This window comes from Lepisosteus platostomus, chromosome 7 (genome assembly GCF_059453375.1).
Source record: "Lepisosteus platostomus isolate fLepPlt1 chromosome 7, fLepPlt1.hap1, whole genome shotgun sequence".
Taxonomy (NCBI): Eukaryota; Metazoa; Chordata; class Actinopteri; order Semionotiformes; family Lepisosteidae; genus Lepisosteus; species Lepisosteus platostomus.
Genome location: NC_142617.1, coordinates 3776657 through 3848745, shown reverse-complemented (window position 1 = coordinate 3848745; position 72089 = coordinate 3776657). Strand labels below are relative to the sequence as shown.

At 41.6% G+C, this 72089-nt stretch overlaps 2 protein-coding genes and 1 long non-coding RNA gene across 5 annotated transcripts in view; 1 reads left to right on the top strand and 2 right to left on the bottom strand.

Moving 5' to 3' along the window:
- LOC148657899 (galactosylgalactosylxylosylprotein 3-beta-glucuronosyltransferase 1-like) overlaps positions 1 to 11 on the bottom strand; it is a 21794-nt gene extending 21783 nt beyond the window's left edge. The window contains exon 1 of the mRNA XM_088638526.1: positions 1 to 11. This exon is cut by the window's left edge and continues 710 nt beyond it. The gene's annotated coding sequence lies outside the window, so the exon portion shown is untranslated.
- Positions 12 to 16770: 16759 nt separating this feature from the next.
- LOC148657898 (uncharacterized) lies at positions 16771 to 33848 on the bottom strand. 2 transcript variants are annotated; one of them, XR_015939990.1, is made up of 6 exons: positions 33712 to 33848; positions 30795 to 30876; positions 28981 to 29088; positions 21438 to 21662; positions 18244 to 18315; positions 16771 to 17285 (listed from the first exon to the last, which is right to left on the bottom strand). It is a non-coding gene; the product is annotated as an uncharacterized LOC148657898 (long non-coding RNA). The 2 variants fall into 2 exon arrangements; XR_015939991.1 differs by lacking the exon at positions 18244 to 18315.
- arhgap31 (Rho GTPase activating protein 31) lies at positions 33168 to 70618 on the top strand. 2 transcript variants are annotated; one of them, XM_088638523.1, is made up of 12 exons: positions 33168 to 34119; positions 53277 to 53379; positions 54846 to 54990; positions 57840 to 57922; positions 59813 to 59920; positions 60321 to 60466; positions 60750 to 60951; positions 61678 to 61799; positions 62131 to 62190; positions 62375 to 63049; positions 63307 to 63614; positions 64022 to 70618. In XM_088638523.1, the coding sequence occupies exons 1-12, from the start codon at positions 34020 to 34022 to the stop codon at positions 66383 to 66385; spliced, it is 4416 nt and encodes a 1471-aa protein (XP_088494649.1). In that variant the 5' UTR covers positions 33168 to 34019; the 3' UTR covers positions 66386 to 70618. The 2 variants fall into 2 exon arrangements, with proteins under 2 accessions (XP_088494649.1, XP_088494648.1); XM_088638522.1 differs by having other exon boundaries at positions 61675 to 61799.
- The last annotated feature ends 1471 nt before the right edge of the window (positions 70619 to 72089 follow it).

The following is a 72089-nucleotide window of genomic DNA, read 5'->3' as shown; positions in this document are numbered from 1 at the left end:
CGACACTTGCACGGGAAGTGGCTTTCTCCATCAGTCCATGGTTTAACGGGACAGTTCATGTCCTGGTTGCTTGAATGCTTGTTTTCCTTCTCACTCGACAAAATGGCTTAGAACCGTTCACATATCCTACTTATAGCGACATACACGACGGGAATCTCACCCATTGCACAAATAAAGACGGGGTCTGATTATTCCACAAGAGGAACTGCAAAAGGCTTGATCCTATTTAGTCAGTGTGGGGTTTACTTGTAAACCTGGAATTGTTGTTGACCTGGGGTAACGTGGTAATCATTTTTTTTTGTAGTTCATATTTAAAGAAAACGTGCGACGTACAGGCAAGGAGACGATTTTGTAAAAAAAAAAAAAGAAAGAGGAACAGTCATCATCCAGCCTTTTGAAATGAATTAAAATCAACTGTTTCCAACTAATGCAAAACTGGAAGAAACAGAAGAGAGCACAAGGCAGCCACCGTTTCTACAAACACCCGCCGCTACTAGCGGAACAGATGCCCCTGGCGCGGAGCGACTCCACACACGCTTGATCGGAGAGCCCCTCGGCATGTCTCTGGAAACACTGAGCTGCACATGTGTGATGTGCCAAAGATTTATCCGAAACGTGCGTCCTGCCTCAACAACCCCCCACCTTTAAAGGTGTCGGGTTTATAGTTAATTTTCAATGACAATCAGTTTTCGTAAGGAAACCGTTTTAAAGGGAAACATTTAAAGAAGACTTAACGATTTAATAACTTGCAAAAGGCAGATAAAGTGAAATCGTTTTTTTTTTAACTTGGTGTTGCGTTGGTCTCTGTTTATTCCGAAACAGTCTGATGGTGAGGTTGGCCTGGAGGCTGTCTGAAGAGGACAGGGCAATGAAGAACCTTGAACCTTAGGTGCTTACCCATGTTGTCCGAGTACGTTGCCCACATCGGGTTCCTCTTATCAGATATGCTGAAACGTGAAACAAAAAAACAACAATAACTTTTTAAGCCTTTCTTCTGCACTATAGCCAGCAGCCATGTCACCCTGCAACTCACAACTGGCAACCCACTGAAGCTAAGCAGGTGTGAGCCTGGTCAGTACCTGGATGGGAGACCTCCTGGGAAAAACTAAGGTTGCTGCTGGAAGAGGTGTTAGTGGGGCCAGCAGGGGGTGCTCACCCTGTGGTCCACGTGGGTCCTAATGCCCCAGTATAGTGATGGGGACACTATACTGTAAACAGGTGCCATCCTTCGGATGAGATGTAAAACCGAGGTCCTGACTCTCTGTGGTCATTAAAAATCCCAGGGCGTTTCTCGAAAAGAGTAGGGGTGTAACCCCGGCGTCCTGGCCAAATTTCCCATTGGCCTTAACCAATCATGGCCTCCTAATAATCCCCATCTATGAATTGGCTTTATTACTCTCTGCTCTCCTCCCCACTAATAGCTGATGTGTGGTGAGCGTTCTGGCGCACTATGGCTGCCGTCGCATCATCCAGGTGGATGCTGCACATTGGTGGTGGTGGAGGGGAGACCCCATTACCTGTAAAGCGCTTTGAGTGGAGTGTCCAGAAAAGCGCTATATAAGTGTAAGCAATTATTATTATTATTATTATTGACGGTGGAATTAAACTCTACTCGTTTCTTTACAGCTCGCACGAAGACGTACCGTAGCTCCTTGATCAAAGCATCAGATAACGGGGAATATCTTTAAAGACCACGCCTAGGTGAGAGTCATTATTTCAGTTTTGTTAAAATCCAAAACATGTATGGTAAAATGTAGGACAATATAGTAAACGCAGCGCTGCGTGAAATTAAGACTGAATTCAATAGTTTTGTAATGAAAAGAAAAGTTTTAAAATCTTTTTTTCCCCCCCAGATGTAGCACTCTTTCCATACCATACCTGTGGAGATGAAATCATGTTTGCCTTTTCTGATCGTCAACCAAACAAATACGCCACATCTCAAAAAGGCCTTACGGTATAGATTCAATGTCAATGTCAATATCTCTGAACACTACTCATTTTGTGGCTGATGGTTTTAAGATATGTATACGTAATGTTCATTTTAACGTATTTGGAACAACTATCTAGCCTTGTAAGGATCGGGCAAAACAGGTAATTAGGATTTAACGCTATATATATATATTTTCGTCTTTTGTAATATGAAAATTGTAAACCGGTCATTTTACAGCGGACACTGAAAACTTTGTAAAAGGGACATACTGCAAATAGGTTTGTTGCTTAAAGAGCAATACTCTTCCCAATAGTGTCATTTTGTTTCCTGATGTTTTCGTCGAGCAGGCTACATAAAATATAATATGAGTTAAGCAAGTATAAGCCGCCTGCCTTCAGATCCTTGGTGCTAATTCCTAGCTGAAATATTCAAGAGAGCTCGCTGTGTTAGCTGTTCCTATGGTTACAGAAATACGGGAACTTGTTACTGGAGTTGGAGAAAGTGTGGGCGCAGGGAAAGGATTTAGTATATCGGGAATGCTGCGATAACAGGGTTTAGCTTCTGTGGCGGGGATTGTCCAAGCAATGGCCCAAAACTCTCAGAACCCGTGGTTCAGAGGATTAGCCTCTGTGCTTCGGACTCCTGTGATTAACCACCTACTTGCAGTGACATCAGCGAGAGACGTGGTGCTCCTCCGGTCAGTGCTAGCTCTCCTGTCAGGCGCTGTGCAGCTTGAAGCATGCCAGAAGGTCAAGGGTCAACCCAGTGTGCACATCAGAGGAGCATGGCCACAGAACCTCAGTCTTCCTGTGGGAGGGAGTGTCCTAAAAAGTGGGTGATTCCAGATAGGGTACGTAATTAAAAAAACCCAACAGTAATTCCTTTTTCCGAAGAAAACATAAGAAGTTGTGAAAATTGCTTACCTTATTATGTGAAGGACACATCAGCTCTCAGTTGGGGAGGAGAGCAGAGTAATAAAGCCAGTTCATAGGAATTATTAGGAGGCCATGATTGGTAAGGGCCAATAGGAAACTTGGGATTTTTAATGACCACAGAGAGTCAGTGCCTCTGTTTTACGTCTCATTTGAAGAACGGCGCCTGTTTACAGTATAGGGGCATTAGGACCCACACAGACTGCAGGGTGAGCGCCCCCTGCTGGCCCCACTAACACCTCTTTCAGCAGCAACCTTAGTTTTTCCCAGGAGGTCTCCCATCCAGGTACTGACCAGGCTTACACCCACTGAGCTTCAGTGGGCTGCCAGTTGCAAGTTGCAGACTTACGTTAACTCTTTAACTCCTACCTAAAATCTTCATTTTTTTTTGTCCTAGGTCACTACTTGCAGCGTGAAAACTGTTTTTTAAATTTAAGAGAAACCTGGGCTTCTGGACAGTTTTTCCACACAACAAAGAAACATCGATAGTCTGATCTGTGAGCTCTGGGAATTTGCAGTCTTCCTGTAGGATCTGGCGTCTTTGAAAAAAGGAATGAGAGTGTCACTGAACATTGGCTATACTGCATATTTAGGTAAGTTGCTTTCTACACTTGGCCCATTTACATATTAGATCTTCTCCACCATCAACACAATATTATTCCTCTCTCACTTTTGAGAGCTACTATGTAGATTGTAAACTCTAGAGAGATCATTGGTTTCTGAATTGTGGTACAAGGGCATCTGAGGGGTACAGTATAACTTCTGTGCTCTCCAGCAGTTTAATCCTCATATTACTTGTAAATTGCTTTTAGCTGAGGATCTTTGAAAACTGTCTTAAAAGTGCACAGCATTATGGACTACGTGTCAGACGAAACTATGATTAAGCACACTATAGCTAAATATAATTACTGAGATACAACTATAATGTAGTACCTAAATGACCAATATTGTTACTGAATTAAAACTACAGTATAATATCAGCAAACAGCAATAATTCATATTCCTATATATCACAATTTGTATCTATAAATACAATTTCATTAATGTTCTATAAAATGTCACCTGAAAGTGAATAGCAATAGAATATCTGCATATATAAATCATTATTTCAAACACCTTAATCTAAAACGCGATCAATCATTTCTGTCCATGTCAATTTGAAAATGACACCCCAGCCTGTTCCCACACTATGTCTTTAATCGGATCTGAAAGAAACATGAATCTGATGATGATTTTTTTAGGGTACACAATATCCAAAGATGAAAAAAGAGTCTTTAGGGATTAAGCATCTTTAAGCTTTAAACAAATTACACTCTTGACTAACCAAACTGTGATTCATTTAGAAAAATTGGTCTGTGTGAATAAGAAAGGAAAACTATAGTAAAAGTAATAATAGATAATGACAGTGGTTACTTTTGCAATAGTTGAATTAAACTATTTTTAAACAGAATAACAGTAAGTAAAACACAGTTGCTCATCATTGGCAAATAATAGCATGTGAAATGCTAGGTATGTAAACTTGGATTAAAATTAAGTATCACAATAATTGTGAATTTTTTTTTATTAATGTAATCCGATTGTTAATTTATACCATCTTTTTACATTTGTTACAGAAAAATTCTACATTTATGCCGGAGCTCCTAACTTTTTTTTTTAATTCGATGATCTTGTGTTATCACAGCAAAGCGAGGCAGGGGATTTTAAAAAAGCACTTGTATGAGCCATCCCTATGTATGGTGACATTTTAATATCAATATTTTTAATTCATGGATAATTCTCCTGGCAGAGATTTAATTGCATTGATAACTCACCCTAAAAAGAGAAGGCCACCTCTGTCTTCCCTAATTTAAGTAATTAGACATGACAGATAATTTATTTCTTTATGTTGCCTCAAGCCCTATAGCCTGCACAGAACAATTGCAACACAGTGGTATGTTGTGACACTTTCTGTCATTGAGACTGCAAATTATTTATGTGTATAATTGTGCAAGATACATTTATCAGAATTATGTTGATTGGTAGACAGTACAGTAGAACACGGAGACATTTTGACCAATTCATACTGTATAAAGGCGGTCCACTCTGTTGAAATAAGTTTCAGTGGAAGAGATCTCTTCATCCAAAGACAACTATGCATTTTTTGTCAGAGATAGAGACCTTTCGGGTCCCTGAAAGCACTGTGGCTCAATGACATATCTTCCTCTTCTCCAGATGGCCTGAAGGGATCTGCAGGTTCATTTTCTCCCTCTTCTGTGCCTTTAGATGCTGACTGTTATAACGTAATAACACAGGCTAGTCCAGGATGTGCTAAAAACATCAAGCCTCTAAAGATGTTCAAGATATGAAAATCGAGAACATCCCTTCCGCTATCCCATGTTTTTACCTTTTCTTCCGCATCACAAACAGCAACTCCGCCATGAGCACAACTGGAGCTTAAGGAAATTGGCTGGAAATAGGGAAATGCCGAAGACAAGCAGGTGCAGGGGCAGCCTGGAGTTTACTGTGAATCCCTGTGACTTAGATATCCTGTACTGACCCTTTGCTCTCTATCTTGTCAGTATCCCATCAGAATAATTAACCCCTCTAACATTGCCCACTCAAATAAATGATAGGGAAATCACTTTTTTTTCCTGAAAAAAACTGCTCCCTTCCCCAATGTGTGGAGATTAACACAAAGTCTAAGACATTTCGCCTATCCTAAGGCAACTCAAGCAGCTCTGCCAGTTAAATGGAGTGTTTGACAGATGTGGTGACTGTCTCTGTCTTAAATTAATGTCAAACAACCATGTTAAGTTCTGTTTAAATGTCAAAAGCCTGTTTTGTTAGGTATCTGTGATGGATTATGAAATTATAAGGAGGAAGATTGAAGTGTCTGGGCTGTGATCATTCATAAACACACTTCCAGATAATTAAGGAGGTCAGTACCAACAGGCAAATGCAAACACGGTTTCTCTGAACACCCGATCTGTGAATTTGCCAGCTTAAAGAATAAAAAAAAAAACCTAAAATGCATTTCCAGACTCAGCCCTTCAAAAGAAAAGCGATTAGATGTTTTTCGATACAGTACAAAAATGAGGTTAAACCAAAAAGTCTCAGCTGTATAATTGAATCCCTGTGAACAATACCAATCCGATCGAAGAATCTCTCAACTCTTAAATATCACATTCAGTCAACCCTATCTCATTCCAGTTAGAATGATGATTGCTCCAACCAGCTCCACAGAATTCCTAATCACTGCATGTTTTCATCAGATTTCCAATTCTGGACATCTGTATCTTAAAGAAAACAGTGAAGTATGGTTTCTTTTTTTGTAGTAGTTATTATTGGCTTTCATCCACACCTTACAGAGGAGAAACAAGTCATAGAGTGAGCAATACTCTACATTACAGAACATCACATGATAATTCAGACTAAAAGGAAACACATAAATGTCTTTGTCATTTGCTGCTGTCTTTTTGGAAAGAAAAATGAGGACACAATAATACCTGGGGAATAATATTCACCCACAACTGTACTTCTAACCTCCTTAGAGCACTTGATCAGCAACTGCAACATTTTAAATGAATAATTTAAGCAGTCACCTGTTAAACTGAGATGTTTAATTAACCCAAATCAACACCTTTAATCCTTGCTGACAACAGCAATAAAACCCCAAATAATTGTGTTGTGCTCAGCAGCACTTAAAACCCTAGACAGGAGTGAGAGGAAACAGACAGGACTCTAACTTCAAAGTGATTCTGCAAAAAAAACTAAGGAAAGATTCCTAGATCGAGGGCCAAAAGAAATATATCACTATATATATATGCTGTTTGTAGAGAAAAAATATAAGGATTGGAAATATTGATTGATTATTTTATATGCCCATTTGATAAATTGATCATTCATGGCTGACCACAACACTATCAAGTGACTTTGCCTGAGCCAACCCATTAGTGAGAGAATTGTTCGCTGATCATGTGATTTAATCTGTTGAATATTAAGAATGGTGAAAATCTACAAGAGAACAACACAGAAAAAAATCAGTGTGCTCCACTTACCAAGAGAATAATGCCTTCATGGCATCATCATGTTGAAAGGAAATATTAACGCAAATCCAAATGCATTTTAAAACAACTGGTCAGACTGCTGGGATTTTTTTTAACACCTTTAAAAATTGTTTGATAAACTCACGTACTCTGCACTATGCATTGTCATAGAGAGACCAGGGATCCAAAAAGCCAAGACTTTGATCTTAGACCTTTATCTGAGCCCACAAGATCTTACTGCCGCGTGCTGTAGAGGTCTGATGTTCCTAGAGACAGTTTCAATATGAAAGTAAGGCCTGGAACAACAAGGAAGTACACAAAGACAGCAGGATAACAAAATATCTTTAAAGTCATATCTGAGTATAAGAAAGGCACAGAATATAAGTGGAAGAATATACTGTCATAGAAGAATATCAGTGGGATTTGGATCAATTTCTAAATGAGTTTCTTTAAATAGATCATGTGTCTCAACATCTTGTGCATTGTAGACCAAGATCACAAAACAGTCCTCTGCATAATATAATTGCACTGAAGCGTGCAAGGGAGCAAAGGTGATGGGAAATTATAAGTCGATAAGAGTTAGAAAGCGTCTGAGGCACTGATAGAAGCTCAGAATGCTATCCACACAGCAACTGCTTAAGTCCTCATCCCAAGTGAGGTCAGCAAAGCCATTGAAATGGATTAAAATCATACAGTCATTCCTCTTTTCAATGGATTCATGGCTTTGGTCAAAATTGCCTCGTGATTCATTTTCTGCACGAAGAAAGAATTAACTCTTTTCGCACACAGAATTACTGTCTTCTTCACCCACAGACAAGGCCAGTAGCACCTGAGGCCCAGCTCATGAGCTCACTGAGACAAACCCCTAGATCTGAATTCCTGGTTGAAAGCTACAGACTCATGATTTGGCTCAGGGTGCTGTTGACTGCTGTACTGGTTCTGTATTTTTCACATCCTGTTTTTCGGGTTTGAGTAAGAAATTGTCTTTGGATGAATAGCTGCTGTATTCCCTCTGTGTATTTTAGTAAATAATAATTAAGCTAAGCTTCTAAGAGAGGAAACCTGATGTGTTATTCCGACAAACATAGAAATTACTCTCAGTATATTATGTAAAACCACAAAGTTTACAGTTTGTGATAGGCTCCAGTGTCTAAACTTATGCTAGAATATTAATGACAAAGGTGAAGAGGTAGAAATAGCATACGTGCTCTAAATTTGGCACAAACTGAAAGAAATTCAGGATGCAAAATGGTTAATGTAAGTGTATCCACTATACTGTAGCTTTCAAAAAACAGACAACTTCTGCTGTCTTATGCAGTTCTAAATCTGGAGCTTGTGGGGTACTGTAATATCCTTTATTTCTGAGCAAGAACCTTGACAAACCTCCCCCATTTCCTCTCTTTTCCTTCTCAGTGCTCTCACCGCCAGCCTTACGAATCTACAGCCCACTTGTTTCTCAATACGCTCCCTATTGTCTTCCTGGCTGGCACAAGAGTAGGAGGCGTGAGCCACTGGGATGAGTCTCGGGGTGTCAGCAGGATCTCTGCTGGAGCTGCGCTGTGGAGGAGACATCACTGGGTTCTGGTAGAGCAATGCCTTTGGCACTGAGCTCTGGAAAAGCTTAATGTGAATAACAACTTGCAGATGAAACCAAGCTTTTACACAAGGTGAGACAGAATGTTCTTTCCATTGAACTTAATAATCACACAGTAATTTGGATGCTATTTTAGCTTTGGCATGTGCACACACATTGAAATGCTCCAGATGATTTCAAATCATGTGTCAAGCTAATAACATATCATGCACAACAGGCTCTGACTCTTGTTGTCTGGACATGAGTATAACTTCATACCTGACACCCACTGCAGTAATTATTTTGTAATTCAAATAGAACATTACTATATTCTCCCCTCATATTGACCTAGCTATTCACAGTTCCCTAAAAATATAGAATTAAATGTCTTACTTATCTTTCCACTGGCGGAACCTGTTAACTTTTCACACATTTTTTTTTCTCTTTTGGGTTCTTGTAACTGAAATAAAAAACAAAGAAAGGAAACTGAAGAGGTTTGCTTCATTGTGGAACTGACAAATTTCTGTGACTGTTTTTCTCCCTGTACCTCATTAAAACAGCAAAAAATGCTGTTCCAGACTCAATCTGCTCAACAACTTCATTAATATTAGAAAAGAGTTCTCTAATTATCTGTAATGGAACTTTTTTTCTCCCCCTCAGCCTCTTGTTTCAGTCCTTCTGCTCTCTGTATTAAAGCCTACACAGTAACCTGCCTCTGTGTTTAATTATTGATTCCAGTGAAAGGTCCTGCATGATAATAGGACTCAGGGGACTCCATACAGGTGTCATTCCAACTGTTGTTTTGAACAACATTAAAACCTCGATTTTTCTTCAGCTCCTGAATGTATTAATTAAAGGAAAACAACACTGTTTTTAAAGCAACATTTTCAGTGTTTCACAATACTTCTGATGAGCACTGCTTTGGTTCTAATGGACTACAAGTTCCCACTGTCTTGTGGTTAAAACATAGACATATCAACATATGGAATGATGAGCGTCATACCAAAGCAGATTCACATTAAAATGCTTGATAAAGGGTTAGAATTCAGATCTGAGTTTATTTTAATGCAAAGCCCAAGCCTTTACTGATGCACAAAATATAAAAGTTCAGGTCTACTGGATTGAAACAGATTCTTTACAAATAAATCATAAAAGTCACAGAAGATCTTGAAAGGTTACAAATGGTTTCACAAAAACCCTGGCTTGTGTTTAACTGATTCTGAAGTAGTTCACTGGGTTGACTTTGTCGGTGCCCTTGAGGATTTTGTTTACTTGAATCAGGTGCCCACCTCACTTTCTTTCTTCTGGATGAAAAATGTTAATTTACAAAACATGTAGGCAAAATTACAGATCAAATAATCACGATTAGTTTTATGTGAAATCCAATACACTGTCAAAATGAACTCATTACAAAAGTGTCATCAGGTATGAGCTCCATGAGCATGAGCACAATCATGGCAGTGTGGATGCAGAGACCTGATCACCCGGATGAACAGTGGGATGTCCTGCGCAGCTTCAGCGAGAGCATCTGGTCTCCTGCCTGTGGATGTTCTCCTGCCAGTGGATGTTCTCCTGTTCTCAGGTGCATAGAAAAAAATGGGCCATGGCAAGACCTTCACATGGTCTCCTTGAAGTTGTGCCATTGTAATCCTAGCTCTGTGTGGTCTCGCATTGTCCCATAGTTCACTCAGTGGTAAAGTTGCCCTGAAGGAGATTCTTCTCTAGATGTTTTGAATGACTCAACAGAAACCATAACACTCACCATTATGTTTTCACACGTTGTCTTCTGTCAGGTCGGTCGGGGGCAAAACAGCACTGGATGGGAATAAAACACACAACCACCCTGTCCACTGCCAACCCATATTTTTTTTCCGGCTGGCAACACTACCCATGATCTCTGGGCATGCAGATGATTACATACTGCACAACTACAGTCATCCTGCTGATGCGCAGGTTATGTCTTCCCATAGTTTCCCATGTTGCAGGTGTTGCAGTCTGAAAGCCATTACACGGAAGGATCAAATGCATGTGGGGACCGGACTGGAGTGGTGACCTTCTGCTTTCTAACATGTGGCTGCTTCCTCCTTGTTTCAGTGGAATAGTCTGCTCTCCGAAACTTCAGTCATGCTGATTGCAACCAAGTGATCTTCATTACTCATACAGAGCAAGACTATACAGGTAGCTTTCACTATTCTTGCAATAATTGGACTTGTGTCTTTCTGAATGTCTGTATACATGTATATTTTTTTTCTCAGATATGTTTTTCCAAACATACCAAACACTGGATACATAGGATTTTTTATTACATTGCATGACTTGAGGTCAATATTTAACTATTTAAACAATTAACAAACCTATACAGTCTATATTTAAAGAGCTCATAAGTATGCCTACAATTTGCTATTGATGTAAAACAGTCTGTTGAGGTTTCAGTATACATCAGTAAATAATAAAAACTCCTTACAGGAAAAAAAAGTGTTTCCTGTATTGCAGTACATTATTTTACTTGTGTTCAATTGTCTTAAAAGAGGACAGTTATTTTTCCTGCCTTTCAGAATGGAAAGCTTTGTTTGGGTCCCCTACAGGGAACCGTAACAGTCAGATGCCCATGTGCTTGATGTGTGAGTGTGGAGCTCAGGAGCTCAGAGCCCAGATGTGCAGGAGTCAGAGACACAGCTGTTTTTCCTATGGGCTCAAACTGCAACACCTGTGACTCAGAGATCTGCAGGTGGCTTGGTAATTCAGAATGTCATTAAGGCTTAAATACACCACACTTCCTGCTTTCATGAACTCTTTTGACAGTGACATATCACAGTGTTCTTTTTCCAAGACGTTTTAGAATATTCAATTTGGTTATTAGTTAGAGAATATTGCCCTTTCTTTGCTCTGAGACTAACGATAAATAACAGACACCATTACTGCAGTAAGGGCACCAGTAAGGGCAGAACCTTCTATTCTGTGTCTTGTGTGTAACAATGCCCAGACTTTCAAAAAGTCTTAATACAGGACTATTAATAACTGTGATATCATGTACCAAGAACAAGATTTCTTATGAAGACAAATGTTAGCCGAATGCTTTTTTTAACCATACTTGCTGAACATGTTTTAAAATAGGTTGTGTCAAATGTTTAAGGACAATTGATGATACTGTGGCGTAACTGACCAATTTAATTGAAATCTGCTGAGGACTTTGAATTCAAGTGGCCAGTGCCACACCTACCACCTCCCTGCAGCTGGGGCAGCCTCCTTTCTGGGGCTGGAGCCAGTCCAAATAGATCCACGGATGTCCTGGAGAGACAGGGGACACTGAGAAGAGCATCACTGTAAGGAGACAACCTGCCACAAAACAACCCCTTTCAATTGTGAAGTTATACTCATGCTGTACTGGTCACTGCTGTTTAATAACAGAGCAGATCTAAGCATGTTTCTAGCTTTGCTTCCTATTTTCCTTAAAGAGACCAAATACCAAGATTAATGCAAATGAATTCGGAATATTCCTGCTTTGCTCCATAGCTAATCCGGCAGCCTTTGAAACTAATGACTCCAAAGTTGCCACTCAAGTGTTTACTTCTGTCAGATAACACAATGGATTTACTCACTGTGAAGTCTCTCCTCCCAAAACCAGGCTTTGTGGTTGCAAACACGAGCAAATCTGATGTGCTAATTAAAACAATATGTATAAAAGGTGACTCCTTATGTAATACATTGGGCCTGGTCTAAAATCTGCACTGAAGAATGAGTTTATTGTCCTCTCCTTTCCGTAAGAACATTTGAGTTGGACCAAAAATGAACAAGATTTCTTGTTCACAAAAAACGCCTGTGTGTTGTAAACTATTGTTTTAGCATCCAAAAGGGCATAGATGCTAGACCATGATTTCTGTCACTGCACTCCACAGGGCATTCATGTAAGAATACCTTTGCTAAAAATGGTGTAAGAACAGTCTGACTCACTCAGAAGAACATGCAGTAAAATTGGATGAGTTTACCTCTGACTGTTATAAAACGCACTGCAACACCTCTCCTTCCATTACCATACAGGCTGTGAGTCTTAACTGCCCACACACAGAGAGCCTTTTCCAAATAACAACTGCGAGCGCACCTTGAGAGTTCAGACAGTTTTACATAACAAAAACGCACACAGATTCGAGGCAGAAAAATCACATTTAAAACGATCACAGGCTAAAAAAGGCTCACTCTGTACGGTTCCTCTGCGGGGATCTGCTGGTGTGCACGTCAATTTCTTCCTCTAGAAAAAGATCAAGATCTATAAACATGCATTTTCAGGCGATTTTAATAATCATTAAAGCCGGCGCTAATGTACAGGGCTTGCAAACGTTCTGTGGGTGTCTGTAGGTAAAGGACATACATTAGGTCTGTGTTAACGGAACTGAAATAAAGGTGACATTCACACGCTTAAAGAAAGAATACAGTCTTCTTCAAGCAGTTAATTCAATGATGCAGTAGAAGAAAACACATTCACTTATTGTTTTTTTCACTTTCCTAATAGATTAATAAGATCATAATACAGTATTATTGCTCTCATATCAGTCACTCTATTTCACAATGCAGCAGTTTAATTTAGGCAGACTCCTTTTTCAATCTATTTTAGTTGGCAGTTTTGTTCTTATAACACTGCATGATCTATATTGGAGTAAAATGAGAATTAAATTTTTCACTGTTTGACTCATGAGGCATGAATCCAGCTGTGCTACTTAAATAGGTATCTCAATTTGTATTACTAGAGAGGTGTTTGATTTTAATCCTGTAAACTTTAAGTCCAGGTAAGATGAAGAGCCTTATACTCTGCTGTTCATACTCCAGAAAACAACATCCCAAGACACTTGTTACTCTACAAGCTTCTGAGTGACACTTGCTTCCCAGAATTATAGGCCTGAGAAGTTATTAAACTGTTTTCAATCACATTTACTTTTGACAGACAATCTCAGTGACTCATTTTTAAAGGTAATGGAACACAGTATAGTCGAGAACAAGAAAAATTAACAACATCAGTAGTTCATATCTAATGGTGCTTTTTCTTCTGTAAGAATCCCAAAGGGTTTTACATATGGGGAGGGACCCAGTTCACACACAAAGTGAAGTGAAGTTTAAGCTGGCTGCAGCCAGTCATAAAGCACAACTGTGTGCAGGTCTGTGTCGTAAGGATGGCTGGTCTTTACAGAACAAATGATGAAAAGGCAAGAAATTAAGAAGCAGCTGAGGGACCTCTTGCAATCTGGATAACATCTTGATAAATAACTATGGTGTTTTGCTCTGTCTCAGGATGATTGTAGAAGGCATTTTAATGGTTTGGGCTTCTAAGAGAAATAATTGTGAGATAAGCACTCTTAAGCTGTTATGTACACTGAAAATGAGCGACTGAGGTAGCAGATATTGTTCAATAACTGCAGCTGAGTGCTTTTGCTTTCTTACAATATCTTCATCAATTGATCAGTCTGTAACTTATTCAGCTTCACTCTGTTTTATTTTGATTCCACTGTGATCGGTCTCTGAAGACCTTTTTATTTCGATTGAAGTCTCCAGTCTGTTCTCTTTGACAATTAAAGGGCTGACAAGCTGTATTGACAGAATTCTGGATGTCACTTTCCATTCACGATCTTCACTCCAGCCTAAAGATTTATGCATTTCGAACCTTTCATTGTTTTCTCAAATTAAAAAAATGCTAATTTAGTAACTCGACAAAAAAAGGTGATTTTTAAACAAAAGTGGATAAGTAATCCGGCTTGCAGTTCTCTCAAAAAGAAACTAATTATAATGCATGAATCAATCAGGCTCCAAAGCCTTAGGAAGCACCCAGGAGAAAATTCTTGAGAGGTGAAGAAAATTCAAGCTTTTACAACGGCATTTTTAAATCACCACCTCACAATTTGAACATAATGACTGGAAATGATTTGTTTCTTTCCCCCTTTAATTTGCAAAGCTTTTTAAAATGCTAATGGCGTTTTGTGCAACTAGACAGAAGACAGGAGAGGGGAGGGGTGTGTGTCAGTGGAGCTAGACGACTGGCTGTTGGTGTCATCGGAGTGTGATAACTCACGCTCGAGTTTCTAGCTGCGAGGCAGGGATCTCGGCATAGGAGCGAGAAACCCCTAACTTACTCTGCACCCCATTTAATGAGTCACGCTGAAGAAATAAGGATTTTTTTGTTATTCCCCATACAACGAAAAACAACGTGTTGTTCTTGTTTGCATGGCATGCATGCATGCATTCGAAAGCTTTATTAACGATCTTTTTTGACGATTTTTTTCTTTCGGTATTTCACACCTCTCTGTCTTGCGCTCCGTTACGCCATTAAATAAGATGAACTACAGCTGCAGACGGTACATGGATCTTCGTGCCCGTATACGTATTGTTTTGTAGGACTCTTCAAGGTGTTTGTTGCCTGATTTATTTTATTGAAGAGTGATAACAGGGAGCGGATCTGGCGCTAGAATGGCCGTCATTCGGTGGCTACGCTTTCTTCTCATTATCATAATCAGCTGGAGGAGCGGGGTGGCCACATAAAGAAATTTCATTTTCCGATTTATTGGGCTGATGCTTTTATCTCGGCGTGACTTACCCTGGCGTCCATTTCCACCACTGCAGGCGTAGCACCTTGCTCAAGGGTACAGCAGAGGTGCCCCTCCTCAGAGCCAAACCCCCAGCCTCCCAGGTGTCCCTGCAGACCTCCACCCTGCTCCATGAGGGAGTTCAGAAAAGAGGACACCGCCTGGCATGTTCTGCTGAGAAAGCTCAATCGAAAATAATGAGAGAGTTCCAAAATTCAATCTGTGTGTTACATGAAGCAATGCTGCTTTTAGCTTCTCGAGATCTAATCTTCTATTGTGCATGAAAACTGGAGCCGGATGGAAGGTGATCTTATTATAATATTCGTCACCTGTATGTGAGAGGTTTTGTCCCCGAGGGAACATCCAGTGGTTTTCAGTGATAGGGAGGACATGGTTTGCAGTACCCTTGATACTGCTGTTGTTTTTCTCAAAAGGTCTAGTCTCTCCATTTGATTCTCTATTGGGCAGGGGCATTAGAGAATCCCTTGTTTGAGTCATGCTTAAAAAGGACTTTATATTCAATCTGGTGTTGTATAAACACCCTGAGCTTTTTGATAGCTGTCTTTCTCAGGGCTGATGACCCATCCTTGCCTATTTCTTTGCAGCAGGGGTTTCCAACCCTGGTGCCAGGGAGCCTCTTCCCTCAGGTTTTGTAGACCACCATACAATCACCAATTTCTAAAGAAGTTCATAGTTCCACTGTGATCAATAATATGGGTGATCTGTTTAAATTTAAGTTTAAGTTTAAGACATTTTTCGAGGACCAGAGTTCTCTTATCTGAACAGAGTGCTTCCTTGATTCCTCAGTAGCCTACAGGTGTTGCCATGAAAGGTGGCTTTGATGACTAACTGGCCTGGGGCTCTCCAGGACCAATGGCAGGATATTCACTGCCAACATGGCTGCTTGGGAAGGATGCTTCAGCCAGATGTTTATTGTGATGTTTCCAGATGATTATTAAGGACAAGAGAGGTCATTAGACAGGGGAAAACTGAGCACAGCAATACCATAATCGCTCAAATCCTGATGTTCTACAGTTCTGTGAATGCTTATTTTCATAATTCATTTCTGTAATCTGGGGGATAGGGGTGTTTAATAAGGAAAGGCTCTTGAATAAACTATGAAAATTGATTTGTTCCTGATGGGCACTGTTGGAGACGGCTGGCCTTGTCTCCAGGTTCTCATGTACATCTCCTGAAGTCTGGAGCTCCCAGCAAGCCCTATACTGTCGCTGACCTGTCACTGACCCTACGGCTGCCAGACCAGCTGGGCCAAACTGCCGCATTTGTGACCTGCCCCGGAGACACCACACACGAAGGAAACATCTCCACCCTCTGGCCGAAACAGGGTCTGGCTCTCTTTGGTGAAATTAAAAGGGTTTAATGGAGACGTGTAGTCCCAGTTTCTCAGAACAGTTATTAAATCTCGATAACAAAATAAATTAATTGACTTTAATTAATTACAATAAAATTGTCTATATTTTTTTTTTCAAATTTCGAATTAAGCATGATCTGCATGCCTGTGTGCAGAGTTAACGAGTAGTATTTATCTGTGAAACGGTCTATGTTTCTATTGGATTAAAAGAGGTGTATTCACAAGCCTGCTTGTTTACAATGTCATAGGGCTGCATCACGTTGCCAGAAGTGAATTTGAATTGAATTTGGCTTTGAACTGCAGAATATGGCTCTGTGTAGACCTGGAAAGTTCAGCTATTTTGTGGTGCAAATTGGAGGTTTTTACAAGGTACTGTGTGTGATTTCTTTATTGCGGTTTGAGATGCACTCATCAATGCAGATTCTTTCTCACCACAAAAAATAATAATAGTATTGGAGTTCCCGTTTAAAGTCTGATTTAAAGAGAAGGTGTTGAGAAAGAGAGCAACATGTTCCTTACGGGAGACTGCAGGATAAATATTACATCAGCTGTTACAGCTATGACTGTAATAGACACATCTAGTATGACTTTAATCTGATCAGACCTGATTTAATGTCTCTGATTATTAAAATGAACTGTGCACAGATAAAGGCAAGGCTTTTGATACTCCAGTTTGCTCTTGTCGATGCGGGAGCTGTTTGATTAACATGTGCGAGCTGTCTCCGTCGGTAGCGTGAACAGAGTGTGGGAGAAGCCAATTGTGGAGGGCATCTAGAAATCACTGTTTCCCCAGGGAGTCCTGTGGTCATGCTGGGTGATACGTCTTCAGCCCCCTTGTCTGCCACACTGAGATTCTTGTAGTGGTGCTTCTGCTTCAGCTCTTGGTTCTAATTAAATAAACAAACAGATGATTCCAAACAGCACATATTGTACAGTCTTGATTAAAGATATGTTTATAAAATGGAATCCAGACTCTTAAATTCTCATAGTTAAGCCTTCCTGTTTTTCTCTGGATTTAAAAGTAAGACTGATCTAGAGGTGAAGCCCTTCCTTACCTATACAGGTCAATGTGTAAGTAGTACATTTTGGGTGGGAAATATTACAGAACTCAAAAAATCTCTACATGGAATCTGTATACAGATAGGTAAAGTGTCAAAAATACTTCCCCGATGAAGGGAAAGTCCTAACTTTAAACTGTAGAAAAAACTTTTCATTCTTAAAACGAATTAACTTTTTTAATTAATATGAAGAGATGATGTCATATTTCTCTCAATATTATGAGTGAGCACAGATGGGAACAGTAATTTCAGTTGTCTGCAGGACAAATCTTGCAGACATTAGTGGTTTACATTTTGCAGATAAGTAGCTAATTAGTGTCAATTAACAGATGATGGTCCTATTGGCGGATGGGTAAATCAGAGTCCCATGCCTAATATCTATGGGATAATTATAGTTTTTTTAAAAGAGAAGCTTTAAAACCTAAAGAAAGTGTAATATGTTCAAGACGTTATTGAGAGACCAATAGGTGGCACTGTTCTCTGTGGATCAGAAAAGCTGTAGTGATGGCCACAGGGAAAAACATGGGCAATATTCAAAGCAATGGTATGAGCTGTTAAAATGAGACAGCTACATGATGAAAAAAGACAGATATTCCAATACAGATCAAGGCTGCTAACTATATCCACCAGAGAAGTGTGTTCAGAAAGAAAAAAAAAAACATCCAGGCCAGAAAATGCCCTAGACTGTTAAGCCTCCCCCACATAGAAAGAATGAAATGAGCACCAAATCTCATGTGCATTAATTCACATTGAAACGCTGCAGTCTAGGCCCTATCAGATGACTCACCCTAGAGGGAAAAGCTGGTAGATTTCCATTTATTAGGTTGGTGTTGCATTTCACAGCAGTGCAAACTAAATACTGTAAAGAAAGTAGAATGAGCATGAAATTCTATGGACTCTTGACCTGCAGCAAATGAAACACATTAGTCAGACGACGTTTAGGCAAAAGCAAATATCCTAGCAAAACTGTTACTTTATAGACACCCACTATAGTTAAGTATACAAACTCAAAAATATAGTGATTGAAGGGTAGTCAGAAGCAATCTTCTGATTGACTTATGTCATAAGTTTAATTTCCTCCTGGTGTTATTAACAGGCCTTTTCATGATAAAACTGGCACACCACCATCAATGTCCAGGACCTCAGTTTTAAGTCTTATCTAAAAAGGGGCACTGGGTTTGAAGGGCCTGGACGAGAGGGAAGAGTACCCCCTGTTAGTTCACCAGCATCGGTCACCAGGACCTGACCCACCTGAGTGGCCAGCACCAGCCTAGGATCTTGGGCAGTAGCCACCTGGACAATACAAAATCATATGAAGCCTGCAAACTAGGTCAATCACAAACCAAGTACAATTAAAATGTGTACATTATAACTCTCGTCTTGCATAAAATATAACACTTTTAGAAATAAATGGGAGAACGGCATACAGGTTGTTAATATCAACAACGCCAGATTCCACTTGATCAAATTTCAATCTGAAACATGGCTGGGTAACATAGTTATGAGATAGTTATGCAAGAGAATCAACATTATTGAATATAGTCTGGGAGTGTGCAGCGATCTAAGTGGGATCTGGTCAAATGTCATTGTCCCCTTTAACTAATTATTTTGGAGAAATATACTTCACATTTTTCACATTTTTCAGCCGAGGAAGTTTGTTTTTTCTAAGATATGCAAGGCGCCACATCAGAATGAACTACAGTACAAGAATACCCGAACTGTGTTTTCAATTACAGATGCACATATCAATCGGAGTCATAAAAATATGAGAAAATTAAATCACATTTGCAAAACCCATTTTTCGTAAGTAATTTTGGAAGAAAGCCTTAAGTCTTTTAATAGAATACTTTTGTATCTGTATGATTTTTCTGATAGGTTAGAGCAACATTTATTTAATAATATGCATTTGTGATATAGATTATAAATATGCATGTATGGGAATAAATACTAAATGGCTCTTGTTTCACAGAAAAAATGACTCATACAATTTTGCTTTAATATAGATCATACCTGCTATGTATTCTGCATATGAATTCTGCATATTCTATATATTTTTGTTTCATTTGGGTATGGCTAAATCATTGAGTTTATAAAGTCTGTAAAAAACATACATAATTTTTAAAAAAGAAAACAGCAACATCGATTTCATTGTAGAAAATTTTGTTTGGCAAAGTCAATAAAAACTACATCTGACACCCACACGCACATTTCAGAGCCTTAACTATCAGCTTGCCCTTATCTATGTTAATTCTCGGGGATTGTGGGACCTTATCTTAACAGAACAATCAATATAGCCGCATAAAATCCAAACGGTCCCAGGTCTCTGGTCTGACCCAGACTCGCTAAATGACAGAGTATCTTAAAAAGCAAAATGTGCTGTGAAATTCCATTCAAACGCCCCCCGTTCACGTGGACATTTCCACAGAGAAAACCACACAAGCTGTGTACCTTCCTGTCCAACAGGTTTGGAAATTGAGATCTGGATCATTTATTTGATCATCTCTATTGTGCAAAAAATTCTCGTGTGCTCCATGCTGTATGCCAAAGTACTATAAGCCTATTTTCCTCTTCTGCACTCTGCTGTGTCTCCTTTTAATGCATGTAGGCAGTAGAATACATTTCCAGCATGAAAACATTACCCTATTATGTTGAAATGCTTACAAAATCTGACACAGCTTACTTGCTTAACCCATATTAACTCAAATTAATTTACCTGATTCTAAAAGGGCGTGTTATGTGTAGCTGTATGGATAGAATAGGTTAAAACAGTTTATAGTAAGGTGACGCATTCCATGTCATTTAGTGAAAAAAAATGGGACTTTTGCAATCACATTTTACATTTTACATAGTTGGAATTAACATCAGTGTCCAGAATATATTGATTAAGTGACTACAGGAGCATGCCAATCCTTTCTGAACAAGAAGAACGTAAAAGTAAAAATACCATCAGGCTTAACAGCTGAGAATTTACAAATCCTGCACTTAAGACTGATTGATCTTAATTGTGCCTTGAATACTCTACTGGCTCACGTTTTCAACAAGCTTAACTGAAAGTCTAATTAATTGAATCCATTCGTGACCAGCAAACAAAGGAGGAAGTAAATTGCTTGATAAGAGAGAAGAAGTCTTTAAAAAATTCCATCCTCGACACAATTAGAATATTATTTTTTAGAAGTCTTTAGTCACACTTATAGACACGAAAAACTAAGCTTCAGTGTGCTGTTTCAAAGACATACACGAGGCAGTTTAAACAGTTTTAACAGCTTCTAGCATTAATAGTGTTATATCTGAATGACCAAAGTTCTGTCTTTAATTGAATTGGGAATTTTAGCCTTTATACCTCTGGATCCAGCTGGTCAGAATTCCTTCAAGAGGAAGTGAACAGTCCCAGTTCATGTACGCATGTAATTAAAACTCATGACAGTCTCTCTGTTATTTGGACCCATGACCCAGGCTTGGGTGCTGACAGGCACGATCCTGATTGTCTGATATGAAAGTCTGGGGTATGTCCAGTCCTGAACATATGCGTCAATATGTCAATAGATTTTCATCCCAGTTCGACTTATTATTAGCTTGTTTGGACCAATTTAACAGCTTTCCAAGATTTTGAGGTGCTGCTGCTTCTTTAAAAAAGACCAAGAAAACCTGCAGACACGCTGGCTTTGCAGACTGGACAGCCCTTTTCTCTATGAACTATCTGACTTTATTTGAGGGGTTCTTCAGCAGAAGCTTGGAAATTGAGTACCATTGATTGGATTCTATACCTTATTGTATTCTGGGTGGTCTGGTGGACATGAGGTGGAAGTGTATTGTTTTGTTCTGTTTTTGGAAAACATTAAATGTAATTAAGCTTGTCAGATTTAGGGAACAAATGGGACAAAAAAAACTAAAAAGAACAGCCATTTAAATGCAATCCTTCAGGGATCTGTTGCTCTTAAGTGCAGAGGTTGCTATGAATCATGGGATATATAAATAGCTTACTTGGTCTCTCTTCTGTTTGCGAAACAACAGAGGTACTCCGCAGTGGATTCGGACCATGAAAGTCAACGGCCACCAGAGGGGAGTCATCAGCCACCACAGGGAAGCCTTAGTCTCCAGCCCTCTCTGCACGTGCAGCAGGAGGTTTCAAACAGACAGGAGGTCTGCTCTCACCTCCTCTGTAAGCTCTGTGGCCCTTCTGAGTGGGAACTCCTGCAGCAGGTCAACCTGTGACAGAAGAAGGCTTTACAATTTCATTCTAACAATTTATTAAGGTCCCTGTTTATTCACAGTCTGTCATTTTTAAAAGGCATCTTCAGTCAATGGCTAAAGAGAATATTAATCATCACTAGTTAAGTCAGTAACTGGAGTGTCATGAACAGAGTTGGAACACAACAGAACCCTGCAGAACCCTGCAGTTCCCCAGGACCAAAAATGTAAACTCACCGTTTCCTTCTTGAACTGTATAACTCACTGTTCTCACTGCATCCCACACTGGGAGCCCAACCAGTAGAATAAACAGCAGAGAATGGAAAATTACTGGCCGGCTGGAACAGTTCCAGTTTTAGATGGCCATACCTGTGATCCAAGGTAACATGATGCCATGAAATAATAACAGACCCACATCTGTATCTCATGCTCCAACATAATCCATAGCAACCTGCAATGCTGACAAATTCAGCAACAAAACCAACAATGCTTCACTGAATTTTTATGTGATCCAATGAATAATTTACACATTCAATTTACCACCTTCTGATACATTCATATATGCGAAGCCACTGGAGTGTGCTGGAGCATTTTTTATTAATTTATTGGAAAAGACAAATTAGTGTTAGAAATATGCAATAATACCGCAGACGTTTTAGAAGAGCTTCTTGTGATACTGACATACAGTATAAATGGGAGAAGATTCAAGGTAAGGCAAACAATTTAACAAAAGTGAAATGAATTTGGTGAATATCAGGAGACATTGTCAGGATCTGAGACACCAATCACTGCTGAAGGAATGGAGCTGAGATTTCTTATTGTGCTACAGAGTGCTATAACTTCCCCCAGATCTCCCAGTGAAGCACACTGGCACAGATCCTCCAGTGAAGCACACTGGCGCAGATCCCCCAGTGAAGCACACTGGCGCAGATCCCCCAGTGAAGCACACTGGCGCAGATCCCCCAGTGAAGCACACTGGCGCAGATCTCCCAGTGAAGCACACTGGCACAGATCCTCCAGTGAAGCACACTTGTACCTGGATATGCATGTCTAAGGTGCTCATATACATATAATGTGCATACAGTATATTTGAAGGTACATGTACATACACAGATACACATTTACAGCTACAGACTGTATACTGTATAGATGTGTATGTGATGTAAATGAAGGTAGGAGCAGAGCTTGGGTTGAATCTCAAAGCCAAAGGCTAACAAAGTGCAAAGCCAACCATACTATACATAGTACAAGCTTCCTCTCAAATGCTAATGTCTGAATAATGTAGCATGACTCATTCTTCTTTTTAGACAGCGGCAGCAATTTACCTTAATAATCGGAAGAGAAAAAAAGACATATTCCTAATTCTTCTGGGAATGATTTTTCATAAAATATAACAACCTTGCACTCATTCACACATCTACAGATGTGATCTTTGCTACCACTATTAGGGCATGCAAATACACTGATATTACAACAGCTATAAAATGACCAGAAACTGAAATGTTGCATGTACAGTAGTGGAATATAAAGTCTTGCTGTTGGTATACATGAATACATTAAGTCACCAAATTCTTTCCTTTGTTTTCATTGTTGAGTTAAGGTTTTGTATACATCAAACAATGTATAATATCACTTGCAGTGGTGTGCTATTGCTTCCTATAAAGCATATTTCACTGTATCATAAGCAAATTGTAAAATGTTACATTTAATGTGAGAAAATGCTGCTGTCTGTTCATTGGATACATTTGCTGAGCAGATTGTGGTCACGTCTCTTATAGCAAAGCGTGACCATTGCCTCTGCACACAAATATAGATAACGGATACTTTTGCCACAGACACAGGTAATTAATAGGACATTATCATGCAGATAATGGGTGAAAGCTGTGGTGAGCCACTGATACTACCTGAGAGAATCAGTGCTGATTCTGCAATCTTAAACTCTCACGTCTTCCTCTCAGAGAGATAGGGGTTATTTGTGTTGTCCACGTAGTAACCTCATTCGATCAGTACTAGTGCAGGATCTGATCCAATAAGCAGGGTAGACGATAAAATGTATTTAATGTGTATCTTGGCATTTGTAAAAATTCAAAAATATAGTAAGCTTGTGGTTCTGAACACAACAGTTCAAATATATATATATAAATGATGTCTTAAAATAAATACTATAAAGTGTTAGAACAATTATAAGACATGAATCCAAATTTCACATGAGTTCTTCAGGGAGATCACTTAGGCATAGCTGGAATGAATTACTATATAGGCCAAGACATTTATCTTTCAAGTACTGAAAATAGCACCAGTTTCTCAACCTACAACATAAACAGTCTTTCATTTCTGCATATGTATTAATTTAAATTCTGTTTCTCAATGGAAGTGAGCTTGAATGAACATCAATTTCTGAACATCTGTAGAAAAATCAAGACTCAAGAAGTCCAAGCCACAGAAATCTAAATCTCAAGCCAAAAACCTCATAATGTATTAGCAGTCTGATTCTCAAACACTTTCTCTTTCAACACAGAATTTCTTCCTGCAGTATGAAAACAAGTCAACATAATATATCCTTCAAGTATATATAATGTGACTTTTGATAGGTAGAATTTTCTCTTGACTCTGGGCTTATGTACACTTTGTAACCATTGCAAACTCTGTTTAAATTCTTCACAGTCTGTTGACTGCTTCTTCTTTAGCATTTTTGATCACTTTGGGCTCAAAATTTCAAGACAAACTTTTACTTAAATACGTATTTGCAGCAGTTGCCAATATAGAATGTAAACCAACTTCAAATTAAAATTTCAGATGGTTGAAATGTTCCTTTCCTGATATGACTTATTCAGTGTGTGCTTTCAAAAATTGTTGTAAGTTAGATCTTACATTCATATGTTTCAAAACAGATAATGCATGAACAAAAAACTTTCTAAGTCATTTTGTGACAAAATTGGTGCTTCAAGTGCACCAATTAAGAGAGCATCTCAATCGATGAGAATTAGATTTAATCTAGGAAATTGAAAAATAAAACTTAACTCTGTTTTAATAGCAACTGGTTTTGCATCTAAAAATCATGACTTCACATTTAATGTGTAATTACAGTATATGAGGAAACTTGTGATTTTGGCCATTCTGTTTAATATTACCTTGGCAATTAATCTACCAAGAGTCTTGTCAATGTTAATCCTACTTGAGTAGGTTTTTGGAAAAGATTTTGTGTAGTTGGATCTCAGTTATTTTGGATGCATCCCACTATTTCAGACAGTAAATCAAACAAAGCTGCAGGTCATAATTTATATAGAAAGATGTCGGCAATGTGTTGCAGTTACTTATTTTTAAATACTGGAGATTTATGCAAAGTCAGTGCTTTCGCCTAATGTACGACTTGAGCAGCACCCCCATGAAGACACGACAGCTGTTCAACAGATACGGTTTTCCTTGTAGCCGGCATCTGCATTTATAACTAGCTGCACAGGGTGGTGTGTGTGTGTGTGTGTGTGTGTGTGTGTGTGTGTGTGTGTGTATAAAGTGAGGAGAAGGAGCACAGCTGTGGCACCTTGAAGACAAGCATGTAATTATCCTCAAAGTAAAATGAGGTACAGTACAACATCTCCAAGCCAGTCAGAGAACCCAGATGAAACAACAACATTAATGATGCTTGCTTAGAAATGCACTGATCTCTCATGATTACGCATTCAGCAAAAAAATACGCATTCAGCAACAAAAATATATTACGCTCCGCTGTGCATTCAGTAACTAATTTCTCGGAAGAAAACAAACCTCTTCCTTTAGAAGCATAACAACTGGGTGGCTCAGAGGAAGGCCAGCGTGTGTAGAGAATGTCAAGGCTTGGCTACATCTGACTCTGCCACCACGTAGCCTTTTAAAATAAACGGAGACTGTCCAGGAAGGAGGGGGCAGGGATCAGGCATTGTTCAGTTGGCTTTTTCCAGTATCCCAGTGTTCACTCTTTCTCTTTGTTGGCGGGTGAATATTTACAGCCGAGTTGGTCTGGTTGAAAAAGGACCCTCTCTTTGACGTTCAGCTGATTACAGCATTTTGGGCTCAAGAGGAATATTGATTAGTTTCACACATTGCGGTGTAATGTCTGAATGAGGTCCACTGGGGCTCATTTTATTGGGCTTTAATCAAACGTGGAAGGCATTATCTTGACAAAAAGGCCAATCCATTTCTTGTCAGCTTGAACAAACACTAATGAAAAGAGAAGGTCTTGGGGAATAGTTGGGGAAGCATGGTACTGAATGAAAGCAGTGTCATCATCTTTCCTCAAGTTTGTCTTCGATTTGATAGGTGAAGGTATCTTTCCCACCTTACCTAGCCTTTTTGTGACTTCCATCCCACTAATCGCATGCTTTTTTAACCTTCGAAATGTTTCTAATGAATAAAAAATGAGTGTTTGCTGCAGTAAAGAGTAACATCCATGCAAATATTAATTGTCACGATTTGCACAGAAAGTATATTAACACGAGTTTCAGAACACAGTCATCCCCACTGGATCTTTAAATACCTTCACTATCGGAATGCTTCTGTTTCACTTGCCTTGGACAGAGCAGCCAGTTACTGATGGGACTGTTAGGTTCCTCCAGTCCGTCCTCTAGGGTGCCATGTGCACGCAGGACCAGTCACTAAACACTTACATCACCAAAATGGTTTTATCAACTAGACTTTCTTTCCAAATGCCAGCAGACATCATCAGGTTTCCTCAGTTAGAAACATGCTGTCTCACTGTCAGTGAGACACCTTTTCCCTTTTTGCTGTCACAGAAAGTTCTGGGCCAGTTTATTTTTGACTCACATTAAGGGCAGCGAATTACACAATGCAGGACTTTGAGTCTACTGGGCGCTAAAACTACAATACACCTCTCAGTGGGAAATTCCGACTGCAGCACAATGCTTTTCTTTGCACGCTTGGGCACTTCGATAATAAACACAAACAACCATTCTGAAATGAGAAATTAATCCAAAACACAAGAAAATAAAAAAAAGTTTGATAAGCCAGGATTTGGACTGCAAAATCACAGATAAATATAGTCTGTATCACATGGGGACCCAGTTAGCAAAGCTCTTATGTTTTGAAACACCAGTAAATAAAAAGCTTGAGCAGGATGTTATTTAAATACCACAACGGCATTTCAGATGTTTCATACATGTGCGGGTAGTGAGTAAAGATTTGATTGTACATCTGTGATGTCATACCACTAACATTTAGTAAGTATGGATTTCCTGTTGTGTGCAAAATGCAGTTAAGTTAGAATTGTGAATAGATTCTGGTTTATTTGAGCTTGCAGAAGATTTATTACCAATTATCTGCTCTGCAATAGGAAATGTATCAACATTGTAAAAGTCTGATTTTCATATAATGCTTAATTTAAATTTTCCTCGCTGGACACTGCCCTGCGATTTTCCCCTCACCCTCAGCTCTTAATGACTTCATTGAATCAATTACTGATTTTCTCTTTCTAAATTGCCACGAGCTGAAACTCTTTTTCTTGGCTAGAAAACCAGTCCAGAGATGTTCAAGTGAAACAGGCAGCCAAGGTGTCAAGCTAGTGGAGAACTACTCATTAGTTTATCCGAACTGAAATACAACATGATAATGTGGCAAATCGGGCCTGTGGGCTGTCCTCTAATTAATCAGGGCATGGCTGAGCTATCTTCTCAAGTACACACCAGATTGCCTTTAATTATCTGTCACCTATGTAGAAAAGTGTCCAATATTATACTTTTAATGGTCTTAAAATGGGCATTTTGAAAGTGCCCAAGGAATTCAATTTACTTTGGGAGGTTTTCAGGCATCTCTGCTTGTGTGACAGACACTGAGGTTGCTTGAGGTTTCTTGCCTTGTTTTGTTTCTCCTTTCCAGGACAGAAAGTTTCAGAAGCTCTGCATGAGGATCAGATGTCTGTTTCTGCCATGGCTACAGACCAGAAATCCAAGATTGTCCACTCGCAGCTCCACGTGTGAACACATTCATTTTCATTTGCCAGCTTACAGCTACAGTCCGGGCTCCTGCCCTTTTGTGCTGGTTTCCATGCCGATAGTTAAAAAGGGAGCATGTTTTTCCAAACCTGAAGTACCATTTATGGAGTCCTGTTTGTGCCTTAATATGCAGCGTGTACCCATTGTACACTAGCAAAAAGCAATATTCAATTATTTCTCATATGACCCCTTTTGCATTGTATCCACTGTATTTTAGCATCACTGTTAATTGTATTTTTATATAGATCGATCTATTGTGAGATTATCAGCATTAACTGTAAGTGGCAGGCCGGGAAATTAAGTTTTCAATTACAGCAGACCTGACACTTGGGGCCACTAAAGGCCTCTATTACTGTCAGTAGACACACTGGGAGATTAGTTAATTGGATAACCGATGTAGGTGAGAATTGCAAATTCCCACATGGAGTTAATTAAGGGACTGTTTGTTTTATCAAGGGTGTGCACAGCGCTAGCTGTGGTTGTGTTTTTAGTAGAAGGTGTGTGGATGGTTTTCAGGGTCTTTGCAATAGACCTGTTCCTTGTACTTCTCATGTCATTTAACTTTGTATTGTGTTCAGATTCCTTGAGCCACTTTACTTATCTTGGAGTCACTTGCACTGTACTATTAGTAAGCATGTCACCTTTTTCTTACACCAGACTAGAGCTTAAACTGGCATTAAGATTCCTGGATAAATGTAACATTTTGTAATGGTTGTGAATTTTAGCAGCATGTGTCACTGACACGGACACCTTTCCTCCCTAGTGTTATCATAATATTATCATCCAGGGTTCTAATCAAGCAGTGTAGCTCTCAACTCCACATCTAATCAACACAGAAAACTTTTGCTGTGCATAACACTGAGTTCTAAAAAAAAAACATTTTCCCCAGCATTGCTAAGAGGTTTCTTTGGGATTCAGCGCAATATTGTTTTTGTCCAGTAAGAACAGCAGTAAATTGAGATTGAGATGGAGCTGGGATAAGTGGCATGATGGGGAACAGTTAAAGAGCAATGCAGAACAGCATGTTCTTTCAGTTACTGACAGTCACAAGATTGTGGCTGTCTCACAAATGCAATATTGTTAACACAGAGCATGAGAACAATCCTCTCTCCCTTGATGTTTCTGACTCAGTAACTATATTGCTTTTCAATTATGTGAAAATCATGAACTAAATGGCTTTTGAAAGTACTTTTTACATTACAGGATGCTCAAATGTATTTTTTTTTATCGTCTATAATACAGAGATTTAATTAAATGCTAAGACAAGATGTTTTTCGCACTCATATTGAAACATTAGAACCGAATGAGCGCATAAGTTTGGTGATTGCGTTAAAGACTATAACGAGGCTTACCTGCACTCACTTATCAATTTCATGTAAAACAGATGTAAAAGAATAAGTGTGATAGGAAGGCTGCAGGAAGTTTATTGAGTCCTCTACACCATGCCTCTTTGCCAGGGCCTGTAAAGTGAATAACAGAGAGCAGGATTAACAGCAAGTGTGGATCAGAAGTAACTCTCTGGCCCCTATCACCGCAGACACAGTAAAGTCATTCTGCAGCTGAAGTCATGTCTGCAAGTTCCAGCATTTGGTGTTTTAATTCTATTAGTTAAATAGTTCTAATTGTCTGATCTGGTTCCGCCTTTTTTAAACGTTAAACTTCAGTGAGACAAATCTGAATTTGTGGAGATCTGAAAGCGGCTTTGAGGGAAGACACAAACTTAAAAAGACAGGATGTGTCAAAAAAAACCTGGAATGCAGATATTGCATACGGCTCTTCTTCATGTGAATGCCTCAAATAAGGCAGTCAAGGTCTATCAAGAGTGATTCATAAACGTGATTAGGATGTGGAATATGTAGGGGAGAAGCTGAGTAAGTCTTTGGTGTCTGCCACTGTGCGTCTCAGTGGTCTGTGTAAAACAACCATCTTGCAAAGAAGAACAGTGAGGAGTGTCTGTAAAACTAAAAGCACACAGCTTTATCGTGCCAGTTTTACTGATATCCTCATCAGAAAGTGAGTTAATTTAGCTTTACGGGCTCATAACCTGTTGAGGGCTCGTTATTGTAAATACCCCAGAATTATAAACCACCAGTATGATGTTAATGATGCCCTTATTTAGTCATGTTTTTACATCTCAGAATACCTTAGCTGAAGCAACCAATCTCATCCATCTGGTAAGCAAAATAAACAGGGCTGAAATTAATATAGATTTGCAGATTTTAGTGAAATGGTTTCACATCTGTAGTAATATTATTTGTCAAACAGGATAGGATTAAGTCTCAATATTGTTCAAAAGATCATTATCAGTTTTTTGGCTATGTTCATTAATTAATTTGCATTTTTGCATTGACTTCAAATCGCTGTCCACAGCAATATCCCCTTTTGTACAATCCTATGCAAATTAGACAGCCAAGCCATGCTCATAGAACCAAAATAAGATTTGTTTTAATTGTTTCAATCAAAATGAGAAAAAGAAGTATTATCAATGGGCTGGAATAATTTCCATCCTTCTTATGAGACTTTGAAACAAGATCCTGACTACTAGTTTTCCTGGGCACGTTTGACTTTGGGCTTTTGTAATTCAAACTTGTATTGTAATTTGTAGCTCTTAGTTCAATGGGCAAAGCAGGTTCTTATCTCTGGGCAGTGGGGCTGTTGTATGTCTCCCATGGGTCCTGTGTGTCTCCCATTGGGGCTGCTGATTCATGTTGTCTGCTGTGCGTCACCCAGGTGGGGCTGCTGGTTCATGCTGGGTGCTCTGTGTTGCCCATGTGGGGCTGCTGGTTCATGTTGGGTGCTCTGTGTCACCCAGGAGGGACTGCACTTCAGCGGTGGATAAATTGGGTCCCTCCTCTATATAAAGCGCTTTGGGATCCTTTGGATGGAAAAGTGCTGTATAGATTCACAGTTTTATGATTATTACATTCCCGATTTTGGCACTAAGAGAACACATGCACTAAGCTCCCACCAGCTCAAACATTTGTTTACAAATTAGTTTTTGCTAAAGGGCCTTGCGTGCAATTTTAACAACTTCTCCGTATTCTTTCAGCCATTTAGGTGGTATTTTTAAAACGTTTCCTCGTGTGTAACTGTGTTTCTTTCAAACCAGCTAACGATGTGTTTCTTTCAAACCAGCTAGCGATACGCAGCAGTAGTGGGACTTAACCATTTTCAGAGGAAAGGTGGTCTGCTTCTGGAAGGGTCTTTGTCGCCTCTAACTCGGTCACTGTTCTTAAAGCGTCCTTATCCTTAGAGAAAAAAAATGAAAGAAATGAAAAAAAGAGCAGTTTTCTATTTTTAGGGCCCAGATATTACAGCGAGTACTCTTTGTGTGCTGGGGTAGGCGCCTGGCAGCTAGTCTGTTTCCAGAAAGTTAATTATGAAAACAATATCGGAGAGGAAGCCATAAAAACAATGAGCTGGGCTGGGGAGGGGTTCTTCCAAAAATAGCTGCTCTAGGCTGCGTTTGGAGCTGTAGCTCCTTGTAAATAGGCTCTGAGATAAGACTGGACACAGCTCTGACCTGTAAAGCTGAAGTTTATCAGCCTGTTTGTGCATCACCCCTCTGATGGGAGGAATGTACAAAAAAAAATGGTTTACTTGGCACATGAGTATACAGTTCAGAGAGAAAAAAAATGATCTGAGCAAGAAGGTTTATTCAAAACCCTGTTTCATGAAATCCGTTCTGATTTGTAAGCTTCTGATACCCCCAAAACAACAGCAAAAGTGTTCCTGTATTTCCTCTTTACAATATTCTAGATTAAGAAAAAAATATTTAATTCCCAGGTCGTAACATTTACTGATACACCATGTTTTAATAGTCAAAAAATCTGTTTTTTATGTTGTTTGTTTTCTACCAACAAGCTAATCTGACTATTCGACTGAGGAAAAACTGGGGATTACTGGAATTATCTTGGCATGTTCATGCAGTCTTATCTTTACACATGACAGTTACTTCAGTGGAATGCAGCTGTATGGGATTTTAATGAAAGCATCAAGAACACAAAAATGTGTGGCATATAGCGCTTTTTTTCAAGAAAGTGACTGAACCATTGAACATGCATACTGCTTCAGTACTAATCTGATGGCCTTTAAGAAACAAAAGAAAGACTTGTCAGAAATTGCTGCCTTTCCCAGCCAGCACCTGGGATATCACAGTGCCCTTCAGCAGTAACAGTGAGAGAATCAAGGAAGTGTACAGGAATGCAGCACCGATTGTCTTTATCGTGTAGCACATGTAGCATATTTACAATGCTGATCCTCATGAAATGACAGTCTTACATGAAGACAAGCAAACTAGTTTGCAATTCCGATGATGGAAACCAAGCTACACAAATCAAATTCCACTGTTCAAAGTAAATTTCCTTCAGGTTTCTAGATAAGGCCCATAAATTGCTCAACACAATATAATGCTTCAGAAAGCAACGGCTGGGCATATTCTGATCTTTCTGATATATAGATGTTAAATTCCTGTTGGAACTAGAGGAGCAAAGCATTGTGCACTTCTAAGAAACCAGGACCTCCTCTTGAACTTCTCTGGGAGAACAGAAACGAGGCTGTTTTAAATTATTTTCCTATCACAGAGGTCAGAGTGGGAAGGCTTCTTTTTTCCTTTGTTCAAATCTCGCAACTTGAAAGATTTTCTCCAGTGCATCTTGGGGGTGGCTAATCAGAGAGAAGCCATGACAGAGCAGTCAGACTGCCTGGCAAACAGGACTTTGGTCTGGAAGAACAGCAGCTGGGCACTGCGGCACATGTCTTCACCATACCAGCACCCATGTGAAGAACAAAGTTCTTCCTGCTCTCGAACGTATTCCTAAACGTAAGAGTAACATCAAAATGAGTGCTTTCCCTGAGTGACCCTCGAATGTCTCTAATGTCTGCGAGGCAGCAAATGGGTGTAAATCAGCCTGGCATTTCACTGTGTGCTGATGAACGAATGAAGGCGATGCAGTAAAGTTGGAAACAATGTAGGGACGGACTGGTCCATCAGGAAAAAGGGTCTCCCAGAACTGAAAAATAAACCAAGGAAGTTCTCTTCAGACACCCTGATATAAGCAAAAAAATGATTAAAACACGATTAATGTCAGCAGTGGGACACTCATGTGATCCAGTCTAACTGAATCAGTTTGGCTGTGTACATGACACTGTAGAACACCTACTGTACTGTAGGTGTAAGAGGTGGCAATATGTGTACATGCGTGTGAGTTCCTTTTCATGCATCAACTTCAACAAAGCCTTATTGTCTCACACAAATCAGCTCACAGAATAGTTTGTGTAAATACAACAGGAAAGATTTCTTTGTCGCCTGCCTAATCCCTGGATGTAAAAAAAAAAAATGCCAGGAAAAGTTTTAGCTCTTTAGGGAGAGTCTAAGTAACCTTGAATCTCTGGTCAGCCTGCCTTGCTGAACAGAAAAAAAAAAAGTCAGCGAGAAAAAAAGTTAACAAGAACCATACGTTTTAATTTTTCCCCCCTCCTAACTCCCCCACCCTTCACAAGTCTCCTCCCTGGTTTTCTCCAATCGGCCCAGTCCTCTCTGAAACAAGGCTCTTTGTAGCGGAGGAAATTGTGTACTTCGGGAGCACTGGGGTAGGCTGAGAGCAGATTTCCTGTCAGGGCCACTGCTAAGAAAAAGCAGGGCCAGTTATCTCCATACCAGAGAGAGTAACAGCAACCAGCCACCCCCTCTCCTGTTTTTCCTCCCCTTCACAGTCCTGACATCTCAGACCTCACCACCAGCCAGCTCGTGCCACCACAGCCAGCTGCCCTCCGACAGGACTGGCTCGCCGTGGAAACAACAACAAGAAGGACAAAAAAAAATCCCATCTCCTAGCCTCACTTCCCACATTTCCTGAGGCACAAGCCTGGAGACCAGGGAGATGCCGAAGAGAGGAGGACGGGGGGCAGAGAAAAAGGAAAGGCAGAGCGAGTGAAAAAAGAACAGGAAACAAACACGTTCTGCTGCTGCTTTAGCAAAGAGACGGACATAAATCTTTCTGGGATCGCGAAGTTCACAACCGCACAGCAGAGAGCTCCAGAGAGTGACGGGACGGTCTGTCAACTACCGCTGGTTTACACACCTGCAAAGACCAGAGGAGAGAAGAAAATAAGGAGGCACTGACAACAACCATGTCAGGATACTTCACCCAGGCTTCTTTAAACTCCTCTCACTCCTCCTGGCTGCAGCATGTTTCTGTCAGGATGTAAAATCTCGTTCTCCCTCTGGAAATGAAGTGGGTTTTCTGATCTTAGTGCGGAGTGTAGTTTGTTCAGCGATCTTCCTCTGTGCCAGCCCCCCGAGGACATTGTGGAGACCAATGGTTGTGGATTTGGGGCTCAAGTCATTTTGAACTGAAGTGTTACTATCTGGAGATTTCAGGGTTCCCTAATGAAGAACAAGGCGGCAAAGCAGAAATCCAAAAGGAAAGGGAGTGTGAGTGCTTTTGGATGTGATCTGACAGAATACCTACAGAGCTCAGGACAAGATGGTAAATACTTTTTAAAACTTCCTTCTTTCTTGTGTGCTTTGCGATTTTGTTGTGCCACTTTAAGTTATCGGTTCTACAGGCATGAACTCTTTTTTTTTGTCAACTTTCACATTTCCCTTTGTGGAATTCGGAGTGGGTCTTATCAGAGTTACAGCTTTCTCATTATCTTTCAAAGTAGTCGTCATTTCTATTTAAATTAAAAAGAGTCCCAACAAAGACTGAAAAAACAAGAAAGCTTTATTATCAAGTGTCTTTTTTGATAAATAGGAACATAATTGGAATCTAACAATTGTACAGTCAAACTAAGGTGGGTGTTGAGCTGTTTAAATACTATTTTACTGTTGGCTGATAATTCTTCACGTCCTTGCTTCCCTAGGGTGATCTTTCCTGATATACTGATCTGCACTGGGTGGTTCTACTGTCATGCAGTTTTGCAGTATGGAACATTTGCTTTAAGGTTCCTAGATAGTGTATCTAATGTGTTTAATTGCCTGTAGAGTGCTATCACTGAACATCACTGCTGTTTTGAAATAGGCTCTTGGTGGCTGGTGTAATTTAGAAGCAAATCATTCCATTGCCAGGCTTAGAGGTAAAAAACTGACATCTCTAAATAGAAATGCATTTATCACACATCTCTGTTAATCAGATCTGGGGACTTCAAATGAATGCACCACTGTGTTATTTGAAATGAATTTGACAATATCAAATGTATTAAGTGAGCTGTGATAGATAATGAGTACTGAAATAAATCACAGGGCATGGGTTGTTGGGACAGAAATCAAAAGAGCAACGTCAAGAGCCAGCACTCCCTGTTAATATACAGTACAGTACATACTGTAGAACACATCCAAACAGGCGATAAAAATATGACTGTGTGTGAAATATTGAAAGGCAGTCGAGGATACTGAATCACTGTAATTTAGCAGTTTGAATATACTGGACTGCCAAGTCTTTTTTTCCACTTCATGCTCATTTGTAAAGAGGAACTGGGCCTGACTTCATCCACAGCACGAGGAAGTTAGGATAATACGCCTTCTTACAATACAATTTCTGCCAGTGTCCGCCGCTCGCCGAGAACAATGGAGTTCTTCAGCGGCCGAAAGGGCTGCTCGAGGGAGGAGAGTTCCCTCGGTTATTGCATTTGATACGGGGTCTCTTTCAGATCTCCTTCAAGCAAACAGACTCGCTGGAGTTCTGTTTACAGTCTTCCAGCTCGCTTCTCTCCAGTCACATGTCAGAGGCGGCTGGAGGCTGACAGTGCAGCTTTGTTGGCGGAATGAAGTCCAGCAAAGGGCAGCCTGAGTGACGCACGCGGCTGTCAGCTCCTCTCCTGAAGCTTGACGTTGCCCGTTCCCCAGGGCTCCCTGTCAAATCGGGGAGTCACACAGGCCGTGCATCTGCAAACAAGACACCTGATGCCCCCCTAGAGAAGACTGACTGGCAGAAGGTTTCCACATTTTCCCCAGTTTCTTTTTTTTCTGAATCGGCGGCGTGATTATAGGAAGAATGGATATTCCAGATTAGCTTCAGGCCTCTTGTGAAAAAGAGAGCTTTGCGTTTTAAGTTATCATGTGCGTGGTCATGGGAAAATAATAAAACAGCTCCTGCTAATGTCTCTCTAGGTTACTGGAACTAAACAGTCCGCCTTAGCAGGCATTTGTATTGTAAATCATGAACTTGTTCAGATGATTTTGGTCCAAGATGGCCTAGATAAAGATCTGGAGGATGCGGTGAAGTATGTAGATTTTACAGGTAGCAGTACAGTAATTAAAGTTTGTAACGGCCGTAGGGAAAAGAAATGAAAATCATGCGGTAAGAACTGTGGTACAGTTGAAGGTACAGAACACTAGCGAGTATTAAAGCAGATGAAGAAGATCTGATTAAACAAAACAGAGATTTACAGTAAAACCCCGTCGTTTTCTGCCTCTGCAGACTGCCAGCCGTGCGGCGACGTTTTTGCACTCTTCAGTGTTGCCGCAGAAATGATTTAAAAAGTGAAACACTCAGAGAGGCACACTCATATCCACCTCTTCCGATTTTATCGCCAGGAAGCGGTTGCTGTATTAGGTTTGGGAAGAAGTCCCTCTGGCTTTCAGGGCTGCTCCAAGGTCCCGGAAGAGCTACACACCTTGGACCTCCCTCTCAGCATGTCTGTGAAACCATGTGCACAAATTTGTCAGCAGCAGTTTGGCCTTGCACTCCTGTAGTGCTCCAGGCCCTTGGGGAGCCTGTGTGGCACGCTGACCCTTTGATAGCAGCAGAGCTCTTCAGCAGTGTGGCAGGAGGTAACCTGAAACACATGGGCTTTAGTCAATGCTTTTCAGCCTTCGGGCTGATCCTGGGTTGGAATAATAAGGGCCAGAACGAAAGTGAAATGGTTGTGCAAGAGTTGGTAATGCATCCTAAAATGTTCAACCTGATTAATCGGGACTAATCTGCCCGAGGCATGGTATCTGGTTTACATGCTTGGCTAAAGCAAAGTCAAAATACATTTTTTTCCAAGGCTTGATCCAATATCTCTCCAGCATGTCAGTAGCTTCTGCTATTCTCCAGGAATATTTCTTGCACTTGTGTAGTGTTCCTAACTGTTTCTGTTCATGAATCAGGAGTTTGAATGGCTTTAGCAGAGCTGGTTTTTGCAGTTAATAGGAGCATTTCAATCTTGGGAATGGGAGTTGAGTTCACTTGAAAGATCTAGGAATTCAAAGACCGAGGAAAGAGGCTGAAATGGCACTTACATGAGAATGCCTCCTAGCTCCCCTCCGTCTCAGCTGGTACGGCTGTGATCCGTTGATAAACACCAGCTGTCTGGTGGAGGTCATGTCTGCTGGCGTTTGTCTGAGAACTTAACCAAACGTAGTACAAACGTGCAGCTTAATGCTCGCTCCTAATGAATTCATGCAATCCAGGCTGTGTAGTAACACCGTCTTGTCAATTCAGCTGTGACATTGCTGTAAGCCCACTCAGTCTGTTAACCTCTTCACTTACCAGTGGCAAATCCATAACTTCTGAAACATTTGCTGTCTTTCCTGTGGAGGCCTGTAGGTTATTCATTCTAACCAGTGAAGCACTGTGAAAGAGGGAACAAAATATCGCTCAGTCCTTTATATCTGTGATAACCATATTTCACTGAAATTTCAACACCTATATCACAGCCTCATGGAATGCGTGCCTGATATTTAGTGTATAATTACCCTGTGACGTCCTTATTTTAGGTTTTTAAGTTCAGAAGAATGCAAGGAAGGGGCATATGACTCACTTTAACAACAAAATACATCCAAGATCACCATTGTAATCAAAACAGAAGACCTCCCCTCCTCTTTCCCATTTTGTTGGAGCTGTAATGTAATTAGATTGAAATGACATCCTGTTTTCCGGGAGGGTTATAAGATTATTCTGCTGTTTCAATAGCGCCCTTTCACCTTAGAGTGAGGGTGGCGGAGCTTTGTAAACAGTGATCCTCACCATGGCTCATGTGGGATCTCCTTTAACACGGCCCGTGAGCTGCAAGGCCACACTATAAAAGATGGAAGTAGTGGCCAAAGCCCTGAAATCGAGGGTTGTGGGTTTGAATCCCATGCAGGGCGTTGCTGTGGGCACTTTGAGCAAGGCGCTGCGGGAATTCTCCGGACGTACGAATGGCTCTCCAGCTCATCACTGCAGATGAGAAACAGTTTTCAATCAATGTACTGGGCAAAATGAAGGAATAAAAAAAGGCCATGGATAGCACATTTGCTTAGACATGCCCGTGGGTGGCCGGTGCTGTTTGCCGAACGGCATTTGGTATGAAGAAAGGAGCGAACCGAGAGTTTCCTAATGCTGGAAACAAAGAAAATAAAACACGTTCAACCTGTTTACCAGATGTGGAAGTTCGCTTTGTAGCTCTGCATCCCCGCTGATGTGAAGTTCAGAGTACAGTGGAGAGGGAAAAGGTGTTTATTAATTCACCATGGATAGAATTTCTTTTTGTTCAAAGGCCTTGTGTCATGTTTTCCTTTTGCCCTGGACTCTCCTTTTTGAAAAAGCCTCTTCACTGAGTAGTCCTCAACGCTATTCCACCGTTTAGCGACTGACAGAGCTTATAGAGAGATACTGTAGGGGTCCCTGCTATGCTCTTTAGCTCATCAGTGCTGCTAAACACCTTAGTCTGGGTTCTCACAGCATGACTTCACAAACAAAAAGCAATCAGAACTTTACTTTTCCTAGCAGTCTGATTGGCGTGTGTGGATAGATTTTGATTGTTCGTTTATTTACTAATAACGGTGGTCTCTTACTCTGGGGAGGACCTTACAGCCCTGAGGAATCATCACATTCAAGTGAAGACTTTTCTTGACTTAGTAAAATAAGTAAGAAATAAAATTCAAATGCTTATGGGATATGAAAGGAACTTTTTTTTTCATCATAGTTAATTCATGCTTTAATGTACGCATTATATAGAAAAGAGCAGTCTTGATACGATGGTGTCAGAATTCTCCAAATACTCCATGGTACATTCTTCAGCCAAGTAAAACTGAAGATGTTGTACTCATTCAGTACGTTATGATAAGTCTGGATCCATCACAGCATCCTTGTTTTGGGCACCTCAGTTTTTATCTGATATTTCTTGTACAGTATGTCCTTTCTGTGCGCTGCTGAATGCTAATTTTATATTCACTTCCTTCACGTCTTCACTCAGCAGATATGAGGTCACCCAGTTCCAAAGTATTGAACCTGCATATCACAAGTGCCGTGTGGGAGGAAAGGACGCTAACTCTAGCAGAGGCATTAAAGTAAAATCTGTGCATTTAAGAGTGAGTTACACAATGCAGTGGAAAGCATGGTGCACGCTCGCTTTATTTCACTTTGGCTGGCATCTTTATATAAAAAAAAAAGTTACTTGGCATCTGCTCTTGGTGAACAATGAGGCAGAGCAGAAACTGCTGTTTGACAAACTCCATAAGGTCTCGCCTCCCCTGACAGGCGTAAGTATGTGTAGTGATGTCACTCAGCCGGGCAAAGTGACAGAGCCCCCATGCCTTTCACAAGAAAGTGAAATTATGTTTGTCCCAGGGTCGGGGCAGTTAAACCCATTGACATAATCGTGTATTGTTACTCAACAGAGAGCCAATTCACTGTCTGAACAGTGTTCATTTATTCTACCCGGCTCTGCTGCTTCTTCATGCCCTGGAGATATTATGGGTTTGGCAGAGAGCATGTGCGTTCAGGGCCAGACCGTTCTTTTCACTGGGTTCGGCCCCGTGACATACAGTAATGTCACCATAGGGTTCGTGGGACAGGCAGCGACAGTGGGAGGGAGCGAGGGAGCAGTTGACTTTTGGGAAGTTTTGACACTGCATTCCACAGATTTGTAATTTTGACCGTGGCCCATTTTTAGTCATTCACAAAGCTGTGCCCCAGCGGCGCTGCAGAGGCCAGAAATAAAACATCCCTCAAAGCAGTTCTAAATCAATTTAAACCAAGAATGGATACAAAAAAACAGAAATGCAGTCTATTACAAGCTGAAGAATAGAATTTAAAACGCCCTTATTTTTGATCAGGCTATTGAAGTTTTGCGTACACAAGAATAATCAGTCTGATATTTAACAGGGGTTGAAAAAAAAGAGTCCTTTGGCATGTTTTTGGCTTGGACATTATTTAAAAAAAATGGGAAAACTGCGAGCGAATCCCACAAGGATAACGATTTTCCGCATGTTTTCTTCAAAGAACTCGGCGCCGTCAGGGCTCCACAGTCTGTTGGGCACACGTCTGTTCAGATTAGACGTAAATCCGTCAACCTGCCAACGCCAGAACTACGCCATTCCACACCCCCTGCATCATCAGTGGAGGAGGAAGTGATGTCATAGGTCCTGTTGCACCTACACTATTGTGGGTGTTGCCGTGTTGAGTATTCATTGTCCTTTGTAACCAAACCAAACAGGAAGCTGACTCACCCGGGTTGACAAGAAACTGAAGAGTCAGAATAAGCCTTTGAAAGAATTCCTTGCGGTATTAAACGAGTCAACTGAAAATGAAGCAAGACAAAGAACAGCCAAGGCCTTCAGATCTCATTATGTACGGCTACACACCAATCTCTCATACAAAATATGCAAAGGAAGTCACAATAGAGTCCATTTCGAATGCCTAATTGAAAAATAAATCATGTTTCTGCTCACAATCCACACACAAGTACATCAAAAATCTAAAAAAAAGTTGGAGGACGTAATGTTAAAGTTACGTTTTATAAAAACGTATAAAAATTGAAACTGTTTTGAGTTTGAAATCGTATACTTACAATATTTGGATTAGGCGTCAATCTTTAATTCTTATTAACTTGCATATCTTTACATAAAAAAAGATATGTAAAACGTGAAGAGAAGTAACGATACTTTCAAAATGTTTGCTGGGAAAACAACCACTAAAACTGCTTCTGTTGTCAGCTCAGCTTGATCAGTTCTTGATCGGCAATGCTGCAGAAGTCTCCCACATGCTGTACACGCAGAAGGGTTCACAGCAGTGTGGCAGCTCAGGACCCCGTTCATTTTTCATGCTGCCTAAGGCGTCCCAGCTGGCAGTGCGGAGGGTGAGGGTGGCAGGCCCGTGACGCGTGGGCCGAGTCATACCAGCTGCTGACCTCCCTGGCTGCTGTCGCCAGCTGTGCCCAAGCCACAGCCGACAGCAGGCTGTCCCGAGGAGTGGCAGACCGGAGGCCTGCGCGCGCCTGTTTTGACAAGGCCTGGCCCAAGCTCCATGCTCCGCTGAGAGGGAAGGGCCGGCCTGTGCCACACAGCATTACCGGGTTAAGAGATTTAGACTAAACTTCACAGAACGTGCTGAGACGGTCAGTGCTGAGTTGAAGCACAGTATACCAGCTCCTCACGCCATTTGTCTATTTTTTTTTCTAACAAAAGTAGAATCTCCCATTTTTTTTTGTTGTTAAGCTCACACAATTTTGGAATCACTAAACTGTGCGTTTATTCCACCCCTCTGATTGGAGGAGAGGCAAGCGCTCCTGCAAACCCGCAGCCAATCCCCTCCTTCCTCAGATGCCGTCAGCCAATCGCGTGCCTGTCGCCGCCCGGGCACTTCCGCTCGCGGTCAGCCAGCCACAGGTCTCCGGCCTGGGTCACAGAGCTCGCCCTGCACTTCGGCGGGCGCCTGTGCACCCGGAGCCACCCAGGGGCTCCTCTTTACGCTGCTTTTGACTGGGTTCGTCAGCTCGCGTTGTGCTGTAATGGCTCATGCGCCGGTGGAGAAGGAAAATGAAAACAGCTGCATAAACGGATGAACAGGTCTACACCAATTCAGATGGTGTACCAGCTTCTGAAGTTATTTTATTGCGCGGGGACACCTGAAAGAGCTGGTGACAAATGTAAGATATCCTGAGGAACCAGGGACTGTGGGGTTTCCTTTGAAAGTTACTGCTTGGGTGTCTTCAGACAGCTATTCTCGGACTCCCCAACTCTTACCTATGCAAAGAGCAAGCAGAGAAGCACAGGAATAGGAAGTGTCTCGGACTGATATTGTCCATTGCTCCCTTTCTGTTTAGCCCCAGAGACAAAACACACAGCAGTCATTGTAATTAGCTTGGCACGTGGTCAAGACAAGACCTCTGAATCCCACACGTCTCTTAGTTTCCTTCGGCCAAACAGGCCTGTTAAACTGATGATCGTCACTATTATGGTAGACAGCTGATTTATGAGCTCAGCCCAGTTATGAGCACGTATTGCGAACAGAGGATGCCAGCTTTGTCTCTTGTCATGCCTTGGCTTTTGGGTGACTGCTTTTATCCATCTCAAGTGCGGTTCCTTCCCTACAGCCCATAGTACAGCTGCAGAAAGCAGTGAGAAGAAGCAGACACAGATTAAAGCCCACAGTGTGTGCGTGACAGCTCCAGCTCCTGCGAGGGAGGAATGCCTTCAGTTCACTTTCCGTGAGCAGGCTCTCTCCTGTCGCAGGACAGTGGCTGGGATGATCACAAACCCAACCAAAAACTTTCCCAAGTCAATCGAATAGACCTCCTCTCTTTCACCAGCTGTGCTTGACGGCCTGAGGAGCACAGAGATGTGTGCACTCTTCCTCTCAGACATTCTGACCGTAAAGCAGCGCTGTGCCGCAGAACCAGTGGCGATCTGGAAGCAGTGTTTATTCTGGGTCTCTGTCTGAGAGGCTTCCTCCTTCCCCCAGCTGCATCATCTCAAGGTGGGGAGCTCTGCTCAGCATGCCCTCCAGCCAGACAATGTGTAGCCGCCGATCTCTGTACCGCGGCATTCTTCACTCAGCTTAAATATTTATACTACATTCAACAAGACAGAGACGACTTCCTTAGCTTTGTGCACAGTGTGTCAGAGTAACATGGAAGAAGTCATATCTCATGGCAAATAGAATGTTTTATTATTTATAGCTGCAGTAGGAAATGCAGCAGACAATGGAAGATTAAGTGTCTGTTTCTTATAAACAAAAATGAATTTTTGGTTATACATGTAGAATTTTTTTTTCAGTTTGAAATTTCTCGTTTTTTTTACAACACATGACTAAAACTGTCATTCACTGCTCAGAGGCACTGGGTTTAATTGTATAGCATGTATAAATCTAAATCACTTCAGGCAGAAACAAAGTGTCTGAAAGGCCACAAAATTAGTGTAATGGTCTCTGCATGTGTCTAATCAAAGCTGTTTAAACTGAGTTCAGAGTAAATGCATACGCCTCTGTATGCCCCCTCAGAGAGATTTTGAATTTTAAGCCACAGCTCATAGTGACAAATCGACCATGAAGACCAAGAAGCTTTCAAAACAAATCAGGGAGAAGGTGGCAAAGAGGCACAGATCAGGAGAAGGTTCATTATAACCGTGAGTACATCCATCACCATGAAGTGAAATGTGGATCATGGCACCCAGACAAATTCCCAGATCTGGCCACCCTTCCAAACTGTCCGGCCGGGCAAGATGGAAACTAATTAGTGCCGCCACTGTGCAGCCAAGAGGGACTTTCGAAAGCACTGCAAACTGGGACTTTGCAAAGTCCTACGTCTGAGAGGGGACTCACCCTTCCTGCATGGGCAGTAAGAGTGGCCTGCACAAAGCTCAAACTTTGCAACCGAACCGAAAAAAAAAACCTCATCTTAATTTTCACACAAGATACCTGATATACTGCAGGCACGTGGTTCAAGGCTTTATGGTTATACAGTACGAGACAAAAAACGAACTTTTTGGTCTACGTCCAAAGTGTTCCGTTCGGCGCACACCCACCACAGCACATCTCCCAGTCCTGGGCGATGCCCGTTGTCAAGGATGGGGCTGGAAGCATCATGTTAGGGGGGTGCTTCATCATCAGCCGCATGGTTTGGGAAGCTTGTCAGAATTGACTCCTAGAGGAGAACCTGTTTGAATTACCCAAGAAGCTAAAACTGGAGTGAATGCTTGCAGTTCAGCAGGACAGTGACGTGCGGCACAAGGCCGAAGCCACACTGAGCTCTTCTGGCAAGAGGAGGGTGGGTGTCCTTGATTAGCCCACAGTCCTCCCTTGGATCAGATATAAACTGAATGGAGAGGCTCGACAATTGCTGTTCAACCGTACCCAGTCAGAGGTGGAAAGCACGTAGAGAACAATTACACTGTGAAGCTGGTAGAGACCTACCTGACAATGTATTTTCTGAGAAAATTGCTTCTGCCATGTACTGACCTAATGATTTGAATACCTATGGAATCAGTTAGTTTCACTTTGTGTATCTTCTTTGCAAGTTTTGCTAACATAAAAGCTCTCTCATGTAACAGTTTTCTGTCAGATTGCTACACATGAATCAAATTGTAATACTGGCAGTGGGTAGGCAATATTGCAAAGACAAGCTTTGTTCACAATATACAGAACTGAAGATACTGTATATGTTATGAATATTGAGATTAATTACAAAACCTACTGTACCCTTGTATGAGTCACATACTGTATAGCTCTTCCTACAAAACCAATTATTATACAAACATCACCAGAGATCATTTACTGCTATAGCATGTGACTTAGAAAAAAGTTTATGATGGCATCTTTGTGTGATTGTTTTGTTGCTGCTACAAAACAAGTCATCATGAGTCAATGTTTCTACGTTTCTAAGCATCGTAATTCTGATGGTTCTGGAAAAAACAGATCGTAAAAGTGGAATAAGGGCTGCATTTCCTCTGCATGTTTTTCCACGGCATGCTTCACCTCAGCGAGCCTCAGGTGTCGGGTTTCAGTGCAGAGCCGCTTCACGCAAGCCTGTTGTTGGGGTGACTTCAGCTGGTCACGTGGAACTGCAAATACTGGCCCCAGACAAAATTTCTGGGTGAGCACAAACCAAATTTATGTATGTGGTTAAGCATGAATTCATCCCCCCCACCATGAATTTAGACGCTAACCACACTCTACAGGGGACCAGCAGGCAAGATAAAGGAAGTGCTTATGTTTCAGAAATGCTCAGTTCCCAAACATTTCTCCCTTTTGCGGGGATAGGAGTTTAAAGCAATGTTGCATGTATGATAAACTGAAATGTCACATGATGCTTAGTTTATTCTTCAGTTCCTCTCGGGATGTACAAACATCATTAGCACAGGGAAAAGGGACAGATGTTTTACTTTTATTAATCAAGCAGAAATCAAATGCTTCTTTGATTATATTTGTGGATTCAATGTGAAAGAGAATGTTATGCTCACATTTAGACCTAAAGTCTGTTCTCAAGAACAGTAAAATAAAATAATAGACAATACAAGCACCGCTGCTGGGAAAGTCCATTTTAAGTTTAGGTTATCCTGTAATTTCTTATAGGGCAGTCACTAATCTGTACATTTGTTCATGAATTTGTAACTTTGAATTGGACATGCTTTCCGTATACATTTGGACTTCACGGTGGGTGAATGGGTCCCTTCCAATTTTGTGAAGCACTTTGCAGTTCAAAACACTGTACAGAAGAACATACTTCATTTTATCAACATTTAAGAACTTGCACCCAGTCACAAACTTCTTTTATGCATGTCTTCATTTGTTTTAGCGACTGCACAAGGCTCACTGGCAATTCAAGGCAACAGAGGTTAAGTCACAACAACTTATAAACCAAACAGATTGTCAGTGACCAGTCCAAGCAACTAGCAGTTTAGGAATGCGTGGAAAGAAGGATTCTGGTTTATATGAAGTCAGACACTTCCTTACAGACAAGAAAGCTGTTTTTTCTTGCGAGAGAGATCAGCTCACATGTGGTCATGGGAGGACTTTTCTGTGATTGCACAGGACAGGGGATGTGGCCTCCTGGGTTCTGCTGTGACCAGATAAGCAAGCAAACTGCATTTAGTGGAGTCTATATGGATACATTCACCTCCCCAAAGAGAGGCTCTCTAACTGTAGAATGTGGTTTTCCAGAGGACTATACCAGAAAAGAGTTAGGTTGAGCTAAATGTAGTGCAGAGAGTTTGAGGTATATTTCAATAAAGAGACTTTCATTTTAGTCTTTCACAGAGGACGGGGCAAAGATGTGTGAAATGGTAGATTGTTACAGAAGAGCCCGTCTTTACCAGTGCCTGTGCTTGAACCCTTACCATACAGGGATTGTTTTTTTGAAGCAAGCAGATTAGCAAACAAAAGGTGGATCTTAATTGGTGGCAAACCATTGTGGTTTAAAGGGGGCTGAGTATTAAGAGTGGCCAGGGAAATTTGTAAAATGTAATTCTCCACACTCCCTTGAGTAGCCATTCTTGAGTAGTCACTTGGCACACTGTGTCAGAGTGAGCACACAGCCCACCAGCGCTTACTGCACAATGCATGCTGACAATTCAAGGCAATGGAGCTGCAGCAAGTTCCCAGATGATCAAAACAGGAAGCCCTTCATTGTAAAGAGAGTAGAAGGCTAGATCAAACAGCAGACTGAAGATCTCTATTTCATAGCCGGCTATAAATGCGGATTTGACTTTAACTTATCAGGTACTCATATAGCAATTCCAAACCTCTCAGAGGAAGTCTCTCATTTCTACATATTCTTCCGATATTAAATTTTTAAACCCAAACCATGTACTATAGGCTTTCAATACATAGCCAAGTATCATTGTATAGAATATTTTTAATAACTCCTCATCTTGCTTTGAAAAATACATTGATGATCGTATATAAAGTATGCATTTGTGTGTGTATGAACGGGTTTAAACTGTATTAAGTGTAGCAGAGGGCTACAAAACACTAATGGATTGAAGAGAACAAATTAGTTTACAGCCTTCAGGGCAGTGATGCAGAACGAGGAGCTTCATCTGTTCCATATAATAATTTTATTAAAGCAACTTAATTGTTATAAGACCACAAAAAGGCAGAAGAGAGGAAGCCATTCAGTCCACCTTATTCTTTGTGTTGCTAGCAGCTCTCCCCTGAAGGATTGATACAATAATATTACATGTTTTCATAGAATTCCATTAAAAAGACATTGTTTTTACAGTATTCCTCAGTGATTTTAACGCACATACAACCCCCACATCGACAGAACACAGTGGTCTTCCACATTGTGTATCAGTGCGCTTCACCCTAATGGAAAAAGGCTGCAAGCAGGAAGTCCAACAGTTTTGCAGGAAGTGAGTGCCGACATCAACAGGATGTACTGTGTTACGACCACTCTTGGCTCTTTTACAGCCCTGTGTTATGAGAAAGATGTCACAGGACTGGAATCATTATTTTATCTCTCTTCCTAAACGTCTGTTAGAGACTTGAGCATCACTTTATAATTCAAGTACATGAACTACAATTCTGTTAGTGTGTAGTTTAAGACATTCATCATGTGAGGTTGTGCATTTCAACGGAATCTCTGAATTACGTTAAATACATTTTTACTGCAATTTTTTTTTAATAGATTTTGTGTTACTTCCAATGGTAGAAATTTAGAGTGATTGATACATCGAAAAGTGGTCACCTGAGGTATCATTCTACAAAAAAAACAGGATGATCTGTAGATTCTTGATTATAAACGCCATGCAATTGCTAGGTGTGGAGCAAAGCTATGCACAACTGCTAAGAGGATACTGCAAGAGTTAAGGAATCTCAATGAGCATTATTAACCATAGCTAGGCAGTAGGAACAATGATAATATCTGAATGAGACTTTCCCGCACAGAAATTAAAAATATATCATGAATGTATGTCTTATCATAAGATGTAGCAATTCTACATAAATTAAGTGCTTTTATACTTATTTAGCCTTGAGACATTTCTTTGATTAGAAAGAAATCCCATGCATGCTTACATCTAAATGCAATCTACTGATAAAATCATGCAGCACAAATAATATCACTAAAAGCTACAGACTCAGAGATCAGAATGATACCAAACCAAGACTGCTTTCCATTTTTAGATAAGTTAAATACATTGAAGACAATTGAACAAACCTAAAGAAACATTATGTTAACCTAACAACTTCACATCCAAACTCTTCACATACAGTACAGTACATGCCCCCAAAGGCCTTGTTTTGGTTTACAATTATATTTTATAAATTAGTGACACAGCTTATTTGAAGAAATAAAATACTAAGACAGGGTTTGTGCAAGAATACACACACAAGTACAATACAAGTCCTTTTATGTTTTCAAAAATCTAAAACTGACGACGTATTTAATTATCATGAAAAAGCTGGTTGGACTGCTGGATCTGGACGTTTCCTTCTAAACCTCCTTTTTTCCCCCCAAGAAGAAACGAGGATTAAAAATAAAACATTTTTTAGGATCAGAAGTATATAATTACTGCGCTGGAGTGAGGATTTCGCCTTTCTTTTTTGTTCATTCACACTGTACCTCAAACCTCAGAATGTCTAAATTAAAGGCAGGGACGGCGGGCCTGTGTTCCAGTGTATGTTTAGAAAGTGATAAAACACAGGGTGGTAACCTCCCGAAAGCCATTTTCTATAAGAGGAAGTGTTGGTGCGGGAGAGTCTCTAAGTAATACCAGCTGCAAGGAATGGGTGTGTCGGCCTTCCCCTGGAACAAACAAACCGTTTTTAACTTCCTGTGAACTTCTACCTTCCCAAAGCACAGAGTTCACAGCCAGCCTCCGGCAGTAAGAATGGCCTCTGTCTGGACACAGCGTAGAGAACGCGCTGACACAACTTCGGCCACCTCGGAGGGGCCGTCGTTTCCCTACGCTACCGTCGATGACTGCTGACCGACCTCACTTTCTTCACAGGGCCTTCTCAACCCGCGGCAACACAAGAGCCAAGTCACCTTCGCAAGCCACCCTTTAAACACGCGCGCACGCACGCCCCAGACCCCGAGATCAGGAAAATAAAGCAAAAAACAAAAACCAACATTTTGAATTTTTCGACTCTGTAGCTAGTGCTCTCCCCACGCCTGCCCAGACCCGGATGGCCTTGCGTCGCTCAGGCCCGGCTGGCCTGTTCGCGCACTAGCTCTGTGACAGGCCGGGGGGGGGCGTCTGCCCTTTGAGCAGCGCCAGCCCCGCGTCAGCTGGAGGAGCGCTGCAGCTTGCAGCTGGCCAGCGAGCTCACGGGGCTGCGGTCTCGCAGCAGGGCTAAGGATACCCTGACTGACCATAGCTCAAGCATCCCACAGGGCACTCTGCCAACCGTGAGCCAGGGCTTGAGGAATCCCCATCGCAGCTGGTTCATGACACAACCCAGACACAGACTGGTGATGACTGCGTCGCAGGGCTCAGATGAGCCTCAGTAGCCCCCACCCGCTAAAGGAGTATTTTTCACAGGCCGTAGTACAGATTGAAAGTTTTTTAAAAACTCATTTGGTGTTTGCAATTGAGAATAATGTCCTTCAAAAATTATAACTGGAGGCAACCGATTTACACATGAGATATGGTTAGATCACATAGAGCAATCTCCAGCGTAGTCAATTCATTTGGCACCTTTTGCTTCTTTCAGCCTGATGTCTCAGTATGGAATCGCAACTCTGTCAAATATTAACAGCTCTTGCAAAGAAAGATACAGTTAAAGCCTTGTTTTTACCAACAGTCTGGAAAACAGCTTAGAGAAGATAAAATGTATTTTTTGGATTGTGGCCACAATCATGAAACACATGGTAAGGAGGATTAGCAATGGGATGGAGATGAATAAAAGAAGCATTATGACGGAAGGTGCCTCCAAATATTGGACTGTGAGCCGCTGAGCATGTGCAGAGGTCAGCACCTGCACAGGTGCGAGATAGAGAACAGACTGATGGGACAAGACACACAGCTTCATAGACGACCCAGATGACTGCTCAACGGACCGACATTCGTGCGGTTATGGCCTGCAACTAGACGTGTCCTATCGAGTACATTTTCAGTGAAAACACCTCATGCATTTAAGAGGAAAAAATGCTGACACCTACAGAGAACTGTGGAATTGACTACGCTGGAGATTGCTCTATGTGATCTAACCATATCTCATGTGTAAATCGGTTGCCTCCAGTTATAATTTTTGAAGGACATTATTCTCAATTGCAAACACTAAATGAGTTTTTAAAAAACTTTCAATCTGTACTACGGCCTGTGAAAAATACTCCTTTAGCAGGTGGGGGCTACTGAGGCTCATCTGAGCCCTGTGACGCAGTCATCACCAGTCTGTGTCTGGGTTGTGTCATGAACCAGCTGTGATGGGGATTCCTCTTAAAAAATATATATAAGAAAACATAAACCTTCAGGTTACAGAAGTACAGGTAAGGCATTCATGCAGTGACTAGGAGAAGACATCTGGGTGCAAGCCAAAATAGCAGTCTGCACAGAACTGAAGTCTCAAAGTCTTTATAATGGATTTAAAATGGCACAGGGGACGTTTTCCCTATGATGCCACAAACACTCGGGGAGCCTGGTTGCTGGTCAAAGAAAGTGTTCAAAAGCAGTAAAAGCTCTCCGAGATGCTGGCAATCATAGCACCCTAGGGTCTCAGCTGAGTGAGTAACCTGGAACAGGGTTTTGTGGAGGCTGTGTAAATGTGAACAAAATGTACTGTTACTGTGGGCTATAGATGTCTGAGTATTTTTACAGTGAAATCTCAAGGTAAAGCCATCTGTGGGGAAACAATTGAACAGAACAGAAGTCCTTATGGACATGGAGAGGCTCTGTACAGGATGGGTAGAAATAGTCAAGGTCAGGCAGGCCGTGTTGAAAACTAGCCGGTACTGTATTTTATTATGAGTGAAGTGAAATACTGTTTTCAAATGTGATCTAAATCTGTCTAGCCCTGCCCACAGCCTGCTTAAATAAAAGTCAGTGCTGCATGTTACTTTAATCGAGATGGGGCTGTGTTCCATGTCTCCTTCTAAACAGAATTCTGACCAGGTCAGCTGTAATTTGTAAAGCATGTTTAATGCAATGGCCTTAGGTGGTCTATAATTACAGCCTTTTTGCCTCAAATTTAAAACAAGTTTTTTCACTAGTGCTTTTCTAGCATTTTGTAAATGGGTGTGGTTCAGTGAAAGGGGGAATTAAGCACTTAAAAATATTTAGCGACAAAATGACATTATGCTAGGTCTGCATACAAATCTAAACTTTAATCCAAAGGTCTTTCTGCTTGAAAGTTGTGGTGGTCTTTTTTTAAAAAACTTTTTTTACCTTAAAAATACTGAAATTAAAAGAGGAGATAACCTCTTATATTAAAAGTAACATTCAATACTATAATATTTCCAACACAGTATTAACGAATTATCATCGTGTACAACTGGTGTTATTATACACAAGTCAAACTAGGCAAATTGTAATTTGTGTATCTGTCCATTTTGTGAAGGAGGATACAGCAGAAGGAAAATAGGAGAGCCTTTTGAAAGTCCCATATGACTTTCCTTGCATCTGGACTCTGTGAGAACGTCTGTCCTCCGGCATCTTTACTTTGGAAATGGAGCAGAAAGGGCAAGAGATTCTGCAGGGGTTAAGGCCATTATGGCTCTCTGTGGGCTGGAGCTCCTCAAAGCGCAATTCACTCACCATGTGTCATCCAGCTTAGGATCAAATAAACAGAACAACATATGAAGACTTCCTGTAAGGCAGAAGCCACACAGGAATAGGCTTCAAGAGCAGAAATTGGTTTACATTATATCTCCATTAGTTGATTCAGGAGAAACTTGGAAATGAGCACATTAGAACTACAACACTACACCTTTTATAATATTAATCTTGCAAAAAGCTATCTTTAAAGAAAAACAAGCATATCTAGTCACAATACTCCAGTCTACATTAATAATGTTATAAAGGGAACACATTTACTCAATTTGAATACATTAGGCCATGAATTGTGAAATGCATACTGTACATATCAGCACTGTATTGTTGATCCAGTCATATTCAAAAAGAAATGTAAAAGAATGACTAAATTTGGGATAAATATACCAGATCACAACTGATTCTATATGATGTAGTCCATATCTATAGTGTTATTTCACTTGTCCCTACTTGAAAACTAGTAGCAAACTGTTCCAGGGCAAACTCCATTCCAGAAAGGAAAGGGTTAACAATGACTCTGCTTCCTGTACATCTCCCAGTCGTCTGTCTCCTGGCCTACGCACAGCTGCTACCACACTGATTATCCTCCAAAGACAAGTTCCTCATTCCTTGTTATGATTCCAGAGCAAAGTTTTCAATTTATTGTACTTTATGTGTGATGCATGCTGGCAACATACCCCCCCACCCCCAGGAATGCATATTACTGTATAAATAATGCCCACAAATCACTTACATTTAAGTTTAAAAAAAGCACAACACTTAAATTATGCATTTCAGTGTATTTATTCGTTTCTTGCTGAAATAGACAAGTGGCAGTAATATTGAAAATGAATAGATGGAAAAAGTTCCAAGTCCATCCATTCCATCATGAATAACACCCATCCAGTTCTGTTATTAGGTAAAGAATGAATTGATCTGGATTACTTCACTGGGATAAACACTGTACTAAAACAATCATTCTAAGACAAAATCAAATTGCAAGAGATCCTGATAGCATCTACTTCCCAGCCTCTTTGACTTTCAAAAGAGGTTTTAATAAGATAGATACTTTATTGATCCCGTGAGGGAAATTGCAGGTGGACGATCAATAAATGTGTGGACGATCAATTTTCATCCATGACCAAATTTTCATCTAATTGAGTCAATTAGATCTATCTTCACTTTACAGTTACACAAAACCACGAACAGTAGAAATCTCCTCTCCCTGCTCTACTGGAGATATCCCTTCAACTGAACGTGCAACCGGATAACATCTGAGAGGACTGACAAGAAAAGGCAGCTGTAAAAGTTGTGACGTCTTTGTTGTTCAGCAATCGTGAGAACTTCATTCAGCATTAATCCTTCTGAGCCTAAAAGAGTTACAGTATCAACAAAGCAGGAGTTCCGAAATGTGGCTGCACAGTTAAGGTTATTGTAGCCCATGCTTCAGAAAATCCCAGGAGTTAGAAAAGGGAAGGACTTTGCTTCTTTTTTAAACAAAAGACTCATTTGTTTTTTACAGTTAATGCCTTAATGCCCAGATTTACACAATTTTAATTTGTTTTAGAAGACTTCATATCTCATTTTATTTAGAGCTCAGGCACAGTATCTCAGCATTGTAGTGTAGATGACCAAATCTGCTCACAATTTCTCAAGAAAGAAAACTACAGCTGTTGTTGGGCAAACTGGTTAAAACGAAGAAACGTCATGATTCAAATAATGAGCTTTAACCAGAACCTGATGTGAAATAAAAAAATCGCAAGCAAGAATTGCAATATTTATGTGTGAGTAGGCAGAAGCGAGAGAGATTAGGGTTTGACCTCCTCCTGAATTTCCGTTTTAAATGTAATAAAATAAACCCAAATTAAAATACATTATCCATACAGATGGGCAATCAACACCAGCCCTTAAATTCTTCCATAAAAATTAAAGACAATATATTCAACTGCATGGAGGAAAACCAAGCCACAGAGCAGATTGTGAGGGCCTGTTCTGGTTACTGCAGGAATCACCAGTTTGTCTACTTGCACAGCATATTGAACATTTTAATTCTATAGTTGCTGAATGTTAATCAGATGGATTAAAGCTTACAGGGGCAGAGATTATGAACAGTTAGCAAAGCATTTAAACATGCAACAAAACTTAATCCCTTAATACTGACAGTCTCAAAGTGCAGAAGTGTACAATGGTACTGAAGAGGTTAGCAGTAGGCAGTTTCTTCCACACTGTACAGTGTTCCGCTAATTCCTCTTTCTTTCTTTTCCCAAGTTCCTCAGGTTCTTAAGAGCTGTGCAGAGTTCATTGAAGAGCATGGCATTGTGGACGGGATCTACAGGCTCTCAGGGATCACTTCCAACATCCAAAGACTCAGGTAAAAAATAAACCCTCCAAGTGGAAATTAAAAGGCTATGCATCCAGACCTGAAAACAAGAGGTTCTTCTCTTCCCAAAGGGTTTTGTGTGCCTTGAACCAGCTACCTGTCTAGATTGTTAAAGAGGATTTCCTGGGATGTTTCAAATGAAGGCTGGTTGGGATCTCGGAATCGATGTCGTGCCTAACAAGCAGGATGCCGTAAATGCTCCATTAGCCCACTTGTTTATAATTCCTAAATATAACCCACAGGTATTAATGTCTCGAGTCACTGTGCCTCCTAATGTTATAACATCTCCATAAGACTTCTTACTGAAAGTATTTGACAAGCACTAAAACAAATCCAACAGTAACTAAACAAGGTATGACTTTCTATTGAGATTTTTTTATAAGATCTGTGAGGAAGTATACCAAGGCCTTTCTAGAGCTAATTTCTTCAGACATCTTGGTTGTTCCTTCATGCAGAACAGGATCGGGTCAGTGGAGAGCACAGTGCTGAAGCACATGGTCCTTCCTTTGAGGTCCACAAAGTGGTCTTACGGTACTTACGGCTAAGGAGCATGAATAAGGATACTCCTTATACCAGTTCAAATAAACCTGCTTCTCGGTGGTACTGTAACTCTTGATGTGTTCTTGGTTTTCATGAGTGGAAATATCAGGGTCTGCATATAATATGAACAAGTGGTGGGTTTCATTACTTCAGACTCCAAGCTTATAACATCAGCTTTGATGTCACGCTGATATTCACCTTAGATTGGTCACCTCAGGGCCCAGGACCACCAGCATGCCCAGGAAAGATAAACAGTATTCAGTACAGACACAGTACCATGACTCCATGCTGCAGTAACTAAACAAATATTTATAAAGTCTTAGCTGGTTAAAGTATTGACACCTAACTCGGCTGCTATTCAATAATAACTAGTTGGCTTGTCTTAGCAAACAATATCATTGCAGTCTCTACACTATAACAATATGTAAACTTGGCTTCTTTACCAGGAATTCCATGCACTTGTTTCTTAAACTCAGATACAATAGGTTATCTCCCCCTTACTCGGCAATATCCAGGAGTGCGTTTTCTTCACAGCAGTTTCTCACGTCGTTCATTCTCCCCCACCATGAGCCCCACATAATTTTATAGGAATAAATATGCACTGTGGAGTATGTAGTCCCAGCACAAAAATGTATTTATCCAGCTGCATCAGAAAAGGGTTTGTGATCTCAAAATAAAAAGAGGTCAGAGTGCTTTCCAAAACCAGAAATGTGGGTGTTGTTTTTGTTGCTACAAACCCAAAGGCAGATCGGAAAACAAACGATATTTCAGCCATTTTATGACAACACCTGCCCTGCCTGCTGAAAAAGTGAGGACAGCTGCGTCCCAAAATAATCTAGATACCTGTTGCTTAGGCTTCCTTGGCTCATACCACTTCCACTGGCCTTGCTGCTGACCACTGGCACGTTTGTTTGCAGACAGGAGTTTGGCTCCGACCAGAGCCCAGACCTGACGAGAGAGGTGTACCTCCAGGACATTCACTGCGTGGGCTCACTCTGCAAGCTCTACTTCAGGGAGCTGCCCAACCCTCTGCTCACCTATGACCTGTATAAGAAATTCACGGTAAGGCACTGCCGTTTGTCCAGCTGGCTGGGGACTGGGCACGGCCTCACTACCGTGCCATGAGGAGCCACGATCCGCAGGCGGCCTGGCCACCTCCTGGGGAAGCTTCTCCCTGTCCAGCAGGGGGCACACTCACCCAGCTGGCGGTGGCAGGAGAAGAGATGGCAGCCTCACAATGGCAAACGGCCATCCGATTCTCACCTGAGGATCGCCACGTCGGAGGGGAGGAGGATATGGCCAGACTCCCCAGAGGACCCAACAGGGTGCTGACAAATTAAAAATGGTGTCTGAGGACAATCCCTTCTGAAGCAGCACAAGGGTGAAGGGAACAGGTCTGCTAGCGATGAGAAAAAAGGCCGTTTTCTTATTACGGTTCTGTTATTCAGGGAAAACGGAAATGAATTCAAAGAACACGACGGGTTTGTCTTTGGGGGGAAATAAAAAAAAGTATATGCTGTGATGGTCGCTTAGGAAACAATGACTTTACAAAACCACAGAATAGCCTTTGCAGGGGTGTCACAGGGTGGAAAATATTCTTCCGCTTGTGCTTTGTTACACAGAGGAAGAAGAAAACAGAACAAGAAGGCAGGGGACATAAAAGTGCTGGTTTTGGAGGGGAAAACATTAACAAGTCCAACAATTCTACAAATTTCATTATCACACAGGAAGTCCTTTTTGCTAGAAAATAAATTGTGGCCATTGATGCAGACCACAAAAGTAATTATAACAGACTCAATGTCTTTTAGATCAACTAGTATGCAAAACATTGGTATTGAGTCTGTCTTAATGACTTTACAAGAAGCCACGGCTTTTGGTTTTAGTTGGAAATGCAATGCTAAGCATTAGTCAGATTCCATCATCACTTCCCTCTTTTCCAGACATCCCTATAGAAAGGGATAAAACTAATGGGAACCACATGCAAGTGGTTAAAGGAACACGGACCACTTAAATTAAAGTCTCACTTTTGTAGCAGAGCAAATACACATATTAAGCTCTGTCTTTTTTCATAACACTTGGACAGGAGTGGGGATTTGCTTCAGGCATTCAGATATGAAAAATATATCAATTATTTCCTGAAAGCAAGATGGTTTATTTGACTAAAGAAGATATTTAATCTGTTTTTGACAACCTCTATTTTTTACCCAAAGCTTTCAACATTAAACTTAATATGTATTTAACCTAAATGAATTGCTTTCAGGACCTGGATGATAAATTACCTTAAAAGCCAATATCACCTAGGAATTGAATACAAAGCCAAACATGTTTCTAATTTTTATCCATTTTCTTAAGGGGGCACTGTAGAAATGTGATGAGGAAGATTAGTGTGGTTAAATAAAACCTTAATTTGATTAAATTAAAGCCCATAAAACTCCATTGATCCACCTCACTCTAGGAGCCTGGTTTACAATGGTATCAGCACCAAGACTTTCACAGCTAATTAAATACATAAAAGGTAGCAATATGGGGGGAGTGGTGCTGTACGTCCAAAAGAGTTCGGATCAGATGCGGGAATACCGGACTTTAAAAAAGAAAAAGAAAAAGGAAGAGGCTGGAAAGCAACCGGTAAAGGTGTATTCCATGCGGAAAGGAAGAGAAAAGCACCACAACGTCTCTTCAGATGTCACCTGGCTCCATAGCTGAAACGACGCGTCTCTTTCCTTCAACCTGGGCCTGTTCCCTTGAAGCCCGTTAACGCTGTGCCTGCGCTCGGGGAAGGCGGGCGATGGTCAGGCAGCCCGCAGGCCCTGCCTTTCTCCAGTGAGCAGAGTGCCAGCCCTCCGCTGTGTGACTCAGTTCCTCCACAGTAACACACACTATTGGGCTGCCTGAGGATCTTAAGGAGAACCATAAAGTGCTTCTTTTAGCATCTTCAGACTATTTTAATAAGCAACATTCGCCCATACAGTCAAAGCCACAGTTCCAGTAAATGTTTCCTCTGTGGAAAGTGAAATGCAGGCTGTCTTCTGGACTCTCACCACCTCTCACCTTCCATCAGTTGATTTAGTCGAAATCAGTTTTTCCCGTTAGATAAACACAAGACAAGATTTTAAAGAATGTTTTTTTACCTCTGATGACCTGCTAAAGCCAAGCTAGTCTCTTTCAGGCTTATTCTTAAGAGTATTAAGTATTAGACCCCAGTGACAAGATCTAAAAGAGTTAAGAAAGGGTGCAAGGGCTCATTTTATTTGTAGTGATTTGGAAGGTATGGACTCGAAGACCGAATGTTTGTGAATATTGCGGACTTTGAAAAGTTGCCATTATCAAACTTATACTTGGAAAGAACATCAAAAAGGCTGGGTTTGGAAATATTTGATCAATGCAATAACTACCGGCAAAAAAACATGTATCGGCAAGTATCAAGACTTCAGACGGAAGTATGTGAATTACAGACTTGGCCATACATTGTTTTTAATACTATTCAATTCATTTTCAGTACTCCACCTTTTAACAGATCACTGCTAATTCAATCTCTTCACAATCCAACAAGGGTTTACTTAAATCCTGACTTGTTCGAAAAGCTGCCGGCGTTTTTTTTCAGCCTGAGCAATATCACAAGGCTGTAAGGACCCCTAGTGGCTAACCTGAAAATGCAGCACTGGTCTCTTAACGGATCCTGAGTTTCTTATTAAGGGATATTCAAACAATGATACTACATTTCCATACAAAAAATAACTAAAATGGTTTTAAACCATAGGCAAAAACAAAAGCTGGTAATGATCATGTTTAAAACCTAGTCCTTATTCCCCAAAGAAGGAGAGTGTAATCTCCAATCAAGCAATCTGTCCAGGAGCCCCATATCTTAATATTGCTGACTTAGCATGCTTCCTTCTTGGAATGTTTTCTCCCAGGATGCAGTGGCAGCAAAGGATGAACAGGAACAACTGGCCTGCATTCAGAATGTCATCAAAGAGCTTCCCGCTTCTCACTACCGGTAAGACAGAGCTCCCCAGTCTGCACCTTTCTAGCGCCATCTCAGGTAACAGGTTAACACTGCAATAAAGTTTGTAGGACAAACAATATAGCACACCTTTTACCTGCCGTGTATTTATATATATGCAATGTATGATTATGATATTATTAATAATATTCCTGCACTGGGAGTATTGAATCCCTGCATGTTAACAATGCACATGAAATCCATCCTATGGCACAGAGGAAATATTGTTTACAACCCCTTATTTTTTCTGAAATGATAGCTTGCCAGTGCTTCTCCGTGGCACATCTTATCCAACAGCGAGACTTACACTTGCAGTATGACAACAATATTCCACGTCCAGTGTTTTTCTTTATTATCGAAGGCTTTACGCATATGCAACAGAAAGCGTTCTGGAGAAGTGGATTAAAAAGCGAGAGGATTAAGAATTCTGCTGGCCAAGAGTCTGCAAAGCAAGCCACTAATCAAAACCCCTATGAGTGGTGTGACTAAGGGGCCTGATGACTTTATACTTTCAATCAGGAGCCACACTGTCAGCATGCCATTCCTAATTACCATAGCTCAGAGCTAACACTATATAGTTCATTCAAATTCTTGGTCATCACACCCAGATTTGCTATGAATACATTTACATTTATTTATTTAACAGATGCTTTTATCCAAAACTATTTAAATCACATCCGATCATAAATAGGTGCATAAATATTTCACATTATGAAATAAATTTGCATTCCATGCTAAGAGAGCTAAGAGCAAATATCTGGCAACTCTCTCAAAATGCGTTGTAACAGTGGTTCTCTCAAAGTTCATGAATTACAAGGATACTGAGCTTTCCCTCTAAGCCACTGCAGTACAGGAGCAGTTTCAGTGTTAGTAAATAATTTATTCTCTCCATCTGGAGGAGCACATTAACCAAGAATTTGCATCCTTCAAATATTCACTGCTGTCGCCTTGAAAATAAAATGTATGGCCATTTGCTCTGCAGTTTCATTGACTTACAAGTCATCTGGTGCCTTTGTGCTCTGCCCCTTTCTTGCAGCTCAGTTTTAATCTTTGAAATTGCAATTTGTCAAGGAATGTACGAATGAGAATGCCTTTTAAATACACTGTATATAACAATGGTTACCACACTGTGTGGGTGGCAATGTGAAGGTGGGGCGGATTTTAGGGGGTACACAAAACACACAGAACCTCAGTGCCAGTGAAAAGTTACAAAGTTCTCCAAACTAACCAAAACCTAAAGGATAGGCCCGGCTCCATCTTCAGAGCTTTGACTATGTTGCATTCCTCAGCTGAGACTGGAGAGCTGGCCTGTTAACCAGTGTACATAAATCCCAAGAATACAAACAGGAGGGCTTTTCCAAAAATCACAGTCTTTTCCGGTGGGTCAATGCCCTGCTCAGGTTTCTCCTCCCAAGAAACCAATCATCCAAAATCTTTTCAATCAGGTTCCTTAACTCCATCTCTCTTAAGTTCCTTAAAACTGACGAACCAAACTTTGTAAGTTGGCCTATTGTGCTGGTGGCTTGTGATCCAAGTGTCCATTCAGCCAAGGATCATTTCCTCTTTTGGGCATTAAGAATTCTGGGGTTTGTAGTTTCCAAAAGCTTCTCACATCTCTTTGACTGTATGAAGCACAATACTAAGTTTTGTATTGCTAATTTTATCTCTGGTCTCTTTTATCTTTTATTTTATTTATTTTATCTTTTTTATCTCTTTTATCTAGCGCAAAAAGCCACATTTAAAACTGCAGTTAAACTTTGACCCCTTAAACACTGAAGTTTTAAACTGATTGATACAGAACACTGAAAATACAGAAGTCAAAGGAGTACATTAACCACTTGTGTTTAGCTTCTATAAAGTCAGTGTATTTTCTTCTCCCTTCAGAACTTTGGAATATCTGGTCAAACACCTGACACACCTGGCCTCCTTCAGCGCTCAGACAAACATGCATGCCAGGAACCTGGCCCTGGTGTGGGCACCAAACCTCCTCAGGTGAGCAAAGCCTCCAAAACGCCCAGCACCTCTGCCAGATCTATGTGAGGTTTCGTAAGGGTAGTGCAGGCCACTCAAAGAACAATCAAATCATTTCACTTTGAAAAATTAGTAGCTTTACCTTCAGCAAAACCCAACCAAGCTGTGCTTTGTGCTATTCCTACTAACAGAAAGATGGCCAGCATTAACGTGTCCAACATTTAAATCTTCTGAACTTTCTCTTGCACTTGACCAACAAAGTAATACATTTATCTTACCTGAACCCAAACTGATGCAGCCTTCAATACATTAGGGAGACTTCCTGATCCCTGGCCTTCATTTCTTCCATGTGTTAGTATCCGAAATACTGCTGAAAGTTAAGATCCCAGTCTTCCATTGTTAAAGACCAGCATCCCTTCAGGTCCAAGGAGATTGAAGTGTCAGCGTGCAATGGGGACGCAGCCTTCCTGGAGGTGAGAGTGCAGCAGACCGTGGTGGAGTTCATCCTGATCCACAGGGATCAGATCTTCAACAACAGCACCAGCCCTCCAGCAGCAAAGAAAGAAGGTAAACGGTCAAGATTGCTGTCTGGCACAAACTGAGAAGCGATCTCTCCACCAGGCGTTTGGGTGTACAAAAACAATTTGCTGCCTGGAAGTAGCACCCCTTTTCCCTTTTCTCTGAAATCCCCCCCATCATCACAAGAAAAAAAGAGTTTCAATTAGCACTTCTAGTGTCTATGGGGCTCAAAGAGGTCTTGTTTGCAAAAAATGCATTACAGTGGAATCCTCTCTAAAATAGATATGAAAACTTGAGCACATCTGAAAACAATGCCTTCTATTTTTCATAGAGTGCAGTACAGAGACGAGGTGTGCAGCCCTCCCGGCCAGCGGCCAGTGTCCACCCATGAAGCTGGTGAGTCTGGAGGAGGCCCAGGCGCGCTCGCTGGGGCCAAACCACCCAGCGCGGAGAGAGAGGCAGAGAGAGAACAGCCTTCCGGACGCCAGCACCGCCACCCTCTACCACACCGTCATTGACCTGCCAGACAGCAAGTACGGCCTCCGCCTGCCCACCGCGTAGACACACGTACGGTCACAGGCAGTCAGAGGGTGTGTGACCAAGAGTTACAATCCAGAAGAAGGACCCTATACAGAATCCTCAGCACTCGAAAGTACAAGTAGATTGTTTATCCAGAAGCTTGGGTCAGGAGGTCAGGCCAGGGTCAAATCTAGTAAATTCACAAAGAAGGTTCAGGGGAGAGAGACAAAAAAACATAAGTGGACAAAGGAAGCAGAGCCCAAACCAGAGAGATCCACAATAACCAAGTCGGGAGAAAGAAGACGAAGTCGGAAACAAGCCAGGGGTCAGAGCCAAAAACCTAGATACCTTGCAGAGAGGGAACCGGAAACAATGCAGCTCTAGCTGGGTAAAACCCAATACTGAAAAGGAGTGGTGTGTCAGGCTGGTTTAAGTAGGCAGGTGGAAGAAGGTGTGTCTGATTAGTTCATTGGAAACTGCACTGGAATGTGAAGGAGTTAATTAAGGGCGGTGAGTTCTCCGGGGGCGTGACGTAACATCAAGTAGTCTGTCACCAGCATACAGGGCCACGGAAGAAGAAAACTGCTTGATTAGAAAGTTTCATCCACCTCCGGAACACGTAAATGTACCCTTGTGCCTGAAAATGAAAACAGTTCGGGTACAGTAATTCTCGGTTTCGAAATGATCCATTGTTGCAGTTTGATGCATGCGGGTAATTATTCGCCTGCTTGTTTCAGAAGGAAGTTTTCTGGAAAGTCGAAGAAGTGGAAGTCCATATTTAACTTGGGAAGGTCTATAACGGAGTCCAAGGGGAAGCTGAGCAGGAATGGCAGTGTGTTTGTAAGAGGCCAGAAACTCTCAGGTGAGAGAATGCCCTTTTCATTTCCCTTTTTAAGTCATGAAGGGGGAATTTAGGGAGTCAAAATGGAGTCACTGGGGCTGACACCCTTTCTTTTAGGGAGCTGAGTCAAAGGATCAGAAATGGCATAATAGCCGGGACTAAATTGCATATTATTTTACAGAGATTTCAGTGCAGGGAGTGCTCCAACGCTACATAATGAAATACATACTGTATGTACAACCAGTAAAAATGAATTACTTAGTAAGCGCTTTAACCCATCACAGATATTTCTGTCTCCTTTACATTAACTTTATCGTTCTGGTGGACTCTGATATCTTCTTCTTGTTAACAGAGAAGGCCGCTATTCGACCAGCCAAGAGCATGGACTCCCTCTGCTCTCTGCCCACGGAAGGTAACGCAGATTTATAACACTTAACCCTGAATTACACAGCCAAGCACACTGCACACACTGGTTGGTACACGCGTATTTTAAGCCCAATCTATTTTAAACCAAAATCCAGTAAGCAGACCAGACATCCTCACAGAAAAGCCTGGCGCTGTGGGAATTTTTGAGGGCTCCTGTTTGTCTCTCGTAGATGACGACAAGGACAACGAGTTCAAACGGTCCCCTGGCTCAAGCGGGCTCTTCATGCCAGCCTTCAAATCCCGAACGCTGGGCTCTGGCAGCTCTTACGACCTGAGCAAGACAGACCACGAGTGGGACTACGAGCCGGGACAGCTTCCGGGAGCAGCGGGAGGGGGGTCACCAGGGCCCCCCCGGGACGCCAAGCCGGCGACAAAGACCACGCCGCCCCCGCAGAGCACCGTCCCGGAGCAGCTCAAGGTGTTCAAAGGAGAAGACCTGAGCAGGTGCGAGCCCACCTCCCCAAAGACCAGGAGGATGTTCTACTCCACCAGCGCCAGCGACGGCACCTCCAAACCCGCCTTCCCCGGCAGCCTCTTCCCGCTGGAGTCCTCGCCGCGGCACCAGCGCAAGGCCCTCAACATCTCGGAGCCCTTCGCCGTCTCCGTGCCCCTCCGGGTGTCCGCGGTCATCAGCTCCAACAGCACGCCCTGCAGGGCGGCGGGCAAGGACAAGCAGACCCTCCTGTGCGTCAGCGAGGAGCCCTGCGCCAAGCCGAGCGGCGAAGCCCCCCTCCCGGAGCGCGGCGTGGGCAGCGGCACCTCCTTGTCCCCGAAGAGGAATGAGAAGCACGTGACTGTGGTGAGCGGCGGGGAAGCCGTCATCATCAGCATGGACGTCACGGACGGTAAGACCAGAGCAATCGCTCTTGAGCACGCTTGCATCACTGTCTTTATCGTCTGTATTCCCTTAGGGGCAGTAAAGGTGAATTCAACTCCGTTCTTCACTATGACCCCTGGTGAGCTATGCAAGGACAGTAAATGTGACTCCACCAGTGGTTTCAGAATACTAGTTTGCTTAACGTTCCTGCTTATTGCTGCTATTTTTTCAATTATTCCAGATGCGCAGCCTTGTGATTCCTGTTTAAATTCTCCTTCTTTTAAGGACACAAAGGACAAAAAACTGACCTGAGGGAAGGCCACGGGCAGGTGATTGAGATTTCCGAACCTCCCCAGCTTTCTGGACCTGTGTCAGGAGAAGATAAAGCACACTCACAGACCGCCAAAGCTCAAGAACCTCCTTCGGAGCCTGGAAGGCATGCCTTCTCACTGGGCCTTGATGCTGCTACTCGAACGGATTGTGCACAAACAATCAAGCCCAGTGATCTGCGGCCAGCTGACTCTGTAACACCTGAGAAGCAACTGGACATTCTGCAGGAGCAGCATCAGGGAATGAGCACATTATCCGAGCTGGTAGGGCAACTCATCTCATTGCCAGTGCGTTCACTTGATCCTTCCATCTGTGAACCAGAAGGTGTCCTTCCCATTATCTCACGTGCATTTGTCACAGATTCTGATATTCCAAACTTAATCCTTAGATCTTTCAGGAATGAGCATTTTCTTTTGTTAAAAGCCCTCTTCCCCAGCAATTATTTTTTATACACTTTGAAAGGGTAAATTAAGGGCTAGCTAAATTCTGTCTTATTTTTTTTAATCCATTTTAAAGAGCTGACATTCATCGTTACAATACACCTACACCTTACTGCTGATGCACAAGCATTACAATGTCATTTTGCAAATAACTTTAAGGCATCAGAAAGCACTTAAGTGATTATATATTATCCTGGAACAGTGATTCATGTACTCTTCTTTTTCTGCAGGATGGGACATCAAATTCAATGGATGAGCTGTGGCCTGAAATTCAACTTGAGCTTAAAATCATTGAGCCAGATGTTGATCTTATAGAAGACAAATTTGAACCAAGCCCAGGTTTTACTTTCAATACCAGCGATGATGTGCTGCCAAATCCAAATGTACATACAAAGAGAAGAAGCAGTTTCCCAACATACCCTCTGCTAAGTATTGGACAGTCTGCAGTAGACCACAAGACATTCAAGACAAGCCCGCAGGATGAACACACACCCCAGACAGATTTCAAGGGCAACTCAGAAAGAAGGCTTTCATTTGATACTAGTTTTGAGTTTAATCCAAAGACAGAAATTGGGAGAAAAGAAACAGATCAGAAACCTTTACACAAACAGATGAGTGGCTCAGGGAGTAGATCACATCTTCCCCCATTGTTGCAGTCCAAGGACAAAGACCGAAGGCCCTGCCCTGCTGTGGAAACACAAACCTTCCCGACTAAAATCTCAGAGTCTGTTTCGGACTTGACCTGGGTAGGCCCAGTGGCCATGAGAAGAGATTCAGAATCTGGCCCAGAAGATGGTTCCAAGACCAAGGAAGTTCGCACATCAATCAATCCTGCAGGTCTGATAGATGTAGCTGGAAGATGTGAAAAAGCGACCGAGGGTCCCAGACCTGTGCAAGCGGGTGATAAAGATTTCCCTGTGGAGCTCAGGAGAAGTATTGTGAGGCTTTCGAAGCACATGGAAGACCGACCACAATCCCTTGACTTGAGTGAGAGGGATGAGGAAGACACAGGGGCATTAGAGTTGGTGGAGCCCTGGGAGGATTACAGCACCACCACACAGTGGGTAACTAGCCCCCTCCATTCACCAAAAGCAAATGATTTCTTTGAAAGGCCTGAGGGAGTGCCTTCATGTGCGACCACAGAGAACATCTTCTTCAACAAATCAAACCCAACAGTCTCTGCTGATACCAGACAAGGTAAGAAAGAACTGCAGGCGGATGGAATCAAACACACCAACCCCGATTTCAGTTTCGAGCCGATATCTCTAGGATGTGCGTTCCAGGCACAAGGGGAAATGTCTTCCAAAAAAAGCACTGATCTACAATCACAGAAGCCTTTGCTGCCTCTTAACAACTCTGCAAATCAGGTTGAAATCAATAAAAAAACAGGAACGCCCCCTGGGAATATCCAAACTGCAGCTCCCAGAGACTCATTAAGCCACATAGGGCCTGCAAAAGCTCAAACAAGGAATCATCCACGTTCAGAAAAGGAAATGGACGCCACTTCTCAAAAACATGCCGTGAATGAGATTCACAGCCTTACATCCCAGGAGGTCTTGGAATTGGACACACACAAGGATAATACAGTTCAAAAACACAGGCCATCCTCCCTCAACTTAGATCTCGGGAAACAGTTCACCCACCCTTACTTGAAAGAAACTTTGGGCAATCCCCATCAGCAAAACACAGACTTGTCCTCTGCAGCTTTTACCTTCAGAGGCTCAATAACTCCATCTGAGCCCCTCTGCGCAAGTGAGAATAAGGGGAAAGCAAAGTACAGCTCTTCATCTTTGGAGCTAGAAATGTTCCTGACAGACCGGCAAGCTCCAGTGCGCCGAAACTCTGCCCCCGTGAGCGTGTCTTCCATCAGGACCTCCTTCATGGTCAAGACGTGCCAGGCCAGGGCAGTCCCCGTGATACCTCCGAAGATTCAGTACACCCAGATACCTCAGCCTTTGCAGGTCAAGAACTCCGAGTGTCAGCTGGAAAAAGAGCCCGAGAAAACCGCGGGAAGCTCCTCCAGCAAAAGGGAGCCCGAGCCCTCCCCACCTCTCCCGTTTGTTGGGGATCCCAAGGATGAGAAGGAGAACAACGAACCGGCTCCCAAGACCATCAGGCAGGCCGGGGGTAATGCCTCCGTCGAGATGCCTTTGTCGAAATCTGCAGCCCCAACAGATCCTCCCGTGCTGAGACGCAAGCGCAGTTCCAACGGAGAAGCCTTCCTGGATTCCCCTCTGTCCTCCAGGCTGGACAGAAGCCCGGGCCTACAGAAGCCTTCCTTCCGGGCTCGACCGAACAGGCCACAAAGCCTGATATTGTTCAGCCCTCCGTTCCCCATCATGGATCACCCAGCCTCTGGAGAGGGCAACAAGTCATTGCTGTCCCCCATCAAGAGTCCCAACGAGACAGCTGCTCTGGACGCCCTTTCCAAGGAGTTTCCCGACAACCTGAAGACTCCCGAAGGGGTCACCCTGAGAAATAAAATGACTATGCCCAAAAGCGGGCAGAGGCTAGAGACCTCCACAAGCTGCTTCTACCAGCCTCAGAGAAGGTCCATGATATTTGACAGTAGAAGTAACAGGCAGATTGAATGAAGCAACTTTTTTAAGAAAGAAATTTTATAGACTCCTTTTGTACCGGCCACAAATCGAGGTGTTTTCCAGTAAATGTGCCAATGCTAAATTATCCTATAGTACTGTTTTCGTAAGGCATTTTGTGTTTTAGTTTATAAATATGAGAAAGTTTTTATTCTGATGTTAACATTATATATGTAACATCACGTCTGGCATTAAAAATTACGTTTTGTGTTGCACTAACCAGATGGTGTGCCAAAACAGAAAAACTGAACATAATATATAGAAAAAAACATATATCAAATTGAATTTATAAAATTATATTTCCCTTGATATTTTCTTTCAGATTCCTGAATTTCAACAATATGTTCCTAAGGAATGATTTTAGTAGGAAAGGTAGCCAGCCTCTTCTTTACAAGCCTAACTCTAACAAAACTGGAAATACCAGCTGTGTTGGTCTCTGCTACTGGTGCTGTGTGCACACAGGTTTAGGTCATGTGTGTTACTACTTTAAGATGTGACACTTGTAATGAGATGAACTGGATGTAAAAAAAACAATCTTTATACAGTTTATCCTAATGATTTGTTTAGCTGGGTGAGATCAGACAGCATGGTTTTAAACAACTTTGACAAGCAAAGAAAAAGGTAGCAACAGGAAAAATTCATTGTTCTCGTACTGTAGCCACATCTACTGGACTTCAAGTTACGGAAGCTTGTTTCTTTCATGAGTTTCTCAAAGATGTTCCCAACTGTCTCTTTGTTTCTTCATAAATATTTTAAGCAGGCCAAAAATACAAGAATGCCAAGGTAATGCAATTTAAGAGGATTTCTACCTTACATTATTTCTTACTTTTCTTTAGTTTCACTATCCAATAGAGAAAAAAAGAAAGGGCAATTTGCTAGATTCTAAAGTGTGTGAGGGTAATAAAGACCTTTTCTTCATTGTAAAGCTCTACATGAGCTCTGTTGGCTTGTTAAAGATACTATACTGGATTTCACAGGGTATATATCACAGTTGTCTGAGGAAGATACAGTCTGACACAGTCTCTCGTGTGGCCCTCAAGACTGGGCATCGTGTAAGTCAGACGATTAACCCTACAGTATGGTCTAAACACCCTGAAATTTCTCACAATTTAGACTTAACTCGCAAGTGAGTTGTTTAGCTTGTTCAGTATGAGCCTGTTTACTCATACTGGGTAATAGACACAGCAGATAATCATCTGCTTTCAGGCAGTTATGCATCTGGCACCGTGTCATTTTGTGATCTTCATCTTCCATAAACAGAGCGGGGCCCCAGTTAAAGGCAATGTCTCTTTATATAAATAGGAGGTTTCTGTTTTTTGATTTAAAAGATAGGTTTACAATACAGTGTCATCTGCTGGAAAGATGCGCTTTTTAGATATGGAACTGATTCCATACATGTTCAAATCACTGTTTAGGTTCTGCAATGTGTATGGCTTTGCTTTGTGCATCGGATTTCTTCATACAGGAAATGAGTGGGAAAAGGCAAAATAAAGAACAAACATGTACCCTGTCCCTCTCCAAAATGAGCATAGGTTTCGGACCATCCTGATGGTTCTGTAGGCTTGCAGCGATTCCATGAGCTCCTTCAGGTCCCTGGCGAACAGGACGTCTTGTTGAACGCACCTTAGAGTTTTCTGTGTGTGGATTTGAGCGAAGAGGTTAGGAGGCAGGCAGCTGGAGACATGGACTCATCTGACAGCCCTATCTGTGAGGATAGTGACGGATGTATGGAGCGCATTTAGGGAAAGTAGGGAAAGGTCATAGGTCGAGAGTATGCAAAGGCCTATGCTGTGCTTAGTGCACCTCCACACCTCCCATAAGGGCTGTGCTAATGAAAAAAAGAACATGAATAATTTAAGTTTTAAACATGAAACACTTAGAAATAAACTGGAATTAAAAGATTTTTTAAATTTGCGTTTAATGCTGTACTTTATGGAATACAAAAAAAAGAATTGAGGCTAGTTTTACCTGATGTGTAGATACTGCCCCCTGTTGACCATTGCAGAGAACAGCTGTGGGAATATATTATCATGAAATTGTGGGTAGATATTAGGGCAGCATTTTTCACTGTGGTGTTTTGGGAACGAGGTATGCACAGAATAAGTAGAAAGGTAAGCAATGTAGGTCAGCCGAAAATACAGCTGACAGGACTAGTCTTAAGAAGGTGTAGAATTCAGAAGTGAACGAGGGTGAGAAATTAAAGCTTCAGTTTGTCTCCTGACAGCTGTTCACACGTGTCATCCCATGCTTTGACAGAGCCGAGAGCTAACAAAGTGCTTCTTTACAATCAAGACTTAACTGATGAAGTGCTGTATCACAGCCACACTAAGAGCACAGAGACAGTGCCCTGAACCTTTGCACAGAAGCACAGCAGGGCCCCAGCGAGCCCTGAATCTTCAAGCAGGCGCATCTTCTGGTTTTTCTTCCAAGCCAGGTAGACAATTAAACAATTCCTTTCTAAAATACTCATATATAGGATTTTCTTAAGACCCTTTACAATTGATTACACAATAATTTCCCCTTTTTAGAGGTGCAGATACCTGTTAAATAACACGCAGCCTGGTTTGAACAAATAAACCTATGCAGTCCTTTAAATAATTAAAATAACTACCTCACTGAGAACATGGGTGGGACAAAAGCCAGAAGACACTGGGCCCTGCAGGAGCTGAGTCTGAGACCACCGGTTACTTATAAAACAGGGGTTTCTAGCCCTGATTGCAGTGAGCCCCAATCCAGTTAGTCTGACAGGTCACCTGATTTTAAAGATCGACAACTGTGAGCTACTGATGAATCAAGCAAGCGATCTGTTCCCTAAAGACAACTCACATTTTAGTCAAAATTTCTTTCTAAATGACTTCAATTAACACATCACCTGTTTAATTGATTGCAATGAAATTGGTATCGTGAGAAATCGGTGATTTAATGGTGATCTACAGCAGCTGCTGGACTGGTGTTTTTTATTGCTGGTATATGCAGTAACATTCAACAAACAAATGACATGAGACACGATCGATTAAAGACTCAGGATAAAGCACTTTAAAGCTTGCTGAAGCTTAAGCAAAACAACATAGTTTGTTTAGAAGAAGAAATGGGACAGAGATCTGAGAAGAGATTTGTAGGACCTGCTATCTTAGTGGTTAGAAGAAGAAACGTTTGAGGAAGTCAGATAGATGAGGTGTAACTCTCCCAAAGATCCACAGTTTAACTTTCTAAGACATGGTAGATAAGAACAGGCCAGAGCAAGAGACTCCTAGCTGAAACCCACGCCCAAAATATTATTTTTATATTCTCTCTCTTTCTGGGTGGGGCTTTATTATGCTGATAGGTCGCAATTTAACACTTCAATTAAAGAACAGCTGCTTGAAATTATGCTGATTGTCTCATGTAGGTGTTCTCAGTAGGTCATGTAAATTCTCCAATTATTCTAGTCATATCCAGGCAGGCAATTTTAATTAAAGAATAGTGTTGCAAAGCTTACTTTAATTGCATGATCATTAAAAAAACACCTTTGAATGCGATTAACAAAAAAGGGCTGGAGAGAGGTACAATCTGTGTATTCTAGGGAGGTGAAGAGTTTTGCATTTTTCAGAAGGGAGAGCAATGCAGTGAGGATTTAGGCAGGTGTTAACCGAACCCCTATAAATAAGGTCCCGTCACTGAAACTCTTAAGGAACTTTGTCATGGCCAGGGTCCATCATTAAACTTCAGGACACAGTTGTAAGGAGCAGCATCCGGTGGCCTCTCCTATACTGTACATTATACTGCCACACTGCTGCAGGAACAGACACTGCTTCGTAAGTCTGGGTCTGTCTCTCAAGATCCTGGTTGTTCCGTTAGCTGTGACAAGCCCAGAGGTCTTTAGTGGAATCTTCTGCAAGGCAGAGAGAGGGAATTTAGTTACTGCTGTAAACTACCCTAATAAATATGCCGTGTGTCGAAGGAAATAATAGGAATATTTTTATCTTTGTTTTAATAGAGGGGCCTACATATCTTTGTCACTTTCCAAAAAAACTGTACATTACTGTTGGCATCTAGGTTGGTTTACCTGCTGTGTAATGACTTTTGTTCCGGAGATTTCTACAGTGTTAGTTTTGTATTAAAAAATGTTAGTTTTGTATTAATTAACTGTTCTTGGTGCCTGAAACTGGAGAATATTCACAGTAACTGTATGCATTTGCTGTAAGCCTTTACAAAATAAAATAAAGGGTTACTTTTTGCATTTTTATAATATGTGCTGTGCTTCGAGGTATTCAAGTGTTTCAGACATAACTGAATGTCACGCTCATTGTTGATAGAGTATTTGTTCAAATAAGATCTGGAATGTGTTTATTCCCCATAAAAGTGTACAAAGTGAACGATCTACAATGAAAAGAAAAACGACCAGACGCAGCAGTTGACAAAACCCTTATATCCAGATTGCGTGTATGATTTTCTCCCATAATCTACCCTCGTCATATATTAATATTTTCGGAATTATATCCTATTTGGAAGGTCGAGGCTCGTCTTGCTCTTTTTTTTAAAAAAAAAAATCAAGTGCCAATGAATTCAGAAGGAAATTGTCATGAACCCAGTTCTTTCGGGAGAGGAAATATGTCTCGTCTCGCCGAAAGTTTCACTGGGGACGGCAGCATCCTTTTGTGCAGGGCTCGCAGGCCAGCGACTCCTCCTGCTTCATCAAAGGGGAGCGAGTGGTGTCTCCGCGCTGGACGGTTCCTCTTCCCCTCGTACTTACTGTAGGTGCGCCAAGTAAAACTTGGCTCGCAAGGGACACGACTCCAAGGGCACAGATAGGATTTCGGGGGGTCGAGGTCACCCGTTAGCGTCCCTACGGCGAGTGTACAGTACAAGGAAGCAGGAAGGGTTGCCTTTAAGTTAAAGTTTAACAGCGTCCCGAAAGAAAGCTGTCGGGGGGGGAACAGTGTCGAACAGTGTTATTTTCCATAACGCCAAACAACTTAAAATGTTCTCTTTACTACCCGCCTCAAACACCCTTTTGTCGAGGCCGTGTGTGCTTAGGAACAGAGATGGACAAACCCCTTCCCAACCGGTGTCGGCTCACAGGAGCGAGTGCCCGCGATGTACGCGCAATACCAGCCAGGCCCGGGCGCTTCCAGACCCGAAGGTTTCTCTCGGGGTCGGTCAACGAGCTTTAAAGCTTGAAAGGAGCTTTATTTACGACGACTTCAGGGTGCACACCAACTTCGAAAACACCGCACCCCCCCCCCCTGCCATCGCACCGTCCTCTTTAGCTGAAATGAATCTGTGGGCTTGTCCTCGTCAGGGGAAAGACCAGGCTGACTTGTCTGACTGCCCGGCTCATCACGGACACCGACTCCGCGGCGGGCACGTCGGCACAGGGAAAAGCTTCTGCCGGAGACAGGCGGTGCGAGGCGCAATATCACCCGTCCTGCCTCATGACAAAGTGTTGCATGAAATCAATTATTTAACAGCCGTGGCTTTCATAGAGATTTGGCGAAATGCCACTCTCTCCATTACCTATAGCATTACTCATCCTAGGCACACATATCAGCGACGAAAGATCACATCAATTGAAACATGTGAGGGGGGTTCTCAGGGCGACACGTCCTGGAAGCGCCTCTTATGATGATGATGATAACGTGCGGTCGAGGTGGCCAGAGCAACAAAGAAAAGCAACCACAACAAAAAAACCGAAGAGTGTGGCATGAGCGTCGCTAGGAAG

Excerpts from the sequence above, each read along its gene's own strand:
- arhgap31 (XM_088638522.1), top strand. The coding sequence starts at position 34,020 with ATGAAGAACAAGGCGGCAAAGCAGAAATCCAAAAGGAAAGGGAGTGTG. Across the intron at positions 54,991-57,839 it reads ACCTGTATAAGAAATTCACG|GATGCAGTGGCAGCAAAGGA; the intron begins GTAAGGCACTGC and ends GTTTTCTCCCAG. Across the intron at positions 60,467-60,749 it reads TCCAGCAGCAAAGAAAGAAG|AGTGCAGTACAGAGACGAGG; the intron begins GTAAACGGTCAA and ends TATTTTTCATAG.